Source organism: Mesocricetus auratus, unplaced genomic scaffold (assembly GCF_017639785.1).
Source record: "Mesocricetus auratus isolate SY011 unplaced genomic scaffold, BCM_Maur_2.0 Super-Scaffold_100004, whole genome shotgun sequence".
In the NCBI taxonomy this organism is placed as follows: domain Eukaryota; kingdom Metazoa; phylum Chordata; class Mammalia; order Rodentia; family Cricetidae; genus Mesocricetus; species Mesocricetus auratus.
Genome location: NW_024429189.1, coordinates 57,828,387 through 57,900,475, shown reverse-complemented (window position 1 = coordinate 57,900,475; position 72,089 = coordinate 57,828,387). Strand labels below are relative to the sequence as shown.

At 38.6% G+C, this 72,089-nt stretch overlaps 3 protein-coding genes and 3 pseudogenes across 3 annotated transcripts; 1 reads left to right on the top strand and 5 right to left on the bottom strand.

The window, feature by feature from the left end:
• Positions 1–226: 226 nt before the first annotated feature.
• Positions 227–8,115, bottom strand: LOC101824307 (annotated as a pseudogene).
• Positions 8,116–15,538: 7,423 nt separating this feature from the next.
• Positions 15,539–16,506, bottom strand: LOC101824578 (olfactory receptor 4C5-like). Its single transcript, XM_013119744.2, has one exon. It carries the CDS (start codon positions 16,469–16,471, stop codon positions 15,539–15,541), a length of 933 nt encoding a protein of 310 aa, XP_012975198.1. The 5' UTR covers positions 16,472–16,506.
• A 271-nt stretch (positions 16,507–16,777) lies between these two features.
• LOC101829659 lies at positions 16,778–17,116 on the top strand (annotated as a pseudogene).
• Positions 17,117–32,877: 15,761 nt separating this feature from the next.
• LOC101824836 lies at positions 32,878–35,637 on the bottom strand (annotated as a pseudogene).
• Positions 35,638–46,922: 11,285 nt separating this feature from the next.
• Positions 46,923–49,698, bottom strand: LOC121140203 (putative olfactory receptor 4A4). The gene is made up of 2 exons (XM_040744920.1): positions 49,680–49,698; positions 46,923–47,875 (listed from the first exon to the last, which is right to left on the bottom strand). The coding sequence occupies exon 2, from the start codon at positions 47,865–47,867 to the stop codon at positions 46,923–46,925; it is 945 nt and encodes a 314-aa protein (XP_040600854.1). The 5' UTR covers positions 47,868–47,875; positions 49,680–49,698.
• Positions 49,699–67,224: 17,526 nt separating this feature from the next.
• On the bottom strand, positions 67,225–68,172 carry LOC101825100 (olfactory receptor 4A16-like). The gene has a single exon (XM_005064566.2). The coding sequence runs from the start codon at positions 68,167–68,169 to the stop codon at positions 67,225–67,227; it is 945 nt and encodes a 314-aa protein (XP_005064623.2). The 5' UTR covers positions 68,170–68,172.
• Between the last annotated feature and the right edge of the window lie 3,917 nt (positions 68,173–72,089).

Sequence of the window (72,089 nt, the reverse complement as noted above, 5' to 3'; positions counted from 1 at the left end):
CTTGGGAAGAGGAGAGGTGGTGGGAACTGGGAGGAGTGGAGGGAGGGGAGGGGGAAGTCGGGATGTATAGTATGAGAGAACAAAAACAATTGAAAAGAAAATTCGGTACAAATAAAATGTAATTCACCATCATTATTTTAGCCATTTAAAAAGGAGAACAAATGTCCCTGAAACAGCACTAGACATTTTAAAACACAAATCACCAGGCTTATGTATCATCAGCTTTTCACATTTGACCCCAGAGTTTCTTCATAACCTTTTTTACCTCTTCATTTCTGAGGGTATAGATTAAAGGGTTCAACATAGGCATCACCAGAGTGAAAAACACTGTCACAGCTTTGTCAGTGGGGAAGGAGGTCATGGGCCTTAGGTACAGGTATGAACAAGGTACAAAGAATAAGACAACAACAGTGACATGAGAAGCACAGGTAGACAGGGCTTTGCGACATCCTTCTGAACTGTGATTCCTCAGGGAGTAAGGGATTATCACATATGAAACAACCAGCATAGAGAAAATGAGTAAACACAGTAACCCATTGTTGGCAACAATCAGTGGCCCTAGAGTGTGGGTGTCAGTGCAGGCCAACTCCAGGGGTGGCATTAAATCACACATGAAGTGGTCAATGATATTTGGGCCCTAGAATGGTAACTGGGCCATAATTAAATTCTGTATTCCTCCATGGATGAATCCCAGGACTACAGCAGCACCCACCAAGAATGCACACACAGGTCGACTCATGAGGGTCACATAGTGCAAGTGGGCTTGCAGATGGCTACGTAGCGAACACAGGCCATGGAAATCAGCAAGATGATTTCAACTGCACCAAAAAAATGTTCAGCAAAAAGCTGAGTCATGCAGCCATTGAAGGATATGCTACTCTCCTCAAACATCAAATCATAGATCATTTTGGGTGCTATGGGAGAAAAGTACAAACCATCTGTGATAGACAAGTAGGAGAGAAAAAAGTACATGGGCGTAGCCAGGACTGGGCTGATGAAGATGGTGACTGAGATGAGCATGTTACCTGCCAGTGTGATCAAATAGATTACTAAGCACACAATGAATAAGAGTTTCTGCAGACCTGGGTTTGAGTCAAGCCCAGGAGGATAAATTCTGTGATATTGTTAATCTATTCCCATGATTTGGTTCAAGGTGTATGCATATGCTCATCTGAAAAATAAAGATAGAATGTGTGATATTATTTAAAATTCTAAACTAAAATATTTTGTGATCTCACTGTTGTAATTGATGAAATAACACAGCTACAATTTGCTGCACTTAAGATCACTTTGCAGACAATTTTGAAGATTAGAAGTCGTTTAGCTTCGTACTAATACTTTGTTGTAACACCACAAAAAAGCAAAGTCTTATTAAGGGTGTTGGCTGAATGTTAACTGTCACTGCCCCACTTTTTTTAAATCCTGAAAAGTCTGTGGATGCAGTCGGCATGAAATTCATTGGGACACTAAAGAACTAAAACCTGAAAGAAGCCAGGCTGGATGCAAGGCTCCTGTGTTCTGTGTGTGTGACTCCTCTGTACCACATGCTGTGCATGAACCAGGGGACAGGAACATAACTGCAGGGAGAGAGAATACTTTATTTACAGCTCATTCAGTATAATTAATTCTAGGACAGAAGGTTTTATGTCAGATTCTCCAATGGCCCCTCCCTTCTTGATTCTTCCTTTTGTATCTTTGGATGTATACATGCAAAGGCTCCAAAGTCCTTCTAAGGCCTCGCAGTATTTTATAAATTTTCCTGAAAGTTGAACTATTTCTTCATTTAGGATTATGTTCAGAGTTGTATAAGATGAGGGAACCTATGAGAGGGCTGGCTAAGAAAAATATACTCTCCGTTTTTGGTGTGTATCCAGTCAAAATAGATGAATTTACTGGTGGAAATGTTGAATCCATACATAAATGCTTTCTTTCAGTTTCTCTATTTGTACTTTCACTAACATGTCAGTGTTTTTATAAAAGAGGGGAGATTTTGTTCTTTTTCTTCCCCTTTCTGCCTTTTCCGCAACACCTGTAAGAAAACAAATGGCATAATATTCTTCCCATAATATCCACATTCTGGATAGAGAGGTCAGCACATCAAGATCCCTCAATACAGGTGAGGAAAATATGCTTGGCTTTTAGGGTGGGTTAGTCCCTGAGTATTTCCTTTTATTCATTGGACCTGTTCATGGCGACTATGTAGTTCATCATTCACATTGTACTTAACTTAAAATTCTAACTTCAACGTAGCAGTCTGGAAATCGAAAAAGGTGAAAAGCCCTCAGGCTGTTACACAGAGGACTTCAGAATCAGTGCATTTAGTGAGACTACTGGACATAGCAGTTTAAAAGTGACTTCAACCACTCTCAATATCAACTCATACAGAGTTTCCTACAGATTATTTCACGAGTTCATTTTCATAACAAAACATTACACTTTGAATGCAGTATAAGAATAAGAGGTCCACTTCAGTTAGAACATATTGTTCAAATCAGGTGAAACAGCTTAAAGTATTTAATGATGCAATATAGTTTTCACCAACCTGGGTGTAGTGGAATGTAGAGATGGCCCTGTTTGTAGTCTACTGCAGTCATTGTTTCTTCTCCTCTGGACACATGTAGCACAACTTTCCACAAACACTGTGAGCTGACATTGCTCTGTACAGTTCTCCATTGTGGATATTTTCATTTCCATTTTCACTTAAAATTTACTCTGAAATGGACTATTTTAGCCAGGACAGTTTGACAGTTCTAGGGATTAATTCCTATGAAATTTGTGACTTTCCTGAGATATACTTGTAGTCATATATATTTTCATATATACAAAATATGCTTTAAATTAAAAGCAAATAAATAAATAAAATAAAAACTAACATCTGAAAGCAGAAAGCATTTGTGTATTCAACTATAAAATGTGTAAGTAAATATAAACAGCTACCATTTTGGTCAACGCTTTAGCTTCCTAGTTGCCCATTAAAATTTTTGTTCAGAGAGAATTTCTTTTATTCCTAACTTGTTTTCTTTTAACTTACCTCTGTAGAAACTCACTGACACCGAGTTGTATCTCTTGAACAAATATTGTTACCACCTCTCTACACTGGCTCACAAAGCAATGATTTGTGACTCCTTCTCTCTTGATTTGAAACAACGGGTTAAATAGACGTTCAGAAAGAATGTAGGATCTGGTAGTGCAATGATTTGCGACTCCTTCTCTCTTGATTTGAAACAACGGGTTAAATAGACGTTCAGAAAGAATGTAGGATCTGGTAGTGCAATGATTTGCGACTCCTTCTCTCTTGATTTGAAACAACGGGTTAAATAGACGTTCAGAAAGAATGTAGGATCTGGTAGTGCAATGATTTGCGACTCCTTCTCTCTTGATTTGAAACAACGGGTTAAATAGACGTTCAGAAAGAATGTAGGATCTGGTAGTGCTTTGGCCTCTCAAGTACCCAAAGGACTGATAATTATTTCTGTTGAACTCTCTGACAAGACCTTCTGCCAAGGTCTTCTGCATACCCCCTCTTGGTGCCTGTAAACTTCTTTAGCAGTTAGTTATTTTAGGAATTCATTTGGGCTGGGGATAAATAGGTATGTGCACTGCAGTTTAGGATAAGTCTTGGGTGCTATACTTTTGAAAATTTTCATAAACACTTCTTTTGCTAATTGTAGTTTTGTTGATTTTGTCCCAGTATATGGAATAGTTTTAAGTGTTTTTTAGAATTCAGAGGATGGATATCTCTCTAAAAATATGACTAGTCTGAAGGACATTGTCACTTAAAGCTTGAAATGACAGTATTAGACATTGGAGATGGTGACATGTTCATTAATGGACAGTTTAGTTTATTCAAAGGGATGATGCAGGATCCTTAGATACTGATGGAGATGTCTTCTGTACATATGTTTCTCTTATTGATGAATAAAACACTGTGGCCAGTAAGGCAGGAAGACAGGCGGGATTAGAGGGAGAATTCTGGGAAAGGGAAGCAGATAGACATGAAGAGTCATGATGCTTCTGGAGGAGTAACACTATGCCAGGCATTACCAGGTAAGCCACAGCATCGTGGCAATATATAAATTAATAGAAAAGGGTTAATAATTAAGATAGAGCTAACCAATAGGAAGCCCTAGTCATCAGCCAACAGGTTCATACTTAATATAAGTCTGTGGGTGTTCATTTGGAGCTGACATGGCTTTGGGACCATGCTGGTAGGAAAGAGTTACCATAACAAGCTACCATAGACAGGTCAGGAATTTTATAAAGTCAGAGACATCATTGTCCTTCAGTGTGATTGCCTACCTCACACATTGTCTTGTGTGAATGTTGGGCATGGATACACACACACACACACACACACACACACACACACACCAGAAAGAAAACCGATTTTTTTCTTTATCCCCCCCTGAGTCTCCCCCCCTTTTTTGTGCTATGTCTCCTCCTTGTGGAAGAAAAATGATTCTTAGAATTTGGTGCCATCGACAAAATCAAGCACCCCTTCATGATAAAGGTCCTAGAGAAATCAGGGATAACAGGAATGTACCTGAATATAATAAAAGCAATATACAGTAAACCAACAGCTAACATCAAACTAAATGGAGAGAAACTCAAAGCAATTCCTCTAAAATCAGGAACAAGACAAGGCTGTCCACTCTCTCCATATCTCTTCAATATTGTACTTGAAGTTCTAGCTACAGCAATAAGACAACAAAAGGAGATAAAGGGGATACAAATAGGAAAAGAAGAAGTCAAACTTTCACTATTTGCAGATGATATGATAGTTTACATAACTGACCCAAAAAACTCTACCAGGGAACTCTTGCAGCTGATAAACACCTTCAGCAATGTGGCAGGATACAAGGTAAACTCAAAAAAATCAGTGGCTCTATTATATACAGATGATGAAGTGACTGAGAATGAAATCAGAGAAACATCACACTTTACAATAGACAAAAACAACATCAAATATCTGGGGATAATGTTAACCAAGGAAATTAAAGACCTGTATATCAAGAACTTTGTGTCTTTAAAGAAAGAAATCAAAGAAGATAGCAGAAAATGGAAAGATCTCCCATGCTCTTGGATTGGTAGGATCAACATAATAAAAATGGCAATCTTGCCAAAAGCAGTCTACAGATTCAATGCAATCCCTATCAAAATTCCATCACAATTCTTCAAGGACCTGGAAAGAACATTAATCAACTTTATATGGAAAAACAAAAGGCCCAGGATAGCTAAAACATCCCTATACAATAAAGGAACTTCAGGAGGCATCACCATACCTGACTTCAAGCTCTATTATAGAGCTATAGTCCTGAAAATAGCTTGGTATTGGCACAAAAATAGGCAGGTAGACCAATGGAACCGAATCAAAAGCTCTAATTTTAACCCACACACCTATGAACACTTGATTTTTGACAAAGAAGCTAAAATTGTACAATGGAAAAAAGAAAGCATCTTCAACAAATGGTGCTGGCATAACTGGGTACTGGTATGCAGAAGACTACAGATAGATCCATGTTTATCGCCTTGTACAAAACTTAAGTCCAAATGGATCAAAGATCTCAACATAAATCCAGCCACACTGAAACTTTTAGAAGAGAAAGTGGGAGATACTCTTCAACGAGTTGGTACAGGAGACCACTTCCTAAACATAACACCAGTGGCACAGGCACTGAGATCGACAATTAACAAATGGGACCTTCTGAAACCAAAAAGCTTCTGTAAGGCAAAGGACACAGTCAAAAAGACAAAAAGGCAGGCCACAGAATGGGAAAAGATATTCACTAACCCTACATCTGACAGAGGGCTAATCTCCAAAATTTACAAAGAACTCAAGAAACAAGTCTCCAAAACACCAAAGGATCCAATTAAAAGGTCTAGATAGAGAATTCTCAGTAGAGGAGGCTAAAATGGCTAAGAGACACTTAAGAAAGTGCTCAACATCCTTAGCCATCAGGGAAATGCAAATCAAAACAACTCTGAGATACCATCTTACTCCTGTCACAATGGCTAAAATCAAAAACACCAAAGACAATTTATGCTGGAGAGTATGTGGAGAGAGAGGAACACTCCTCCACTGCTGGTGGGAGTGCCGACTCATACAGCCTCTTTGGAAATCAGTATGGAGATTCCTCAGGAAAATGGGAATTAATCTACCACAAGACCCAGCAATTCCAGTCTTAGGCATATATCCAAATGAGGCAAGTTTATACAACAAGGGCATCTGCTCCACTATGTTCATAGCAGCATTATTTATAATAGCCAGAACCTGGAAGCAACCTAGATGCCCCTCAACTGAAGAGTGGATAGAGAAAATGTGGTACATTTACACAATGGAGTATTACTCAGCAGAAAAAAATAATGGAATCTTGAAATTCGCAGGGAAATGGATAGCACTGGAAGAAACCATCCTGAGTGAGGTAACCCAGTCGCAAAAAGACAAACATGGTATGTACTCACTCATATATGGATTTTAGACATGGATCAGGATAGTGCCAGTTTGCACTTCCACTGATAGAGAGTCTGGGAAACAGGAAAGAACCTAAAAGATATGCATATATGCATAGTACCCAAGAGAAGAGGATGGAGACAAGATCCTCTGAATGGATGGGGAACACGGCGAGGAGTGGGGGGGGAGTGGGACCTGGGAAGAAGAGCGGGGGTGAAGAGGAAGAGAGTTGGTCATGGGGGAAAAGGAAGTTGAGGGGGTGGGGGTAGAATAGGGGGAAGAGGGAATCATAGGATCGAATACAGATCAGGCACCAGAGTGACCTCGAGTGATCTAAAGGGATAACACCAATTGGCAAGCTAAGCAATAGTGGAGAGACCACCTCGAATGCCCATTCCTGATAATGAACTTGATGTCTATAACCATCCGGGAGCCTTCATCCTGTGACTGATGGAAGCAGAGGCAAACACACAATTAATCACTGGACTGAACCCAAGGAACCCAGTGACAGAGAGAGAGGAGTGATGAGCAAATCGGCAAAGAATGGGCTGGCAAAACCACCAGAGACAGCTGATCTGAACAGGGGAGAGCTCTTGGATCCTAGACTGACAGTGAGGAGGCCAGTATGGGACTGATCTGGACCCCCCCAAATGTGAGTGTCAGCGAGAAGGCCTGGGCAACCTATGGGGCCCTGAGCTGTGGATCAGTGTCTATCCCTGGTATACAAACAGTCTTCGTGTGCCTATAGCACAAAGAGGGATGCTCTCTCAGCCTGGACTCTTAGGGGGAGTGCCTGGACCCTACCCAGAGTAAAATGACAGACTCTGATATCCCCTATGTGGAAGGATTTGGCAATAGGGTGGGAGGGTAGGGGGCAAGGGGAGTGGGGGAGGAGGGGAGGGAGAGGGAACTGGGATTGACATGTAAAACAAGCTATTTAAAATAAAAAAAATTGAAAAAAAAAGAATTTGGTGCCATCTTCTCAATAAGTAGGTGTTGAGAAAGTCATATACATTCAGGGACTAATGTATAAATACATGCAGAATCTTCTATCTCTCATGTCATATTCAACATTTTTTGCCTTTGTTTAACATAATTCTTAGTCATGGACCGCTCTGTATTTAGCAAATTTAAAGGTAAAGTTTAGTGGCTGTGGTAGTACAAATAAAAATGGCCACCATAGTCCCCCAGAGGGAGTGACGCTATTAGGCTGTGTGGCCTTGTTGGAGGAACTAGTGTTACTAGGGGTGGGCTTTAAGGATTCAGGTGCTCAAGACAGGCTCATTGTGTCATTCTCTTCCTGCTGTCTGTGGATCCAGATATAGAGCTCTCAGCTACCTCTTCAGCACCACGTGCTGCCATGCTTCTTGCCATGACAATAGTGAACTAAACCTTTCTACTGTAAGCCAGCACTGATTAAAGGTTTTTCTTTATAAGAGTTCCCATGGTCATGGTGTCTCTCCACAGCAATAAAATCCTAACTAAGATAGTGGCATTACACATATTCACATTATTGTAAACCAGTTTCCTCATCAATACCTAGGAAAACTTTTGTTGTTTCCAAACTATATTTCTTAATTATGAAAACTATTTATTATTCTTTTTTTCTAAGTTTCTGGTAACACTTTTTTCTAACTTCTGGTAAGTACTACTTTCTGTCTCATAATTTTTACTAGTGTAGTTGACTCTCACAGGTAAAACAGGGCAGTATCTGCCCTTTCACAACAATGCCTCTTTATAGAGTACCAGGAATTGAATTCGGGACCTTGCAAATGCCAGGTAAGTGTTCTAGCCTCAAGTTTCATACACAACGCTTTTGGGTAAAGGCTTCATATACATAATCATTCCAGCTCATAAAGCAACAGCATTGCCATTTGTTTTACAGTGTTATGCGAATGACAGAATAAGGTGACTTGTAAAACAACTCAGAGAAAAGCTGACCTACTATTATTATCAGTGTTTTAAGGATAGACATATGCAGGCTAAAGAGACAATTATTTTATACTGTAGTCACAATGTTTCTTAATACTAAGAGTTTTGATAACTCCTTGTTGTGAGATAAGATCTCACATTAGGAAATGCAACACAAGTTTTTTCACCCCGGATAGGGATTCCATGACAGACCAAAGTCTAGATACCATAAAAGTCCAACATAGTGAACCAATGAGTGTATTGAGGTTCCTCAGGAATAAAGATGGAAGGTTACTTACTGGAGCAGAAATGACTCAGAGCCAGTGGCATCACCATAGCCCACCCAACCAAGGGTGAACATAGCTCACAAAACTTGAAACAGTGAGCACACTTTACACCCTGCAGGCAGCTCAACAGATTGGAGAGTGTCCTTTCTAGGAGACTCAGCTGGTGTAAACTTCTTCCAGGTAGATTAGCTGGTATCTGCTTTTCCCAGGCAGCTGGTCTGCTCTCAGAGTCTTATTGGCAACTTTTAGGGTCATCTGGTTACTACTGAGAAGGAGAGGCTTTGTGAATCTGGTCTATTTCGGGGAATTCCTGAAGCTATTTTGAGTTGTTTACCTTCTGTCTTAGTGAGGTTGCCTACATGATGGAATGTCTCAATCTTGGAGGAAACTGCTGTACAATAGTCCTCTACTACAAACTATTTGATCTGGGTGCCAGCTTCATTTTACTTTAGTTTCTACATTGTAAAAAGCAGTAGATAATGCTACTGAGGGAGGAATCAAGGTGAATATTCGGTGTGTTTGCTACTTTTCTGTTGCTATTATAATACACAATGGTTGAAAAGAGATTTTGGGTAAAAAAAAGTCTATTTTGTTTACATTTTCAGAGGAATACAAGTCCACAGCCAACATCAAGTTAAATGGTGGAAAATGCAAAGCATTTCTATTAAATCAAGGAGAAGTAAAAGACTTCCACTCTCTCCACTTCTGCTCAATATAGTATTTGTTGTCTAAGCTAGAGCAAAAGAGACAAGACAGGATAAAATGATCTAAATGTTAAAGAATACATTGAATTATGCAGATTTGCACACTTCATAAAAGACCTCCAAGATCCCCTCAGAAACATGTACTTCTGATAAATCCATTTAGCAAAGTAACAGAATTCAAAATTAACAAATGAAAAGAGTTAACTTTCCGGTTTTCCAAAGACAAATATCCCAATAAAGAAATCAGGGGGAAAATCCCTTTTACAATAACTTAAAAAATTTGAAGTTAATATAACAGAGGAAGTGAATGACTTATACAATGCAAACTGAGACACCCAAGAAAGAAATGAAGAATATATTAGAAGATAGAAAGACCTCCCATGCTCACAGATTTTCAGGATTATTATTGCAAAAATGACCATCCTACCAAAAGAATTTATAGATCTTACACCCTCCCAGTGTTGCTTTCTTTTCTCTAATTAGTGCATTTATCAACTCTCATAAAAAGTTATTTTTTTCCGCACATGACAGTTAATACGCAGATCCGCAACTGGCCACCATGAAGAGAATAAGAAGCTGTGGAATCCTCAGGTCTAATTCAGACAACTACATATACAAACTGCTCCCAAGTTTCAGGGATCATAGCTGAAGATGGTATGGGAAGACTGTGTGAACTAGAGCAGTGGAAGTTTGTAGTAAAAGAGAGTTTTCGGGTCATGATAGGGTAATTACATGCATATACTCATGGCTACTATGACTGCATGGGCATAACCTGTACAAGTGAAGGCAGCCAAAATCCCAGCATGGATAAGGTAACATTGTTTCCAAGAGAGGTAAAGGAGATATTTTGTTACTGTTGTTAATTTTTATTTTCATTTAAATTTTCTTTTGTTGGATGTTACAACTTCTCAAAAAACATGGAAGTACTGGGAAATGAGTGAGATTGGGGTGCATGATGCAAAATTCCCAAGAATCAATAAAAATATTATGTTGGAATAAAAAAAAGCCTAAATCTGAGTCTACATGCCTCAATTAAAGTATACAACCTTTAAAATAGCTAAAATAGCAGGTGCTGCAGAAAAAGACTTTCTGAAGTTGAGAAGGAAGTGTACCTATGACCTCAACACCCTCTGGTGGGACAGGCAATATAAGCCTGTTATATCAGGCTGAGTGAGAGAATTCCTCAAAAAATAAAAAAGAAATTGAATTTTATAATATTATAAAATAATATGTTAAAGAATATTGTCTGATAGGTTTGCCTTTATATGTTACTTGGCATTTTCCTTAGCTGCTCTTAATATTTTTCTTCATTCTGTATATTTGGGGTCTTGATTATTATGTGGCAAGGGGACTTTTTTATGATCCACTCTATTTGATGTTCTGTAAGCTTCTTGTACCTTCATTGGATGTCTTTCTTAAGGTTGGGAAAGTTTTCTTCTATGATTTTTTGAATATGTTTTCTGCCCCTTTGAAGTGGTTTTCTTCACCTTCTTCTATACCTATTATTCTTAGGTTTGGTGTTTTCATGGTGTCCCATATTTCCTGGATGCTTTGTGTTAGGGATTTGTTGGACTTCAGATTTTCTTTGGTTGATGAATCCATTTCACCTAGTGTAGCTTCAACACCTGAGATTCTCTCTTCCATCTCTTATAGTCTCTTGGTTATGCTTGCATCTGTAGTACCTGACCATTTTCCCAGCTTTTATATTTGCAACATACCTTCAGTCTGTGTTTTTTATTGTTTCTATTTCAGATTTAAAGCCCTTGAACTTTTTGAATTGTTTCTTGCAATTTTTTCTTCCATTTCTTGCATTTTTGGGTTGTTTTTTCTTCTATCTCCTTAAGGGATTTTCTCATATCCTCTTTGAGGGCCTCTATCATTTTCATAAAGGTATTTTTAATGTCATTTTAATGTGTGTGTTTTTATATTTTCTCCTTCCCAGCCCTTCTCCCAGCAGATGTAGAAGTAGCCTTTTTCTCTCCTCGTGGCTACAGGACCAGAGTTCCCTTCAGATGGGTATAGGCAAGTCCAGTGCTCTGGTAGCTCTCCTCTGCCTGGTCTCGTGGGTGGAGAAATGGACTAGGATGCTGGGGTGCTTTGGATTCTGCCAGGATGAGCAGAAGCCCCAGTGGTAGACCCCAGGCACAAGAGTGTGGCCTGGAAACAGGCCCTGATAGACTTAGTCATGTTGGTGGAGCAGGAGACTGGGATGCTGGGATGCCTTTGCTCCTGCCACTGGGATGGAAGCTGCAGTGTCAGACCCCAAGCACAGGCAGGTGGCCTGGAAATGGGCCCTGGTTTACCTAGTCCATTGGGTGGAGCAGGAGACTAGGGTGAGTTGTGTCTGACTGCTGGGATGAAAACCACAGTGCTAGACCCAAAACATAGGTAGCTGGTCTAGCCCTGTGTGTGGAGCAGGAGACTAGGCTGCTGGGGTGGGTTGGTTCCTGCTCCCGGGATTGAGGCCTCAGTGGCAGACCCCCAAGCACAGGACTCATCTATGGTTTTTACACACTGAGCTAAGGATTACCAGCCTATAATCCATACTTCCAGAGGAGCTTGGAGACAAGGAATACCCCAAGAGAAGAATGCATGGTCCTTCGAATAAGGGGAGGGAGACAAGAACCCTTGAGCGAATTGGGAGAGGGTAGAAAGAGAGGAGGGAGATGGAAATGTGAAAAGGGGAGAAAGGGGGAAGAGAACAGGACTGAGACAGGAGAGGAATAGGGTTGGGCAAGAAAGGAGATGCCTTGATAAAGGGAGCCAGTACAGGTTTGGAGAGAGGTCTGGTACAGAGAAAATGGTAGGGGATCCACAGGGATAAGCCCAACTAAGAATCTAGGCAGTGGTGGAGAGGCTGCCTTTGATGTCATTCCCCTATAATGTGATTGATGACTACCTTGGTTACCATTTCTAGAGCCTTGACCCAGTAAAATCGAAGCAGAAACAGGCACCCACAGCTAAACACTGAGGTATACTCCTGGAATCCAATTGCAGAGAGGGAGGAGAGATGAGCAAATGAACCAAGACAGAACTGGAGACACAGAAACAGCTGACCTGACCTAATGAGAGCATGCAGACCTTAGTCATAATGCAGGGGAACCAGCATTGGACCGAACAAAGCCCTCTGAATGTGGTCTGCCAGCTGGGAGTCCAGGGCAGTCTATGGAACCTTTAACAGTGGAGCCAGGGTTTATTCCTAGGTCACAAATGAACTTTGGGAGTCCTTTCCCTATGGAGGGATACTATTACAGTTCAAATGTGGAAAGGAGGGCCTGGACCCTCCCCCAAATTATGTGATGGACTTTGATGATCTCTGGTGGAGGGTCACACTATCCCTGGGGAGTGGGTTGGGGGTAGGTTGGGGGATTGGTGGGAAGCATGGAAAAGGATGGGAGGGCATGGGAATGAGGGCATGGATATGTAAATAAGAGTGTTTCTAAAAGAAAAAAATTTAAAAAGTAAAATTTTCCTCACACATAATATCACCAGGACCATGGAGGCTTTTGTAGTTAAGTGTCCCAACATCTTGAAAATGCACAGTATGACACTTTTTCTGCATCCTGAAGGATAGCTCATTGCTAAATCACCTATCATAAACATTGAAATAGCTGTTATCATTTATCATGTGGCTGGGGAGTAGATGGAAAACCAGTAAAAACAGCAGCAATAGTGGCTGTCAGTAGTCATTAGTGTAATTACTAGCCTCTGTGTCTTAATTAGTAAGTGCTGTGTCCTTTTTCTAGTAATAGGATGTACTCAATTGAATAATTTTTATTGAACAATTTTCATTGCTGAATTGAAACTCACTTTATAAGTACTAAATACACTATGCTAGTTTTTACTGAATTTTTATATCCATTTTCAAATATAATAGTATTCATTTCTTTTACAGCTTTGTAGAATTTTAGTATTAAAATACTATGCCAGAATCACAAAATAAGTTGGAAAGGATTACCCCATTATGCATTTTTGGAAAAGTTAATGAGGCATTGGTGTTTTCCCTGTTCTTTCCATTTCCCCTCCATTATATTCAAGCTAAATTACATCACTCTCTTATGCTTCCATTTTCTCTGTGGACAAGAAAGTTTTTTTTCCTGCTCATTCCTAAGGCATGAGAATATTGGATCTCAAAATACTTGTAGCTGAGAATTTGGGGTTCAACAGAAGAGTGTTTTTTGAGGGACAGTTATCTTTTTGTTAAATTCTTGGATTATTTCAGAATAATATAATATCGTAATGTGTCTCTTTGTGATGCCCTCTTTAGCCATGTGAAAGAAGACAAAGGCCTTGAAACTTTGTCGTCTAGTCTTCCATGTCTCTAAACATTGACAGGCTTACCTCAGTAGTTATGAGTTCAGAACTGTGATTATAATGATAGGTTTGAAGAAATATCTATAGAAATATTTGTTCAGGTTTCTTAAGGCTTAGCCTCTTCAGTGCTTGTCCAGTGATAGAAAAATCTCTACTATGCTCTTGTGTATTACAGTTTCTACCCTGTGTTAGGAGTGTTGTGTAAGTGGCACTCCCCATCCCCTCTCTTTATTAAAATACAACATTCTTGACTAATGGGCGTTCCCCTAGCATGACAGAGGCTCAAAAGGCAGCATCTTTCAAGCCTGATTGCACAGAAATGTCGATTTCTTACAGTTCTGTGTACATGCTATATTTATGCACAACATTCATTTATATCCAGCTTTTTACCAGACCAAAAGTTAAATAAGTTAAAGAATATAGTAGGTACAGCAAAATGGTTAGTAGGGCTTAATTCTTTTTTGGTGCTCACATGTCTTGCTGCCTAGGTAGTATGCGTAAATGCCATATGGATTTAAACTCAATGGAAGAGAATTCCATCAAAAAAGTATATTAATAGTGACCACATGAATTTGTTTAGATTTTTAAAGTATCTTTATTTAAATTAGAAACAATCTTGTTTTAGATAGCAATCCCAGTTCCCTTTCCTCCTCCCATTCTCCCATGCACCCCACTGATCCCCCATCTCACCCCTATTCCAGGAATAGTAGGCCTTCCAAGGCAGATTACCAAAGTCTGTCACATCATTTAGGGCATGTCCTAGGCCCTCTCCCATGTATCTAAGCTGAGAGAATATCCCTCCATGGGGGAATGGGCTCCCAATTTTCATTCAAGCACTAGGAATAAATACTGGTTTCACCCCCAAGAGGCCCCAAAGACTGCCCAGGCCTCCTAACTGTCACCAATGTTCAGGGGGTCTGGTTCTGTCCTATGCTGGTTCCCCAGCTGTCTGGCAGGGGTCCATGAGCTCCTGCTTCCTCGGGTCAGGTTTTCCCAGCTTGATCTTGACCCATTTGTTCATCACTCCTCCCTCTCTGCAACTGTATTCCAGGAGTTCAGTTCAGTGTTCAGCTGTGGGTGTCTGCTTCTGCTTCCATCAGCTACTGGATGAAGGTTGTAGTATGACATTTAAGATAGTCATCAATCTCATTATAGTAGAAGGTCATTTAAGGTAGTTTCTCTACTATTGCTTAGATTCTTAGAAGGGGTCATCCTTGTGGATCTCTGGACATTTCCCTAGTGCCAGATTTCTCTTTAAACCTATAATGGCTCCCTCTATTGAGGTATCTCTTTTCGTGCTCTCCTCTATTAATCCCCCAATTCAATCTTCCTGGTTCCTCATGTTCTCCTTCCCCCTCCTGTTCTCCCCTCCTCTTTCTTTTACTTCCCTCACCCTCCTTCTCTCCCCTCCCCAATGCTCCCAATGAGTTCAGGAGATCTTGTCCCTTTCCCCTTATCTGGGGGAACATGTTTGTCTCTATTAGGATCGCCCTTGTATCTTTGTTACTCTGGAGGTGTAGATGATAGGTTGGTAATCCTTTGCTTTATAAAATGCCTGATACAAATCCACAAACCTATGAACTCCTGATTTTTGACAAAGATGTTAAGTTATACAATGAAAAAAGAAAGCGTCTTCAACAAAAATGGTGCTGGCATAACAAGATGCTGACATGTAGAAGACTGCAGGTAGATCCATGTCTATCGCCATGCACAAAACTTAAGTCCAAATGGATCAAAGACCAGCCACACTGAACCTCTTAGAAGAGAAAGTGGGAGGTACCCTTGAACAAATTGCTACAGGAGACCGCTTCCTGAACATAATGCCATTAGCATAAACACTGAGGAATCAAATTTATTTCTGTTCTTTCTAGTTATGTGACTCTTTCTCTAGGTTTTCTTTGGTTCCAGAGCTTCCTCATGGCAGTTTTCACCTCTGCGTTCCTGAGCGTGTAGATTAAAGGGTTTAACATGGGTGTTATCACAGTGTAGAACACAGCCACAGCTTTGTCAATGGGGAAGATGACTGTGGGCCGAAGGTAAATGAATATGCAGGGTACAAAGAATAGGATGACCACTGTAATATGGGAGGCACAGGTGGAGAGAGCCTTTCGCTGTTCTTCAGTGCTATGAGTTTTTAGAGAGCAAAGGATGAGGGCATAGGAGGCGAGAAGAATAGAAAAGATTAGTATACACATTAGACCACTGTTGGCAACAACAAAGAGTCCAAAGACGTGGTTGTCAGTGCAGGAGAGTTTTAGGAGAGGGAAAGGGTCACAGATGAAATGGTCAATGACATTCGGGCCACAGAAAGGCAACCAGGCTACAAAAAGAATTTGAATCAGAGCGTGGAGAAACCCGCCAGCCCAAGCCATGGAAACCAGGATTCCACACACTCTTCTGTTCATTGTAATCACGTAGTGTAGAGGCTTGCAGATGGCTACATAACGGTCATAAGCCATGGCTGTGAGCAGGATGATCTCAACTCCACCAAAGAAATGTTCTGCAAAGATCTGGGTCATGCAGCCATTGAAAGAGATAGATTTCTTTTCAGCAAGTAAGTCAAATATCATTTTGGGGGTCATGGTAGAAGAACAACAGCTGTCTGCAAAGGATAGGAAGGAAAGAAAAAAATACATGGGGGATCCCAGTGTTGGACTAGAGATGACTGTTACAATAATGAGTAGATTGCCAAGGAGGGTAAGAGTGTAGATGAGAGCAAACATGACAAACAAGAGTTTCTGCATATCTGGGTTCTGTGTCAGTCCAAGCAGGATGAATTCTGTCACATTGTTCATTGGCTTCATGATTCTAGTTTGAGATTTGGATAGTTGATTAATCTGTGAATAACAAATTGAGTGAATTTGTGGTTGAAAAACAATAAACAAATGAACAATTTCTTTCATCTAATTTCCACTGTAACCCAGATAGGCATACCAAGCTGCAAAACCTAGTTTTAAAATTTGTTAAAGGTGGCCCATAAACAGCCACTGCCGAGGACCCAGCTCCCTGCCTTCAGGTCCCCTTGCTTTCTGATGCTCAGTACCCCTTCCTGCCTTCTTCTACAGCTGCTTTACACAGGCCATTTCCACTGATAAAAAGGAATCGATCATATGCCAGCTCTCCAGAACATACACTTTTTTGGCTGCTTTGCTGATGCAAGGAAGGGTGATGACCTACTTCCTGCTGGTTTGATGATTATATCCATTTAAGAATTCAACAGAGAAATGGCAGGAAAACCCTTACCACTGTCCAAGGGATCACTGATGATTATGATAAAAAGAAACTAGTGAAGATGTTTAAGAAGAAATTTTCCTGCAATGGTACTATAATTGAGCGTCCAGAATATGGAGAGGTGATTTCAGCTACAGGGTGACCAGTGCAAGAATATACACCAGTTCCTAGAGACTGGACTGGCTAAAGACAACCAGCTGAAGGTCCATGGGTTTTAAGGGCTTGTGACCCTCTGAAGCTTAAGTGAGGATTTCCTTGCAATGAGTAGAATTTGCCTCCTGTCTCTTGTCACAGGTTTAAAAACCTCACAGGTTTATAGTGTAATCATTTGGGGTCTGCTTTTAACTTGGACTAGTGTAACTCCTTCGTGCAATAAACTGAAAAAAGACACACTGTCTAGTCTTCAAGTTCCTCATTTAAACAAGTCAAGCAGTAAGTCCTGGCAATGTACAGACTGAACCAAAGCAACAACGATTCAGCCAAGCCCAGAGCCACAAGTTCTTAGGCTATGTCTACCCAGAAGTCCCTCAGCTCTCCCTCTACAGAGTTCCCTGACCTAGGAGAATGTCGCCAGGTGAACAAGAGAATGGGTAATACCACAGCTGCAGTGTGAGTCTCTGGCAGGAACCCCTGGTGTCTGACCATGTAGGCAGAATTCAGAAAGGGCCACTTTTCCATGGAGGTTATGGACTTCTGGCTGGCCACCAGCTTAATCTTTTCAGCTGGATACATCCTAGCCAAGGGATGTCAAACAAATGAAGGGTGAGGCCAGCCTAGTATCAAGTAAACTTATGACAAGGGAACAAATACCAAATGATGGATCAATCATGTGGCTAGCTATAAAAGTTTCAACTCTCCAGTGGCAGCTGCCCAGTGCCATGTGAAGGAACAACCTGTTTTTGGTTTTCTTTTCCCTTTCAGTTTTAAGGTTAGGTAATGTATTTAAAATTTTATTTAAATAAAACTTGTTTTAAGAAAAAAATTCTTAAAGTTGGAATATAATATTGGTAATGTAATGAGCACATAGCCCTCTTCTCTCTCACATCTGAACACACACACACACACACACACACACACACACACACACACACACACACACACATACCAGGAGGACATAGGACACCTGGTGTCTTCCCTACTTTCCATCTACCTTACTGTTTGAGATAGGTCCTTTTTACTGAACCTGTAACTCACTGATTCACTAAACTGTCAGTCTATTGCTATTCTTCACTCTCCCACTGCTGGAGTTTCAAGCAGGATCTGCTATGTCCAGATTGTACATGGCGATAGGGATCCAAAGTCAGGTCCTTCCACACTTTTACAACAGTGCTTTACCCACGGAGCCATCTCCTCATCCCCAAATACATAACTCTTCTATTCACTTGAGATTTTTATAATAAAACAGAAAAATAGTAAACAAAAAACATTATTTGTATTCTCAAAATATTTACCTTAATACTAATCAAAAACTAATCACAGCAAGAAAACAAACATGGCTTAGTGACAAGAGTACATTATCTTTCAAGAATGTTCAAAATAATAAAAATCTCACATTTTGTTTCCAGGAAATTTTCAGTAATGAGGCAGGAAACTTTCAAAACTGAATAGTTTCCTCAGTGCTAGCACCAAAAAAAAAAGCCAGAAATCAAAAGGCAAAAATAAAGTATAGATCATTTGAAAAACAGAAAAATGTATCTATCTGCCTACTTACCTACTACCTACCTACCTACCTACCTATCTATCTGTTACCTATCATCTATCTCTCTCTACCATCTACCTATATTCACACATACACATGCACACACACATGCACACACACATACACACAGATACAGACACAAAACATATGAGTAGAGAAGAGGACGTTAAGGGAAAGTGCACTAATAGCAGACATACATAAAAATGGTGAATTCACCTATATAAAGATATGAAAAATACCAGAAATATTTGCAACAAGCATGATGACTGTGATTAAAAGTAGTTTTTAAAACGAATTAAAATGTTCATTTGCACCATCACAAACATAAGAGATATATAAAAATAGTTCTCAGAAAAGGTATTTGATATCTAAGAATCAGAAGTCACAAAATTGCAATTCAAGAAACAGTGAAATACTTAATGCAGTGAACAGGCAGATGTCTTAGACTTGCATTATCCAGTGTTGATTAACAGTTGTTGACAACATCTGAGATCTGACTCCATAGAACCAGGGACAGATCATTGGTTATGACCTTAGTCCAGTACTCCTTATACATGTACCCAATAGAAATAAAGACAGAATTATGCTTGCAGGTGTTTCAGAGCACACCTTTATGACAGTGAAAAAGAAAGAATAACTTTAATGTCTAAATAAGGAGGAACAATTGAATGAGTTAGGTCTATGAATGTCAAAGGGGATTAAAATCATTTGCAAGTAATTCAATGTTTTTTTGAAAGAATCTAACATACCAGTGAGAAACACAGATTATAAAATAGCTCAGATATAAAAAGCTAAAAATCCACAGGAAAAACATTTCATGGAAAGCATACCAAATAATAACAATGCAGGTCTGAATTGTAGGGATTAGGCCAATTTTTGTGCCAATAAAAAATTCTGATCTGAGTTTTGTAATAAAAGAACTCTTATTTTGCTATCAGATTTGAAGATCTTTTCTTAGTTATTAGGTGATTTGGTCACTATCATGACCAAATTTTAGGCATTATAAACACATGTTTATATCTATCTTGTATTACTCAGAATATAAAAAACAGACAAGCACACATTTGTAATCTGTGTCCTATAGAAACTGAGGCTTGAGTATGTGAGATCAAGTGCAGTCTGGCTCACATAAAGTGACCTTATGTCAAAAAGAAAACACAGACCATTCCTAAGGAAAGCCCAGGTTGTACCTACCTTTCTAAATGTGTTTGGGGTCAACAGGTTCATTCCACAGCAAGTAGGTTTATTTGTGGAGATCAGTTCCCATGGAGTTAGCATTCACTGCTCCTTCACTAGTTGCTTCCTCACAAGCATGTCCATTTTTCTTTAAATACGTCCATTTTCATTAGTGACTAACAAAGGATTTGTAAGTAAGACTGAGTTAACAGGTAAGATTTCTTTTGCTTTCAATGTTTGGACAATTCGGTGAATGTGAGAAAAAGCATTCCAACTTAGAAAATAATTAAAGTCAGTTTCAAAGTAATATGTTTCAAAATGTTGACAGGACAAAACAGTCCAACCATTGGAAAATATCTTTCTCTAAGCTATCATTCTATGCATCTGCCTGAGTGACTAGGTATAATTTATGTCAACACTAAATCTGATATCTCAGCTGATACAAAAATCCCCAAATAGCAAAGAACATGAACATAGAAAAGCTAGGCATTGAAAGGTTTGAGATCAGTCCTACATGTATGTTTTTCTTTGAGTGGAAGTTGCTCAGGTTCTAGCCTTTTACCAAGTAAGGCCACACACAGCCCAAAGACACTTTCACTGATTATTGAAATAGGTTGTAAACTGTGAACCCTGTGACTTCTTATGCTTATGTTATCTTTCAATCAGGAATGTCCCGATTCTTTCCTTATCAAAAATTTCATAAGCAGACTCAGCAAGCTTTTAGTGCATTTTATAGAAATGCAAGAATTTAGGGATGCTCTGACCTCTCAGCTCCCAGAGGTCTAGAATGAACTTCTTTAGCCAAGATGGCATCTAACTCAATAAAGTCTGTTCTGTCTCTTGTGACCATGACATCTGTGAACAAAAGTTTGGAAAAGATCCAGTTAGGATGAGCAAGTAGCATCTCTATGGTTGTATGTGTAAAATGTTCTTAGAGTTGGAGACCTAAACCACAGAAGAGTGTAGTTAGGGAGAAATGGGTTTAAGAGTCCAGTTCCAGCTCATAAAGCAACAGCATTGCCACTTGTTTTGAAAAAGATAGAGCAAGGTGACATGTAAAACTATCAACTCAGAGAAAAACTGACCTACTTTTATTATCCGTATTTTGAGGATAGACATATACAGGCTAAAGAGACAACTCTTTTGTACTATAGCCACAAGGTTTCCTAATATTAAGAGTTCTGATAACTCCTTGTTGTCTGATAAGACCTTACCCTAGGAAATGCAAAACAAGTTTCCTCACCTCGGATAGGGATCCCATGACAGACCAAAGTCTAGATACCATAAAAGTCGAACATGGTGAACCAATGAGTGTATTGAGGTTCCTCAGGAATAAAGATGGAAGGTTACTTACTGGAGCAGAAATGACTCAGAGCCAGTAGCATCAACATAGCCCACCCAACCAAGGGTGAACATAGCTCACAAAACTTGAAACAGTGAGCACACTTCACACCCTGCAGGCAGCTCAACAGATTGGAGAATGTTCTTTCCAGGAGACTCAGTTGGTGTAAGCCTCTTCCAGGTAGATAAGCTGGTATCTGCTTTTCCCAGGCAACTGGTCTGCTCTCAGAGTCTTCTTGCCAACTTTGCTTGTCTGAGGGTCTTCTTAGCATCTTGGCTTGTCAGAGATTGACTCTCCTCTGTCTTTATGGTTACTACTGATAGGGAGGGGCTTTGTGAATCTGGTCTGTTTCAGGGACTTCCTGAAGCTATTTTGAGTTGTTTACCTTCTGTTTTAGTTAGCTTCCCTGAATGAGGGCATGTCTTAATCTTGGAGGAAACTGCTATGCAATAATCCTCTACCACAAACTATGTGATCTGGGTGTCAGGTTCACTTTATTTTCCACATTGTAAAAAGCATTTTATAATGCTACTGAGGGAGGAATCAAGGTGAATATTTGGTGTGTTTGTTATTTTTCTGTTGCTATTATAAAACACTATGGCTAAAAAGAGACTTTCGGTGAAAACAGAAGTCTATTTGAGATGCACAACTGGCCACCACAAAGAAAATAAGAAGCTGTGGAATCCTCAGGTCTAATTCAGAAAACTATGTATTCACACTACTCAGAGGTTTCAGGAATTATAGCTGAAGATTGTATGGGAAGACTGTGTGAACTAGAGGTAATGGATGCTTGTAGTAAAGGAGAGTTTTCAGGGCATGATAGCATAATTGCATGTATATACTCATAGCAACTATGACTGCATGGACATAACCTGTACAAGTGAAGGCAGCCAAAATCCCAGCATGGATGAGGTAGCATTGTTTCCAAGAGAGGTCAAGGGGATATTTTGTTGTTGTTAATTTTTATTTTCCTTTAAAATTTTGTATTGTTGAATGCTACAACTTTTCAAAAAACATGGAAGGACTGGGAAAAGAGTGGGATTGGAGTACATGATGCAAAATTCCCAAGGAATGAATAAAAATATTACATTGGAATATAAATGAAAACTAAAGCTGATTCCACATGTCTCCATTAAAGCACATAACCTTTAAAATGGCTAAAATAGCAGGTGATGAAGGCCAAGACTTTCCAAGGTTTAGCAGGTTGTATAACAATGGCCTTAGATACCCAGTGGCAAGAGAGGCAGTGTCAGCTTGTGATATCAGGCTGAGTGAGAATACTCCTCAAAAAATAAAAAGAAATTATTTTTTCTTTGTTTTTGTTTTTCAAGACAGGGTTTCTCTGTGGCTTTGGAGGCTGTCCTGGAACTAGCTCTTGTAGACCCGGCTAGACTTGAACTCACAAAGATCTGCCTGCCTCTGCCTCTGAGTACTGGGATTAAAGGTGTGAGCCACCACTGCCTGGCAAGAAATTAAATTTGATGAAATTATGAAATAATATGTGAAAGGATGTTGTTACTATTAATATAGTTCATTGATGGAATTCTTTTCCAATGAGTTTAAATCTATTTGACCATTTACACATAATACCTAGGCAAGAAGACATGTTACCACCGAAAGAGAGTTAAGTCTTTCCAGTCTCTTTGCTGCAAATGCTAAATGCTTTTTTCCTATTTAATTTTTGGTCTAGTAAAACAGTAGATATAAATGAATGTTGTGTATAAATGCAGCAATCACACAAACTACAAGAAATTATACATTTCTGTGTAATCTAACTTGAAAGATTATGACTTTTGATAGTCTGTCATCCTAGAGGAACCCCTATTGGTCAAGAATGTTGTATTTTAATAAAGAGAGGAAATGGGAAGTACCACTTACACAATGCTCATAACACAGGATAGAAAATGTGCTCTGCATAGACTTGTGCCATGCATCCATTAAAGGAGATGACTTTGTTCTCTTGAAGGGTGTCAGCGATCAGCTTTGGAGCTGAAGAAGAAGTATAAATCATGTCTATCAAGGAAAGGTGTCGCAGGAAGAAGTACATGGGTGAACTCAGAGCCCGGCTGTTGATGATGGTGACCACAATGAGCAGGTTGCCTGAAACCGTTACCATGTACAGAACCAAAAATGTCACAAACACTACTTTCTGCATTTGGGGGTTCTGTGTATGACCTATCAAGATGAAGTCAGTCACATTCCTCTTATTTTCCATCTGTGTTGTGTGGTTAAGTTTTTTCAAAATCAGAAAAGTAATATTTTATTTTTAGGAAAAAAGGAATGGAGAAAATTGTAAAGTAATTAAATACTCCTAAACTCTAATCTTTTTTATCATTTTTTATTTTAATTTTAAATAGCTTGTTTTACATGTCAATCCCAGTTCCCTCTCCCTCCCCTCCTCCCGCACTCCCGTTCCCCCCCCCCACCCTCCCACCCTATTGCCAAATCCTTCCACATAGGGGATATCTAGAGTCTGTCATTTCACTCTGGGTAGGGTCCAGGCACTCCCCTAAGAGTCCAGGCTGACAGAGCATCCCTCTTTGTGCTATAGGCACACGATGACTGTTTGTATTCCAGGGATAGACAGATCCACAGCTCAGAGCCCCATAGGTTGCCCAGGCCTTCTCGCTGACACTCACGTTTGGGGGGGTCCAGATCAGTCCCATGCTGGCCTCCCCACTGTCGTCTGGGGTCCAAGAGCTCTCCCCTGTTCAGATCAGCTGTCTCTGCTAGTTTTGCCAGCCCAATCTTTGCCAATTTGCTCATCACTCCTCTCTCTCTGTCACTGGGTTCCTTGGGTTCAGTTCAGTGATTAATTGTGTGTTTGCCTCTGCTTCCATCAGTCACAGGATGAAGGCTCCCGGGTGGTTATAGACATCAAGTTCATTATCAGGAAAGGGCATTCGAGGTGGTCTCTCCACTATTGCTTAGCTTGCCAATTGGTGTTATCCCTTTAGATCACTCGAGGTCACTCTGGTGCCTGATCTGTCTTCTATCCTATGATTCCCTCTTCCTCCTATTCTACCCCCACCCACTCAACTTCCTGTTCCCCCATGACCAACTCTCTTCCTCTTCACCCCCTCTCTTCTTCCCAGCTCCCACTCCCCCCTATCCCTTGCCGTGTTCCCCATCCATTCAAAGGATCTTGTCTTAATCCTCTTCTCTTGGGTACTATGCATATCTTTTAGATTCTTTCCTGTTTCCCAGACTCTCTATCAGTGGAAGTGCAGACTGGCACTATCCTGATCCATGTCTAAAATCCATATATTAGTGAGTACATGCCATGTTTGTCTTTTTGCGACTGGATTACCTCACTCAGGATGGTTTCTTCCAGTGCTATCCATTTACCTGCGAATTTCAAGATTCCATTGTTTTTTTCTGATGAGTAATACTCCATTGTGTAAATGTAGCACATTTTCTCTATCTACTCTTCAGTTGAGGGGCATCTAGGTTGCTTCCAGGTTCTGGTTATTACAAATAATGCTGCTATGAACATAGTGGAGCAGATGCTCTTGTATGAATTTGCCTCATTTGGATATACGCCTATGAGTGGAATTGCTGGGTCTAGTGGTAGATTAATTCCCATTTTCCTGAGGAATCTCCATACTGATTTCCAAAGAGGCTGTATGAGTCGGCACTCCCACCAGCAGTGGAGGATTGGTCCCCTCTCTCCACATCCTCTCCAGCATAAATTGTCTTCGGTGTTTTTGATTTTAGCCATTCTGACAGGAATAAGATGGTATCTCAGAGTTGTTTTGATTTGCATTTCCTTGATGGCTAAGGATGTTGAGCACTTTCTTAAGTGTCTCTTGGCCATTTTAGCCTCCTCTATTTAGTTCTGTACCCCACCATTTGATTGGATCCTTTGGTGTTTTGGAGACTTGTTTCTTGAGTTCTTTGTAAATTTTGGAGATTAGCCCTCTGTCAGATGTAGGGTTAGTGAATATCTTTTCCCATTCTGTGGCCTGCCTTTTTGTCTTTTGACTGTGTCCTTTGCCTTACAGAAGCTTTTTAGTTTCAGAAGGTCCCATTTGTTAATTGTCGATCTCAGTGCCTGTGCCACTGGTGTTATGTTTAGGAAGTGGTCTCCTGTACCAACTCGTTGAAGAGTATCTCCCACTTTCTCTTCTAAAAGTTTCAGTGTGGCTGGATTTATGTTGAGATCTTTGATCCATTTGGACTTAAGTTTTGTACAAGGCGATAAACATGGATCTATCTGTAGTCTTCTGCATACCAGTACCCAGTTATGCCAGCACCATTTGTTGAAGATGCTTTCTTTTTTCCATTGTACAGTTTTAGCTTCTTTGTCAAAAATCAAGTGTTCATAGGTGTGCGGGTTAAAATTAGGGCTTTCGATTTGGTTCCATTGGTCTACCTGCCTATTTTTGTGCCAATACCAAGCTGTTTTCAGGACTATAGCTCTATAATAGAGCTTGAAGTCAGATATGGTGATTCCTGCTGAAGTTCCTTTATTGCATAGGGTTGTTTTGGCTATCCTGGGCCTTTTGTTTTTCCATATAAAGTTAATTAATGTTCTTTCCAGGTCCTTGAAGAATTGTGATGGAATTTTGATAGGGATTGCATTGAATCTGTAGACTGCTTTTGGCAAGATTGGCATTTTTATTATGTTGATCCTACCAATCCAAGAGCATGGGAGATCTTTCCATTTTCTGGTATCTTCTTCGATTTCTTTCTTTAAGGACACAAAGTTGTTGATATACAGGTCTTTCACTTCCTTGGTTAACATTATCCCCAGACATTTGGTGCTGTTTTTGGCTATTGTAAAGGGTGATGCTTCTCTGATTTCTTTTTGAGTCACTTCATCATCTGTATATAATAGGGCCACTGATTTTTTTGAGTTTACCTTGTATCCTGCCACATTGCTGAAGGTGTTTATCAGCTGTAGGAGTAACCTTGCGGAGTTTTTTGGGTCACTTATATAAACTATCATATCATCTGCAAATAGTGAAAGTTTGACTTCTTCTTTTCCTATTTGTATCCCCTTTATCTCCTTTTGTTGTCTTATTGCTGTAGCTAGAACTTCAAGTACAATATTGAAGAGATATGGAGAGAGTGGACAGCCTTGTCTTGTTCCTGATTTTAGAGGAATTGCTTTGAGTTTCTCTCCATTTAGTTTGATGTTAACTGTTGGTTTACTATATATTGCTTTTATTATATTCAGGTACATTCCTGTTATCCCTGATCTCTCTAGGATCTTTATCATGAAGGGGTGCTGGATTTTGGCAAAGGCTTTTTCAGCATCTAGTGAGATGATCATGTGGTTTTTCTTTCGCAGATTGTTAATATGGTGGATTACATTGATAGATTTTCTAATGTTGAACCATCCCTGCATTCCTGGGATGAAGCCTACTTGATCATGGTGGATGATTTTTCTGATGTGTTCTTGAATCCGGTTTGCAAGTATTTTATTGAGTATTTTTGCATCAATGTTCATGAGGGAAATTGGTCTATAGTTCTCTTTCTTAGTTGTGTCTTTGTGTGGCTTGGGTATCAAGGTAATTGTAGCCTGGTAGAAAGAGTTTGGCAGTGAGCCTCCTGCTTCTATTGTGTGGAATACTTTGAGGAGTATTGGAATTAGCTCTTCTTTGAATTTCTGGTAGAATTCTGCACTGAAGCCATCTGGGCCTGGGCTTTTTTTCTTTGGGAGACTTTTGATGACTGCTTCTATTTCATTAGGGGTTATAGGTCTGTTTAGATTGTTTATCTGTGATATCTATCCAGGAAATTGTCCATTTCCTTTAAATTTTCGAATTTTGTGGAGTACTGATTTTCAGAGTATGCCCTGATGATTCTCTGGATTTCCTCAGAGTCCATTGTTATGTCCCCTTTTTCATTCCTGATTTTGTTAATTAGCATGCTCTCTCTCTGTCTTTTGGTTAGTTTGGACAGAGGTTTATCTATTTTGTTGATTTTCCCAAAGAACCAACTCTTTGTTTCATTGATTCTTCTTAGTGTTTTCCTGGTTTCTACTTGATTGATTTCAGCACTCAATTTGATTATTTCCTGGTGTCTGCTCCTCCTGGGGGAGTTTGCTTCTTTTTGTTCTAGAACATTCAGCTGTGCTATTAATTCTCTAGTATGACTGTTCTCCAGTTTTTTCATGTGGGCACTTAGTGCTATGAACTTCCCTCTCAGCACTGCTTTCAAAGTGTCCCATAGGTTTGGATATGTTGTGTCTTCATTCTCATTGAAATCGAGGAAGTCATTAATTTTTTTTTTATTTCTTCTTTGACCCAGGGATGGTGCAGTTGAGCATTATTCAATTTCCATGAGTTTGTAGGTTTTCTGCAATTTGTGTTGTTGTTGAATTCTAATTTTAAAGCATGGTGGTCAGATAAGATGAATGGAGTTATTCCAATTTTTTTGTAGCTGCTGAGGTTTGATATGTTGCCAAACTCTAATCTTAAGAAAACTACCATGTCACACATTAGACTAGTCTTCCCAAAACTCCACAAAAACAGGTCAAACATTTTCTTAGTTTTATTTTTTTTAATTTTATTTTATTTTCCAGTTTAAATTTAGATAAGAAACAAGGTTGCTTCACAAGTCAGTTCCAGGTCCCTCTCCCTTTCCCTCCCCTCCTCCCATGCCCTCCCCCCCCCGTTATCCCCTCATTCCCCCAGGGAGGGTGAGGCCCTCCATGGGGGTGTCCATAGTATACAAAGAATTCTTAAAAGACATAGAAAATACCGAAGGAAGTATCTCATTTCCTACAGTCAGAGGAGCAGTTGAAAATTTCACTTTTACATCAGAATGATGGAACAGAGCAATCATTAGCAGCAAAAAGGTTGGAGATCAGGAAGACATAAACACACACACACACACTCACACACACACACACACACCACCACCACCACACAATAAGGTAATTAATAACCATGAAATAGTCCTTAAACACTAGGTCTAGGTGTGTAAACTTAACAGAAGTAAAAAGTTAGTGATAATAATTATATAATTAGATTTTCGAAAGTTATGTTCAAAATTAACATGTGTATTTCAGGAATACTATTACATTTTGAAGTTATATAAAATGTTAGATTATGAGTCACTGATATTAAAACACAAGTATATTTGCTTCACTTTCTTCACATCTTTGCAGAAATGGAAGAAAATTTAAGTGAAATAAGTCAAATATTAGTATCATATATTCTCTCTCATAAGTGGATTATAAAACTAGCATTAATATAAAGGTATAAGTAGAAATGGATAACAAGGAGCTCAAGAACAGGCATCAAACAATTAAGTACTCAATGATAGTGCTGGAATAAGCTCCACAGCACAGCTGGATAACTACAGTCCCCTATAATCTATGTTTTATGAAGATCTGAGAGGAGCTCAAAGTCTCTAAATACAGAGGTAATAACAAGAGGGGAATATTGATGACCCTGACTTAATCAGTGCACACGATGTATATGTGTTTAAGGAATGCATTGTATCCCATTAATATGTGCAATTATTACATGCTAGTCAAAAACAAGATAGGAGCTGAAGGGCCTGCTCAGTAGTTAAGAGTGCATGCAGTTCATGTAGAGGACCTGTGCTCAGATCCTAGCACCCACATTAGATAGCTCTCGATAAAATACAACTCCAGCTCCAGGTAATGCTGAATTCCTTTTCTCACAAAATACCCCTATTCACATCCCCACAAATAGATATACACACACAATTTTCTAAAAAAATAGAAGCATAATAATATTTCATGGCCATTCAAAATATATGTTGAAAAATTTTAATTACTTAAAATATTGAGGGTATTTACTTCAAAATATAAGATTATGGGTAAGTCTTTAATTTCTGTTTTTATTTCTTCCTTTACCCAGGGATGGTGCAATTGTGCATTGTTCAATTTCCATGAGTTTGTAGGATTTCTGTGATTTGTGTTATTGCTGGATTCTAATTTTAATGCATGGTGGTCTGATAAGATACAGGGGGTTATTCCATTTATTTTTGTATCCGTGGAAGCTTCTGTAATGCAAAGGACACAGTCAGCAAGACAAAAAAGCACCCCCACAGATTGGGAAAAGATATTCAATAACCCACATCTGACAGAGGGCTGATCTCCAAAATTTACAAAGAACTCAAGAAGCAAGTCTGCAAAATAACAAAGGATGAAATAAAAAGTGGGCTACAGAGCTAAATAGAGAATTCTCAATAGTGGAGTCTAAAATGGCTGAGAGACACTTGAGAAAGTGCTCAACATACTTAGCTATCAGGGAAATATAGATCAAAACAACTCTGAGATATCATCTTACTCCTATCAGAATGGCTAAAATCAAAAACACCAATGACAGTTTATGCTGGAGAGGATGTGGAGAGAGGGGAACAATCCTCCACTGCTGGTGGGAGCGCCAACTTGTACACCCTCTTTGGAAATCACTATGGAGATTCCTCAGGAAAATGGGAATCAGTCTACCACAAGACCTAGCAATTCCATCTTAGGCATATATCCAAAACATGCAAATTCATACAACAAGGGCGTCTGTTCCACTATGTTCACAGCAGCATTATTTGTAATAGCCAGGACCTAGAAGTAACCTAGATGCCCCTCAACTGAAGAGTGGATAGAGAAAATGCGCTACATTTACACAATGGAATACTATTCAGCAGAAAAAACAATGGAATCTTGAAATTTGCAGGTAAATGGATAGCACTAGAAGAAACCATCCTGAGTGAGGTAACCCAGTCACAAAAGAGAAACATGGTATGTACTCACTCATATATGGATTTTAGACATGGATCAGGAGAGTGCCAGTCTGCAATTCCACTGACAGAAATACTGGGGAACAGGAAAGAACCTTAGAGAGATATGCATGGTACCCCAGAGAAGAGGAATGAGGCAAGATCTCCTAGACAGGTTGGGACATGGCAGGGGGTGGGGGAATGGGGGCAGTGTGAGCTGGGAAAAAGAGAGGGGGAGAAGATGAGGAGAGAATAGGTCATGGGGGAGCCAGAGGGTTGAGTTGGGTGTAGAATAGGTGGAGAACAGGATGAGACATACCATAATAGAGGGAGTCATTATAGGTTTGAAGAGAGATCTGGCACCAGTGACACCTCTAGCGATCTACAAGGATGACACCAATTGGCAAATTAAGCAATAGTGAAGAGACTACCATAAATGCCCATCCCTGATAATTAACTTCACAACTACCTTATATGCCATCCTAGAACCTTCATCCAGTGACTGATGGAAGCAGAGGCAGACACCCACAGCTAAACACTGAACTGAACTCCTGGAACCCTGTGACAGAGAGAGAGAGGAATGATGAGGAAATGGGTAAAGAATGGGCTGGCGAAACCAGCAGAAACAGCTGACCCAAACAAGGGGGAGCTCTTGGACCCCAGACCGATAGCTGGGAGGCCAGCATTGGACTGATCTAAACCCCCTGAGTGTGAGAGCCAGTGAAGAGGCCTGGGCAACCTGTGGAGCCCTGGGCAGTAGATCAGTATTTATCCCTGGCATACAAACAGATTTCATGTGTTCATAACACAAAGAAGGATGCTCTCTCAGTCTGGACTCTTGGGGGGAGTGACTGGACCCTGCCCTGAATGAAATGAGAGACCCTGGATATCCCCTATGTGGAAAGGAGTGGGAATAGGGTGGGAGGCTGGGGGGATGGTAGGGGGTGCGGAAGGAGGGGAGGGAGAGGAAGCTGGGATTGACATGCAAAGCAAGCTCTTTTCTAAAAAAAATATAATAAAAAATAATGGAAAAAAGATTATGGGTGACTTGTTATTTCTTTAATTTTTGTAATTTTCCAAATTATCATAGACTGCATTACTAATTTTATCAACAGAAAATAACTTTATTTCTGTATTTAGTACTATAATTGAAAACATAAATATTTAAAGCTCAGTAAAATAAGATACAACGAGTATAAAAGACTATACAATGGCACATCATGGAAATCCAACTAATAATATCTGAATGTAACTGAAAGTTAGTGGAATGTTCTCATAAGACTGTGTTTGTCAACTTACTAAATGAGCATAAGACAAGGACATAAATCAACACTAGTGAATGGACACTCAGGACAGGGGATGGAATGGCCCTGATCACCCCACACAAAACTTACAATCACCCTGAATGCCGACTTTATTCTATAGTCAAATACAGGGTCTCATGTGAATAACCCCATTAATCAACTATTTACTTGAGCAGTAAATACATCAACCTGAATAATCAATCAGAATTCACCTAATGAGAAAATCTGTTTCATTTACTTGATAAAGCATGCAAATGTCACGCAAACTTCACAATATTACTTAAAACTATAATTCCTACAGTGAGTCTTCAACTCCTGAGATTCTCTCTTCCATCTTTTGTATTCTATTGGTTATACTTACATCTGCAGTTCCTGATCATTTTCCCACCATTTCTATTTCCAGTATCCCCTCATTCTGTGTTTTCCTTATTGTTTCTATTTCTGCTTTCAAGCGTTGAACTATTTGAATTGTTTCCTTCTATTGTTTGGTTGCTTTTTCTTGGCTTTCTTGCATTCTTTAAGAGATTTGATTATTTCTTGAATTTTTTTGGTTTGTCTTTTCCTCCATTTCCTGTATTTTTTGTTTGTTTTTTCTTGCATTTCTTTAAGGGATTTTCTCATTTCCTCTAACATCTTCATAAAGTAGTTTTTAAGGTCCTTCTCTTCTGCTTCATCTGTGTTGGGATGTTTAGGTCTTGCTGGTGTATTGTCCCTATTTTCTGATGGTTTCATGTTGGTCTTTCTGTTGTTGAGTGGGTTTTTATACTTTCATCTTCCCATCCCTTCTTCAAGTGGGTGCAGGTGGGATCTCTCCCTCTCCTCCAGCTTCCTGGTGGCATAAGGAGAACACTGACCTCTCCTGGTGTTCTCCTTACTCAAGTGTAGGGTGTTGGCGGCCAATACTCAAGTGGAGGGCAGTGGGCATGGGGTTGGCCAAGACTGAGGTTTGGCCAGACTCTGGGTCATCCATCCTGCTGGGGCAGGTCCACTGCACGTAGAGGGATGGCGGGAAAGGCCACACTCCTAACCCTAACCCTTGTATATGTATAATGTCTTCTGATTTTGGATTTTTATGAGATTCCTGAATATGCAAACATGTGCCTCTCTGTGTCTAAATTTGTTCCTTTTGTCTTTTCTTGGGCTCTTTTCCTTCTGCTTATTTATTTTGTCCTATTACAATTTGTTTGTTTTAGTTTTATCTTAATTTTTATTTTATTTTATTCTTATCCCTTAAATGACTGTTTGTTTTCTAAGAAGAGACAGAAAATGGGTAGATCAAAATGCGAAGGGAGGTGCTTTTTATCTCAGAAGAGTAGAGCGAGGTGTTGTGTAAAAATATTTAAGAAAATTATTTTAAAATGAAGTTGAATTTAATTGGAGGTTTGTATTCATTAGAACATACCACTAAATGATAATGGTGTAAGCAAAAAAATCACAAATGGATGACTTTGCAACACATACAAAAATTTAAAAATTAGATCAAAATAACCTAAGGAACTCATCCCTCCATGATATTAGAAAAATGTTTTATTCATAAATTGAATGGAAAAGAAAAAGACACGTTTCATCGAAAATAGTAAAGGTAGGAAATACAACAAATGACTGATAATATACTCAATTTTAGCAATAACACAGAAAATTATAATCACAAAAGATTCACTCCCAAAAAGTGTCAAATCTCACAACTGTAAGAATGAATAAGAATGCAGAAATTGTAAGACACACTACTGGGATATATTCATGATATTTACCTTAAAATTAGGAGTAACAAGAAGAAATTCTTATTCTGTCTGCATTGAACATTTTATTCCAGAGCTTTTCCATAGATTTTTGAACCTCTAAATTTCTGAAAGTGTTAAAAGATCAATATGGGAGTGAAAACTATATAAATCACAGTAATGAACTTATCAATAGGAAAGTTAGAGACAGGTCTAACATACATGAAAACACAGGGAACAAAGAAGAGGACAGCCACCATGATGTGAGAGCTGCAGGTAGACAGGGATTTTCATCTCCCTTCCTGACTGTGGGTCTTAATAGAGTTTAAAATGATTCCATAGGAGACAAGGAGAAGGACAAAGACCACTACAGACATTGCTCCATTATTGGCAACTACAGTGAGGCCAAAGGAGTAGGTCTCAGTGTATGCAAGTCCTAATAGTGGATACATGTCACAGGTAAAGTGATCAATGACATTAGGCCCACAGAAAGGAAGTTTGTACCCAGAGATAACTTGAAGCAGAGCATGGGCAAATGCTCCAGCCCACAATAGCACCACTAACTGGATGCAAACCCTTTGATTAATGATGGTCATGGCCACATAACGATCATAAGCCATGAAAACCAGGAGAAAGATCTCAACACCACCAAATAAGTGCTCTACAAATAACTGGACTAAGCAAGCTGTGAAGGAAATAGTCTTTTTATCACAAAGTAGGTCTATAAGCAACTTGGGTAAAATGGTAGTTGAATGCATGGCATCTATGAGGGACAGACAGGCAAGGAAAAAGTACATTGGGAAGTCTAAGGAGGGGCTACTAATCACTGTCCCCACAATGAACAGCACAATGTTCCACCACAGGCAAAAGAGGTTTTGACGGTTGATAGCACCCAGGAGAATCAATTTTCTTTGAAGGGACAGCCCCTGACAGATTAATCACTCTCCAAATAAAAAGAGCAACACATCCAAAAGTATATATGAAAGTAGTATTTATACTTTAGTGTGGGGTACATGTGTGTGTGTGTGTGTGTGTGTGTGTGTTTCTATAACAAAATTAAAGAAAAATGTCATGGATTTTAGAGACAGCAACAGGTTCATGAAAATAATTAGGTGAAGGAAAGGGAAGGGGAGAGGTGAAACAATAAAATACAGAAATAATTGAAACCTTTTTTTTGAGACAGGGTTTCTCTGTGTAGCCTTGGCTGTTCTGTAACTAGCCCTGTAGACAAGGTGGTCTCAAACTCACAGATATCCACCTGTCTCTGCCTCCCATTAGCTGGGATTAAAGTTTTACACCACTACCATCCAGCTAAAATTTAAATAAATCACTACATAAATTAAAAAACAAACCTATGAAAAAGTGGGGGAGAAATGAACATATGAAAGCCCAAACTCTACTTGAATTTTTGAAGGATGCAATTGGGTGAGTAGGCAACAGAGTGATGGATATGGGAGGAGTGATGAAGGGGGAATAGGCTCAAAATACATTGTAGGAAATTCCCAAAGAAATAATAAAAATGATAAAATACTATATAGGGACACAAAAAATAAAAAGGAAAAATAATACGAAAAAATCCTTCAAAGTAGTGATTGTTATAAATATTAATTGCCAATGTTGAGCTGGAAATTTTAGAGGAGAAATTTTTTTCTCATTTGATCTGCACAGTAAGCGGGTATAAATCACAAGTACTGGAACACCCAGGCAAATGCTTTTAAATTGCACTGTACATATAGACACTGCACATCTCAGAAGGATTTTTCTCTTTCTGTCTCATTTGAACTCACAATCCTTGATTTTGAATTATATCAAACAGCTCCAGCATTGCTGAACACATTACTGACTGTAGCAAATTCTTCATCTGACTTTGTCATAATTTTACATGGCTCATAGAAGATTTACATATACTAACAGAATTTTCACAAATATTTTTTACCTAAAGTGATTTTACTTATGTGTCTCACCAACCTCCATGCCAGCATCCATGATATATTTTTTTAACACTTGGTTTAAATTAGGCAGTTAGATGAGTGAAATAGAAAATGAAAAGAACATGGTTTTTATAGAATGGTTCCTAGGTGATGAGAGTGCTCACATAGAAATTCAGCATCCAAAAACACCAAAAACATCACATTCAAAGAAAAATGCTTAAAAAGTATGAGAAGGCATGGGATTGGATCATTTTTAAATTGTAATTAAAATAATTGGTTATTTGATACAAAGCGGTCAGCTCTAAAACCATATATGGACTCAGCATGTGGTGTTTGCATATTTATGCAAATGTTTACATATTTGTGCAAACGTGTGTGTGTGTGTAACAATCATAACTAAGGAAGAATCTATAAGTTTGAGAGTTAAGGAACATGGAAGGAGTTAGAGGGAAGATACTTGGGGGGCTAAGGAGAAGTAGGCAAAGTGGAATGGCAATGCAATTATACTTTATTTAAAAATGTATGAAAATACAAAAACATGCCTCAGTCTGCAACCTGAAAAACATAATGATAGTTAATGATATTTCAGAATCTTTTCTGGCAAATAATGTGCAGCACTCTTACTTTATTTCTATCTGTTTCTAGTCCACTATCACTAATTTATGTATCTGCATGACTGAATAGTTTTCAGGGCTAAATGGGTACAATCATTCTGTGATTAAATGATGACTATAATTTGTTTCTTATTGGTGTACCAAAAAAATAATCTCTCAAATGCTGGGGAAGAGTATAGCAAAGAGATGAATCCTGGGGTTTCTGGTACCATACACCTGAGTATAGTGTATAACCCATTCACTTACCACCGTCATAACCTTGAACAACTTATTGATTCTGTCTTTGCCCTTATTTTTACTACAGGGATTTCCATACCATCTACTTACTAGCATGTTTTGTTTGGTTTTCTTTTTTCCGGGAATATTGTCTAAAGTACTTGTCAGTACCTATGACACCTAAAGGAATGACAGCCATGATTGATGTACTTAGTGTTTCATTGTGCATATCAACTCACAATAAGTCATCAGGATCTCATTCAACTTAATAAGAATTATAGGCGTACTCAAGTATATAAACCAGAATATACATAGCTCCTGAGCCACTTCTTGAACACAGATCAAAATTATGTCATATGCAGTGAGCAATTCCATTCATGCACACTTGTGGTGAGGACATATGCAGACTTTGAACTCTCTTAAATGTCATTATGATGCAGCCTCAACGTGCCTCATTCACATTGTTACTTTCACTTCCCTCGGGAGACTTATAGTCATTATTAACACTTCAAACCCTCCTACTGTATAACATAATTTACATCTAGTACTGTCTATCATTTCCTATATATCTTAGTCCCTTTTTTTATTCATCAATGTTGAGTTAAAACAAATCTTCTAGAAGTTAATATAATTATTTACCTAACAAAGTAAAAACACAATAGTTAAGTTACAACATAGTTAAGATGTGTAAACCATGCTGTAAATTATCAAATAATTTGTCTTATAAAAATTGAAGAATACTATAATTGCCTTCAAATTAAACTACTGTCAATAATTCTCTAGAAAGTGATAATGTAAACTTAGTAAGATTGTGGATAAGAAGATATAAGTTTAAAATATCCTGTATATCAATGGAATGGTTTTCAGAAGGATAAATTTAATCATTTGCAGGAAAAAGGATACAACTAGAAATAATTCAATAAAGTGAATTGAATTACTCTCAGAACATCAAGTGACATATTTTTCTCTTTTTTGTTGCTTTTGAACTTTCAATAGATACATGAAATCATCAGTATACAGAAGACATAAGAGTACAAGTAAAACTGTCCATGGAAACAAGTAACACACAGTGAGGAAGAGGTATGAAAAAGAGAAACACAGCTGGGAATTGGGGCACACACTCAAAATACACTATATGCTTATGTAAAAATGAACCTGTGTGAACTTGTTACCATAAGATAAATCTATTTATTCAGACATCCTGTGTATAACTACATAATAATAAACTAAAAAATCTGAGCAATAAAGTATCTAATGCGTCTTTAGGAGTTTCTCTGTGCAAGCATGCTAGTGTATCTCCAGGGGTAATTTTAACATAGCCATATATCCCACATTCTGATATCACAAAACATAATAGATATTTGTTTCCTTATACCACCAACACTTTCAAATCTTCCAATTTATAAGCCCAATCAGTAACACAAGCACCAAATATACATACTATGCACATTTTTAAAATTTCACTGTGTTGACACAACTTCCCCATTCAGCCATCTTTGTGAGAATATATAGACTATAAGTATTTGCAGTACATCACAGGAAAGTTTAGTTAGTATCATTTCTTGGTGGTATCACAAGCTCACATCTTCAGTCTTATTCTTGTTACAGAAAATCTAAGGTACTTTTGAAACTTGGTTTCCTGCAAAAGCTTTGTACACACATGTGCTGTTAAAAAGATGTGATAACTTACAGATTTTCAGAAAACAATAAAAGGCTGGATGCACAAAATGTATTTCCACATGAATTCACTTTATCTCTCAGAGAAGTCTAAGAGTACCAAATTGAATACCAAATATATATATATATATGTTAAAATGATACAATATCAAAACTTACTTAAGCCAAAGTTATATATACATCCTAAAAGAATGTCTTCATGCAAAAGGAAAGACACTCTGTTTCCAGAAGTCTGCAAAAACTCAATCTGATGAGTATTAATTAACTAGTTTTAACACTTTTATCTACTAGCAAAAATTGAATGTTAAACAATACTATAACTATAAAACCTTTTTATCACTTTATGCAGTGCAGTGAAGCCATCAGAACAATCTTGGCTTTCAGAAGCTAAACTAGCATTCACAAACAGTCAGGCACCTAAAGAGAAAAAAGGAGCTAGTTTCAATTTTTGAAGACACTAATGATTGTTTCTCCTAAGCAGATGTCTTGAGTATTTAAATCATTAGAACAGAATCTCACTAAGTTCCTAGCCTTTCTAACTAAAACATGTTCCAGCCGGGCGGTGGTGGCGCACGCCTTTAATCCCAGCACTCGGGAGGTAGAGGCAGGCGGATCTCTGTGAGTTCGAGGCCAGGCTGGACCGACAGACAATACAGAGAAATCCTGTCTCGAAAAACCAAAAAAAAAAAAAAAAAAAAAAAAAAAAAAAAGACATGTTCCTATATATGAATGATGAGCACAACAAAAAAACATGATGTCCCAAGAAATAAATAGCAAATAAGGCATACTGCAGACATACTTCAGAGATGTCTTGTGACATATAATCAAGAAAGCAATCTTTCATATACAGTCTCGTTGCAGACTATAATATTTTGTTAATAAATGTTTGGTAGAATATTTGGTAAAACTTCAAATTAACAGATCTTTCTTGAAAAGAAAAGATTTCTTTACCTCAATAATCCCTAGAGCTAAAAGACTTGGATCTTGCCAGGCAGTGGTGGCACACGTCTTTAATTCCAACACTCTGGAGGCAGAGGCAGGAGGATCTCTGTGAGTTCGAGACCAGCCTGGTCTACAAGAGCTAGTTCCAGGACAGCCTCCAAAGCCAGAGAAACAAACCCTGTGATGAAAAACCAATAAAATAAAATAAAATAAAAGACTTGGATCTTGCAAGAGTGAGTAACTGACTGCCAAGTTGACTTGAAAAACCTATCAAGTATATCCAAAGTATGATGATAAGGATACTGAGCTACACATCACGAAGTCAATTGAAGATAAGAAATATTTAATTTAGTCAGAAGGAGCCAGTAGCCTTGGTCCATATACTCAACCGCACCCTTACCACACAACCTCCTGCTGACATAGAAAATCTGTCCAAGAAGCATTGAAACGAAGAAGGAGAGAGCTGGAAACTGCAGTCTGTTAAAATCAAATGTTAATTGTATACATATTGGAAAGAGACACAGTTATGGTTCTTCCATTCATGAGTGTGGAAGCTTTCAAATGAGGCATGGATCTAACTGACATGGAATAATAATGGCCTTAAATCTGCTCATTTAGCCGGGCGGTGGTGGCGCATGCCTTTAATCCCAGCACTCGGGAGGCAGAGGCAGGCAGATCTCTGTGCGTTCGAGGCCAGGCTGGACCGATAGCCTCCGAAACAATACAGAGAAACCCTGTCTCGTAAAAAAAACAAAAAAAAATCTGCTCATTTAACCCCTCAATTGCTTTTTTCCCCTTTTTAAAAATTTAAATTAGAAGCAAGCTTGTTTTACATGTCAATCCTTGTTCCCTCTCACTCCACTCCTCCCCTGCCCCCCACCGGCCCCCTATCTCATTCTCTTTCTGCTCCCCAAGGAGGGAAAGGCCTTCCATGGGGGATCTTCAAAGTCTGTCATATCATTTGGAGTAGGGCCTAGACCCTCCCCCATGTGTCTAGGCTGAGAAGAGTATCCCTCTATGAGGAGTGGGCTCCCAAAGTCCATTTGTGTATTAGAGATAAATATTGATCAACTACCAGAGGCCCCTTAGATTAACCAGACCTCCAAATTGATATCCTCGTTCAGGGGATCTGGAACAGTCCTATACTGGTTTCCCAGTTATTGATCTGGGGTCCATGAGCAACCCTTGTTCAGGTAAGCTGTTTCTATGTAATCCCTCAATTTCTATCCAATATTAACTGAATAGTTATTTCTAATACAAAGGAATATTTTCTGGGAAGTTATATTACAGACTGATTCCACTATTATCCATTATCTTGGTTTGTCCAGTGAATATATGTATCCTATATTTAGTTACACATTGAATATTTTGTGTCACAAAGACCTTGGTACAGGACCACAACTGTCAGGTGATGTGTATCTGAAAGCTGGCAGTTTTAAATTATAGGACAAATGCATTCAATCCAGCAAATACAAGTGTATTACTTGGGATCTAAAGAGCATGTCTAATATCTATGTATGCATTATGACTCAAATCTTGGAGGGGTTAAATATCTTTCAAAAATGGAGAACTGACATATACCAAGGCATCATTCTCTGTGGCCCTTGTATCCAAGTTCAAAGAACAAATAAACTTTTAGTTCATATGAATGAGATAAAAGTTACGTCCTATTTCAGATAATAATGCCTACCATCTTGCACAGTCTGAGTTTATTTTTCTGTGAGAAAATTAATATTAACCAATATAAATGTTGTCAGATAAACACATGTTTGATAATTGATACATTTTCTAATAGCACATGGAGAAAATAAATGTCAGAAGAACCCAGAAAACATTATAGCTTAACAATAATGAAAATGTATGATCTGACAGTTTATGAACTATGAACAATCCTATGCAATGTGCATAAGAAAATTATTTAAAAGTAGTAAAATAAATATTTTCAAGAAATTATTTCTCTTATTATAATAGTCTCCATTTACATACATATTCTCTACAAAGGTACCAAAAATTTGCATTGTATCCCACATAAGTTTACAATTGTCCTTTAAAAGCATACTATCATCACCAATTGCAGCCCAGACCTCAGGCATCTGTGTGGCTTCTGGAAGCCACATGGGTCAGGGACATCAACTCAGACCCAGGTCATAGCAGGACCCACACATGGTCCTCTGCAGCAATCCGGGCCAAGTTCTCAACATGACCTGAGGAGGATGTGCAGAAAACCCAGATTGAAATGTAGTGACATGGGAAAGAAGCCTTCCCCATCTACCTCTTGCTACCTGTGGCAAGTGAGACAGCTGACCCAGGGGTAACAAAAGTGAGAGAACTAGCCATGCCCCCTACCTGCTGTAGCACACAGGAGAGTGGGCCCTCCCTGTTTCAGTGACACAGAGGGTATGAGATCAGGAGAACTGACCCTGCACCCACCCCCTCTTTTTCCCCTACAACAATCAGCAGAGAGGACCTTGAACCTTGCCTGGTCAAAACAGTAGCACTGTCGCTGGTGATGTGAGTGAGGGGAACCCAGATCTGAGGGCCCAAGAGCAGGAGAACTGACTCTGCATCTTGCTGTAGGCTTCTTTGAATGAGCTAGCTGACACAGCACTGGGGAGTTCACCTGGGTTGTCATGATGAGGGAAAACTTGCCAGCTGACCAACCCAACTGCCACCCAGGCACACAACCAGGTCTACGAGTTGACCCACCCCAACATCCACCAAATCTATGAACTGTAGAAGAATGTGAAGGGGTTGAACCTACAGATCCAAAACAGCAGGATCTACATGACACCGGACAACAGGCTATCCAGAGAGCACATTATTGGTGGTGTAGCAGGAACCAGGGCCTTGACCCAGACCAATGACTCATGGCAATGAACACTTGCAAGTAAAGACAAATGGACTAAACAGTAAAGTGTGACCCAATGGACTACACTACAGCTTGCATGTCAAGTTTCTTCTTCTTCTTCTTCTTCTTCTTCTTCTTCTTCTTCTTCTTCTTCTTCTTCTTCTTCTTCTTCTTCTTCTTCTTCTTCTTCTTCTTCTCCTTCTCCTTCTCCTTCTCCTCCTCCTTCTCCTTCTCCTCCTCCTCCTCCTTCTCCTTCTCCTCCTCCTCCTCCTTCTCCTCCTCCTCCTCCTCCTTCTTCTTCCTACTTTTTCCTTCTCCTTCTATGTTTGCTACCTTTTGTTTTGTGTTTGCCTTTTACTTTTAAATTTGATTTTGATTTGGGGAAAGTTACAAGGACAGAGGGCAGACGTGAGGAGACTGATACATAAGTGGAATTGGAATGTATAATGTGAAATTCACAAAGAATCAATGAAAGCTACACACACACACACACACACAAACGTAATAAAAGTTACTGCTAAGGGTTTTTGAGAAAGACATATGGCCAGGTGGTGTTGGTGCACGCCTTTAATCCCAGCAGTTGGGAGGCAGAGGCAGGCAGATCTCTGTGAGTTCAAGGCTAGCCTGGTCTACAAAGTGAGTTCAGGGACAGCCTCCAAAGCCGTAGAGAAACCCTGTCTCTAAAACACCCCCCAAAAAGACATATGTAAAACAACCACTGTACTGTAAACAAATTTCCCAAAAATATATACAATTAAAAATGGCTGAGAGGCACTTGAGAAAGTGCTTAACATCCTTAGCCATCCGGGAAATGCAAATCAAAACAACTCTGAGATACCATCTCACTCCTGTCAGAATGGCTAAAATCAAAAACACCAATGACAATTTATGCTGGAGAGGATGTGGTGAAAGGGGAACACTCCTCCATTGCTGGTGGGAGTGCCAACTGGTTCAGCCACTTTGGAAATCAGTATGGAGATTCCTCAGAAAAATGGGAATAAACCTACCACAAGACCCAGCAACTCCACTCTTAGGCATACATCCAATAATGCCCATTCATACAACAAAGATGTCTGTTCCACTATGTTCATAACAGCTTTATTTGTAATAGCCAGAACTTGGAAGCAACCTAGATGTCCCTCACCCGAAGAGTGGATAGAGTAAATGTGGTACATCTACACAATGGAGTACTATTCAGCAGAAAAAAATAATGGAATCATGAGATTCGCAGGCAAATGGATGACACTAGAAGAAACCATCCTGAGTGAGGTAACCCAGTCACAAAAAGAGAAACATGGCATGTACTCTCTCATATATGGATTTTAGACATCTGGGGAGTGCCAGCCTACAATCCTATGGCCAGAGAGTCTGGGAAACAGAAACTTCATTTAGTGGCTGGTTAAGTACTGAGCTGAACTCAAGAAAGCCAGTAACAGAGAGGGAGGACTGATGATCAAAGGGATTAAGACTGGGCTGGTTTAACCCCCAGAAACAGCTGACCAGACAAAGGTTAACTCTTGAATCCCAGGCATCAGCCTGGGAATCCAGCATGGGACTGATCAATACCCCCTGAATTTGGGTGTCAGTGAGGAGGCCTAGGGAACCTATTGAGCCTTGGGCAGCAGATCAGTACCCATCCCAAGTATACACACGGACTTTGGACTCCCATAGAACAATGTGAGGTGCACTCTCACCCTGAACTCTTGGGGAAGGGTCTAGGCCCTGCCCTATATGAAATGACAGACTATGGACACCCCCATGGAGGGCCTCACCCTCCCTGGGCGAATGAGGGGATAATGGGGGGGCGGTTGGGGGGAGGGCACGGGAGGATGGGAGGGAATGGGAGAGGGACCTGGAACTGATTTGTGAAGCAACCTCGTTTCTTATCTAAATTTAAACTGGAAAAAAAAAGAAAGTTATTTGAATGCATGTTAAACATTAATGTAATTTTTGAAAGGTTATATCTGATTTTTTTTACCAAAATAAATCTGGAGAAAAAAAAAGTTTAAATGATATCACCCTATAATAGGGGATAATACTCCAATTGAACACCAAATGCTAGCAAGTGAAATCCCCAGGATTGGATTAGCTCTTTTTTTTAAATTTATTTCTTAAATTTAATTTAAATTAGAAACAAGTTTGTTTCACATGTCAATCCTAACTCCCTCTCCTTCCCCTCCTCTCCCGCCCCCTTTTAACCCTCCCAGAATCCCTTCACTCCACTCTCCAAGGAGGGTGAGGCCATTCTTGGGGGATCTCAGAAGTCTGTCATATGATCTGGGGCAGGGCCTAGGCCCTCCCCTATGTGTTCAGGAGGAGACAGAATCCCTCTACATGGAATTGTCTCCCAAAGTCCATCTGGATGACAGGCTAAATGTTGATTTATTGCCTGAGGCCCCAAAGGATGCTGAGGCCTCCTCACTGACACCCACATTCAAGGGGTCTGGATTAGTTCCATGCTGGCCTTTCAGCTATCAGTCTGGGGTCTACGAGCTCCCCCTCATTCAGGTCAGCTGATTCTCCTCCCTCTCTGCAACTGGTTCCTAGGGTTTCAGTTCAGTGTTTAGCTGTGGGTGTCTGCCTCTGCTTCCTACTGCCACTGAATGAAGGCTCTAGCCTTCTGTTGCATGGCATCTTTCTCTCTTGAGCTGCTTTTTCAAGATTACAACACTTTTCCCACATCCTCTCCAGAATGATTTGTTGATTGTTTTGCCGATCTCAGTCATGCTGGCTAGAATAAACAAACATCTCAAAGTTGTTTTGAATCAAATTTTTTAATTTCTAAAGATAATTAACATTTTAAAGGTATACCTTAGCAACTTTTATTGCTTTTATGAGAACTTTATTTCAGATACCAAGCACATTTTCAGAAGGGGTTGATTGGAATTTTCTGTTTGCCAGTTTTGTTCTGTTTTCTTTTGTTTTTAGTTCATTATATATTGTGGTGAGTAACACTCTGTTAGATTTATATCTAATGAGGATTCTTTCTCCTGTGGTCTCTTCACTCAACTGATCACATTCTAGTGTGCAGGAGTCCTTTTCAAAAAGTCCTTTCCTAAACCTATAGCTCATAGGGAACACCTATAAGTTCTAAAATCTCTAGGAATAATCTTAAGCACAGAGATAAGTCCTTCACAATGGAAACTTTTAAAAGGCACTAGAAATGGAAAGTCAGTTTATTCTCTTGGATGATTGAGTTAATTGTATGGAAATGAAAATTGTACAAAAATCCATTTACATATTCAATGGAATCTCAATCAAAATCCCTATCTAATTAGTCACAGAAATGAAGAAAACAGCCAAATCTCAAAAAGACCATGGAGGACCAAACAATCCTAATCTTGAGCAAAAACAGCAATGCTGGATGGATTATCCTTCCATTTTTCAAGTTCTACTACAGAGCCATACTAATAAAAACAGTACACAAAACATAATAATAATGATAACAATAATAATAATAACTGGCACAAAACAGGCATATAGACCAATGGGACAAATATGAGTTCATTTAACTACAAGCATGTGTAATATTTGACAAAGAAGTCAAAGACATATTGGGAAGAAAAAAAATAGCATCTGCAACAAATGACTCAGCCAAAACCTGATGACTGCATGTGAAAGAATTCTATTAAGCCTATATCTATCATCTTCCCATAAACTAACTATAAATGCATCAAAATCTAAATGAATATGTTTCTTAAATTCAATTTGCAAATATAGTTTCTAGAGATCAAAGACATACTTGAGGACAACATATTCAACAGAAGTGAATAAGTGGACATTGGAGAAACAAGACTCATGTTACAAGCTCGGGTCCATTCACTTCCAATAAGGGTAGCTTTGGCCTGTCCAATTAGCTATGTCTCCATTCCAACATATTACCAGGAAGACATGCTTACATCCACTCTCTTTGCTTACTTTATTGTTAGTGTCATTACTATGTGAAATGTGCCAAAAGCAATGCTCAAAACTTGGGAAAATATAAACAGATTATAGTTCTTACAAGTATTTTTTAGTCTTTCACTATGAACAAAGAAAACATTTCATCACAATCCTACTCAAGGCAAAAAGAATGCTATAGCTCATGGTATAAATGAAGTATACCCTGGAATTGTTGAATAACTTTGGATGTGTAGAAAATCATTGTTTAAATCCCTAAAGGCAACATAATAGGAAAACTGCATTCATAGAAGCAATGGATTTGGATAATTTTGAAATATGACTATAAATTTATCTCAGTTGTGCAAAGAAAAATTAAGGGATTAATCAAGGTGTATATAGAATCCATTCCAATGTAATAATCTCAAATAGTGATGGTTCAGAACCATCATTTCCTCCTCTGTTATCATTGTTTGTGCTTTTCCCATGTTTCTATAATCATTTTCCATTATTTTTCAGATTGATCACTTGACAAACTAAAGTAATGAGCTTCAAACACCCACTCAATAAAAGAGAGATCGTCCTTCCATATCAAGAAACACTACCAATAACATAATCCAGACACCTAGGTCTGATCATAAACAAATAAAAATAATAACTGAAAGAATATCTCAATCAGAAGGTGGTACTCCCAAATAAACGTGCTCCACAAAAGTGAGTTATATGATGCATAAGACAATGAAGTCTTTAATCTTAAAGAATCACAACTACCATTCTAAACGTTTGCTCTTATATCCACAGTTAAGTGGAACCCTAAGCCCTTTTTAAGAAGACTTCTCTTTGCAGCAGGTGAAGTCCATTACAGAAAATCAAAATGTAGAGTTATGGAGCACAGTAAAAATGGATTTATCTACAAAACACTTCCAAACCTAAGATTCAGGGAAGATTGTGAAAGAGGAGGCAAAAAGATTCTGAAAACCAGAGAGGACTAGGGAGTTTTCTGTAGCATTGTGTCTCTCATTAGTGTCAGAAGCTGCTCACATAAAGTCTCACCAGAATAAATGCATAAGCATCAGCTGAACAAGGACAACAACAATAGCTATGCCAAAGTAGATGGGGGAAAGACCATGTGGTTTCAACTGTACAAAACAATCACAACACACACACACAACTGCAGCAACAACAACAACAAAAACAATAATTAGTTAAAAGATATGTCATGAATTTGAAAGGGAACAAGCTGGGATATCTGGTAGGATTTGGATGAAAGAATGGAAAATGCTAAATGATGAAGTTATGTTAATCTCAAATGTAAAAGAAAAACAAATAGAAAATGTAAATTCAATAATATTGACTCAAATTATAAAATAATATTGGATTGTATTCAAAGACTAATAAACAAAGCATATAGGCAATAAAGTGAATCACATGTTGACACAGTGAGTAGGTTTCAGCTGTTATCATATAAACAGAAGGAAAATGAATAGGAATTTGAGTGGACAAATTAGTATTTTCACTTAATTAATTCTTTTATTGCCTACATTATCACCAAACTGTGTGCCTTATATACATATGATACAGTTTATATCAAATCAAGAATACAAAGCAAAATGAAGTTTCTCCAAATCATAGGTGATGCTACCATAATGCAATGGAATTAACTTTATGTTATTCTGCTCTGTGAGAGTACAACATATACAAACTAAGAAAATTTCAAATTGTCATGTAAGACAAATACAAACTTTGATTATCCTAAAATAAGTTATTTAAATCATGTAGTATGCTGAAGTTCAACAGAGATTTAGAAGCATGATGATTCCACAGAACTTACCTTATTAATTTGGCCAATGTCATGAAGATCTCAGGAGAAATACTTTTAAAAAACATTTAAATTATACATGTTAGAAAATACACTGGCCTGACAGAATCTCTTCTGATAATTCAGAGTTTCTTTGATAAATCAGAATTAGCATTTTCATTAGCAACAGAATATGTTTACTCTATGTGTACATAACATTCTACACCAGAGTTTTTTCATAGAACTTTTTATCTCTGAATTTCTTAAAGCATATATTAAAGGATTCAACATGGGTGTGAAAACTGCATAAAAAACAGTAATGAATTTGTCAATTGCAAAGTTAGACACAGGTCTAACATACACAAAAATGCAGGGAACAAAAAAGAGAACCACCACAGTGATGTGGGAGCTGCAGGTGGACAGGGCTTTGCGCCTCCCTTCCTGACTGTGACTTCTAAGGGATCTTAGAATAATGCCATAGGAGAATAGGAGAAGGACAAAGGCTACCAAACAGAGTAATACACCATTGGCAACAACGGTCAGCCCTACCCAGTATGTGTTACCACATGCAAGTCCCAGTAATGGGTACATATCACAGAGAAAATGGTCAATAATATTAGGGCCACAGAAAGGAAGGTTGTACACTAATATAATTTGAACCAGAGAATGTGTAAACCCTACAATCCAGGATACAACCAACAGGAGGATACAAACCCGGTGATTCATGATGACCAAATAGTGCAGTGGCTTACAGATGGCCACATAACGATCATAGGCCATCACTGTCAGAAGCAGGGCATCACCACCACCAAATAAGTGTTCTACAAAGATCTGGAGCAAGCAAGCTGATAATGAGATTGTCCTTTTAGCACAGAGTAAATCTGCAAGTAACTTGGGTGAGATGGCAGTGGAGAAAACAGCATCCATGAATGACAGATAGGCAAGGAAGAAGTACATTGGTGAGTCCAAAGCAGGGCTGGCAATCACTGTTGCAACAATGAGCAGGTTGCCCACCATTGTCACAATGTAGATGAGTAAAAACACAACAAACAATGCTTTTTGCACAGTGGGATCCTTAGTGAGACCCAGGAGGATAAATTCTGTAACATTGTTCCTCAGTTCCATTTACTCTTCTACCAGGATTTTTTTTTACCAGGCAAGAGCATAGAACAGGACCTGCCAGGGCATATTGAACACGTTACAGTAAGAATCTATTCTGTCACAAAGCACATACGTATCAATAATTTTTACAGTAATAATTCAGAAGTAGGCACTTGGTGAGCATCTGCTTAGTTCCTCTGGCAAATTTGTCCACACTCCTGTCGTTAATTTGGTAATTACTAAGGTTTTACCTTAAGATCTCAGTAAAGACAAAAGCACATCTCTCTTACGTTTAAAACCACTTTCTCATTGGCCCAGATATTACTCACCCAACCAGAAGAAGTCCTCCAAAAACGAAAACAAACAAAACTAAATAATGACAGCAAAAAACCCCAAAAAGTCGAGATAGTTATTGAATGCCATGCTAGACTATTAAACTATGAATATTATGAACAATGTTTTATAGCATGATCTATTTAGCACAGAAAGTAGTTCTCATTCTGATATGTCCAGCTTACTATTTCCATGTTGTTTTATCTGAACCAGAATTTAGAGATCTCCAAGATTTGCACTCTTCCTGTTTCAGGGTACTAGATCTCAATGTGTTTGAAATAACTCCAATATTATTTAGTATATTACTGCTTGTAACAATTGCTTCATTTGAGTTGGAATATCAAAGTTTTCAGGATCTATATTTCTGTTCAAATATGTTAATTCTTAGCACCATTACAAGCTATAAGTGTTTCAGCAAGTACTTTTATAGCTGAGCTAACCTACTATTTTACCAACTACTGCACTGACAGCCAACATACTTTTTCAAAACTATCAGAATAAACTGGACAGCGAGACATGAGAAAAGAGAAACTAAAGGAATGTTAGTGAGCAGTGGGCATGTCTTTCTATTATTGCTTCCTAGGTACTCAGAGTGCTCACATAGAAATTCGGTATCACAATAGCAGAGGACAACATCCTCAAAGGAAAACACATAACTGTTTTGAGGAGGTATGGTATTGGTTCATCTCTAGACATATACATATACATACATTTGTTTGGTTTTCATACTGAAAAAGAAAGGAGTTAGAAAAGATGACCTCAGAATCCTATTGTTTCCATCTATAACATTGTTGGTCCCAGTCCTTCTTTTTCTACTTTGTTCATTTTTTTCTTATTTGTATAATCAAAGAATTTCCTAGCATATTTATGTTTCCTAATTATACTAATTGAGTGTAATTGGAATGTTATAGCTAAGGTAATAAAGTAATGCTTCTAATTTATTGTTCACGATATACCAAACTAGAACCTGAGTCACACTTGGAGAGGAAGAATAGCCCAGTGAGAAACACTGAGAACTTTGGAGCTATGAGTTAGATGTGCACATACACACATAAACCCTCAACACTTACATACTATATCTGTGACAGAGAGTTCCACATATCTTCCTTACAGATTGTTTAGTTTGGTTTCATTGTTACATAAAATGTGCCTTAAATACCTGCAACATCTTAAGTGAATTGTGGCTGTGATTAATGTGCAGTGGTCCACACTGAGCATCAGCTCAGATCCTCACAAGATCTCTGTCTACTTAACAAGAATTGTACAAATATTCCAGAATAAGAGAAGAATCCTGTGTGCTTGCTGAACTATGTTTCAGATATACATTGAAATTATATGAGTTAGAATTTATCTACTCTATTATATGTAAGTATGAGCAACATTTACCTGGGAAGAAATATACTTTGACTAGAAGCAAGCAAGTTAATTCCATTCATACAGACTTCATCATGGAGAAGGAAACTTGCAGAGCATGTGTCCTTTTGTTAGAAGCAATTGTGATGCTACTAGGAGTTTCATTCATATTTCTCCTTCCATCTGGGTCAGAAGATATAGTTTTCATTTATGAAATATTAGACTGATAAGACATGCCTATTGTAGATCGTAGGGGAATAAAATAACTATGTCCAATTCGGTCTCTTTTGCTTCTTTTTCTCTGGATTCTAGTACATCTCATTATTTATCAATTCTGGGTTTCAACAGAACAAATCTTCAAGAGAGCAGTTAATTGTTTACATAGCTGAATTAAAATAGAGTGCTGTCCTGCTCCATTCAGAGGAAGGAGACTGAGACCTCGCCAGATCCCAGGAGAAATCACTACAGTCTCTAAATGAAATGGAGTCTGCATTTTACTATCAATATGGCAGCCACAATATGTGAAAAGCATTATTTAAAGTATTGTTTCCTATTCTTAACATCATATAAAATCTTAAAGGAAGAATATAGAGTGGTCATATTAATTCTGAGTCTTCCCTTAATAAGTTATAGGGAATTTCTCCAATATCCTTTGTGTGACCATTGTTTCCTGGAAAAGTGAAAACATCACTACTCACACAGATGACACCAATCTTTTCATCTATGCTGTGATAGTTTTACATGAAAATGAACTAGCAGAATAGAAATTATGGGATTGGAGAGACAGCTCAGCAGCCAAAAGCATCACTCCACCTGCTTATCCTGAGAACCAAGATTTAATTCCTAGCATGCACATAGCATTTCAAAAATCCTCTGTTACTCCAGTTCCAAAGATCTGTCAGCATTTTCACACCTTTTTGGAACCAGAAATACATGTGTTACACAGACATCCATGCAGGCAAAACACACATACACGTGGAATAATACAATACTAGTTTAGAAAACATACATGTTTTATTTCAGCAATGCCCTTAAACCCTATGTCAACTATTCTGTGAATTATCTGCGATTTGATACTATAAAAAGTAAAGAATAATATGACTACTTTAAGCTTAAACTTGTGTTAATGCTTATCTAGACAAAAATAATTATACACAATTATTTAGGACATAGGTCTTTAAAAATATACTTTTTTGTTTGTTTGTTTGTTTGTTTTGAGACAGGGCTTCTCTGTATTACATTGGAGGTTGTCCTGGTTCTCCCTCTGTAGACCTGGCTGGCCTGGAACTCACAGAGATTCACCTGACTCTGCCTCCCGAGTGCTGGGATTAAAGGTGTGTGGCACCAACGCCCAGCTCTAAACATATACTCTTAAGATACAGTGTATAACAATGAACTGTTTTTCAGCCACTAAGAATAGTAGAGTCATATTGCTTGTAGGAAAATGGTTGCAGTTGCAAGAAGTCACAGTAAATGAGTCGAGGGAGCCATTATAGGTTTCAAAGAGAAATCTGGCACAAGGGAAATGTTCAGAGATCTACATGATTGACCCCCAACTAACATCTAAGCAATAGTCTGAGAGATTACATTAAAAGCAATTCTCTGATAATGAGATTGATGCCTACTTTATATGCCATCCTAGAGCCTTCATCCTGTAGCTTATGGAAGCAGAAGCAGATACCCACAGCTAAACTCTGAGCTGAACTCTGGAATCCAGTTACAGAGAGGGAGGAGTGATAGGCAAAGTGGTCAACGCCAGGCTGGAGAAACTCACAGAAACAGTAGACCTGAACAAGGAGTTGCTCATAGACCCCAGACTGTCATCTAGAAAACCTGCATAGGACTGTTCTAGACATCCTAAACTCAGATGCCAGTTTGGAGAGGTCTGGTTAGCCTATGGGGCCTCTGGTAGTAGAACCCTATTGATCCCTAGTGAAAGACCTTTCAGTCTTTCTCTCAGGACCCTCGCCCCAAAGAACACCTGGGAGCCGAAGTTCGTTGCAAAATGCAAGAGGATTTTTATTAAGCCATCACGCAGCTTTGGGAAGGAGTGAACTCCAGCAGAAATCACAGCAAGTTTTTAAAGCCTGAAACAGCAAACGGGGTGGTGGGTACAAAGGGTGTTTGATAATCGGTGCCAGACCTTCATGCAAACACGTACGTTTGTGGCTGACTGGCTCGTTGTCTGTCTTAGGCAATGTCTGTGCCCTGGCTGAACTTTGTGACTGACCTGGAATCTTGAGGTCTGGGGAATGTTCCCAAGTCCTTGAAGACTGAGGTCTGGGAAATATTTTCTAGTCCTTGAGTACCACTAGGAGAAGATGTTTAAGTGTAGCTGTTCACGTCCAAGGACAGGACAGTTTAATAATTTTCCAACTATTGGGAGGCTAACTGTTGGGGCTCTTCACTAGTACACAAATGGACTTGGAGCCCAACACACATAGAGAGATACTCTCTCATCCTTGACACACAGGGAGGGCCTAGGCCCAGCACCTCTCCATTATATGATGGACTTTGAAGATCCCTCATGGAAGGCCTCACCCTCCCTGGGGAGCAGAAAGGGGAGGGGATAGGGCATCTGTGGGGGGTAGGGGAGGAGGGGATGGAGTGGGAACTGAGACTGACATGTAAAAGATGCTTGTTTCTAATTTAAATTAAAAACAGAGGTAAAAGAATTCAGGCAGCTGCTTAGATAACTGAGATAAAAAAGAAAGTCTCAGAAAAACAAATACCACATGTTTCTCTCTCTCTCTGTGTCTCTTTTCTAATTTTGAAACAGGGTTTCTCTGTATTGTTTTGGAGGCTGTCCTGGAACTTGCTCAGTAGACCACGGAGATCTGCCTGCCTCTGCCTCCCAAGTGCTGGGATTAAAGGTGTGTGCCACCAATGCCCAGTTTAACATGTTTCTCTTATGGGTGGGTCTTAGGTTTTATACAGACACATAAAATCTCAGTTTTTCAGGTGCCATGAAAGCAGGACAGTGTGTAAGGACACAGAGGGAGTAGCTGGAGGAAGAAGGAGGACAGAGCTATGCAGTGGTTGCATTCAGAACATAGCAGTAACAACAGTACCAAACAGCCTCAGCAAATACATTTCCACATCATCTGTCCATTAACTCTGTCTTTCAGAGACGGGTCCATCCATGTACATCAAACATACAAAACACTGAAATATAATATGAAAACTTACTATAAAGGGTAACTGGATATTGTCAACTGCTCTTGTTACAATAAAAGATGTTATGTATGAATAATTATGTAAAATATATCATGTAAATACATATTAAAAATAACTTGCTGAAACAAGTAAAAATATCATTAAATTTAACTGTGTGTAGTTTTACACATTTCAATCACTTGAAGTAAAACTGTTAAACAGCATTGTCATTATTCACACTAAACAGGTTTTATTCATATGTATGCACATGCAATAACAGTTACTGAAAAAAAGAGACCATTAATTTGAAGGAGAGAAGACACTGTTGAATCAGAAGGTTTGGAGAGGAAAAGGGGAAGGGAGAAATGCAGTAATTGTATCACAATCTCAAAAATACATACTAATTAAAAAATCATTTGCAGAAATGCCCCACTAACACATAGACCACTAGACCATCAGCCCCATCTATGCATCCAACAGGAGCAGCATCCACTGGTGCTGTACTCCCACCTGATCCTCAAAGAGAGACCACCTGAGCATTAGGCCCACTTCCACCAGAAGGAGTATTCACTTGAAACTCTGCTCTACTTGTGCCTGAAGGAGAGGTCAACAAGCCACAGGCCCCACTATACCAACTGGAGAAAGAGAGAACCCCTGAAACACATGTTCTACTTATACCGATTAGAGCAAGAGATGTGTGACAAGGTAAGACCACACTCAACAATATAAAGATCTATACAGCACCACCAGAAACTAGTGGTGCTACAACAGCAAGACCTGAACATCCCAACACAGATGAAGTAGAAGAAAACGACCAAAAAATTAACTTTATGAGGATGATTGAGGCCTTTAAAGAGGAAATGAAAAATTCCCTCAAAGAAATGGAGGAAAAGACAAACAAAAAAACTGGAAGATATTAACAAGTCCCTTAAAGAAAATCAAGAAAAAGAAATCAAACAAATGAAGGAAACTATTCAAGGCATTAAATCTGGAATAGAGGCAATAAACATAATATAAACGGAGGGAATTCTGGAAATGGAAGATCTGGGTAAACTCTCAGGAACCATAAATGCAAGCATAAACAACAGAATACAAGAGATGGAAGAGAGAATTTCAGGCATTGAAGATAATTTTGAGGAAATAGATTCATCATTAAAGAACAATTTAAAGCCTACAAATCCTTAACACAAAACATGCAGGAAATCTAGAACACCATGAAAAGAAGAAACAAAGAATAATAGGGATGGAAGTAGAAAAAGTCAAACTCAAAGGCATAGCAAGTATATTCAAAAAAATCATAGAAGAAACACCAACCAACCTAAAAAAGGACATGCCTATGGAAATACAAGAGGCTTACAGAACACCAAATAGACTGGACCAAAAAAAAGTTCCTGCACACATAATAATCAAAACAATAAATATACAGAATAAGGAAGGATATTAAGAGCTGCAAAGCAGAAAGGCCATGTAACATATAAAGGCAGACCTGTCTGAATTACACCTGATTTCTCAATGGAAACAATGAAAGCCAGTAGTTTGTGATCAGATGTTATGCAGACACTAAGGGACCACAGATAACAGCCCAGACTACATTACCCAGCAAAGTGTTCAATAATCATAGATAGAGAAAACAAGATATGCCATGATTAAACAAATGTAAAGAATACCTATCCACAAACCTAGTCCTACAGAAAGTACTAGAAGGAAAATGCCAAACCAAGGAAATTACCTATGTCCACAGGAGTCCAGGAAATAGATGAGCTTACAGCAGCAAATCCCAAATAAGGGAATTGAATACACAATGTCACCACCACCAACAAAACCAAAAATAACAGGAACTAGCAGTCACTGTTCATTAATATCCATTAATATAAATGGTCTCAATTCACCTGTAAAAAGACATAGGCTAACAGATCAGATATGAAAACAGAATCCATCCTTCTGCTGCATACAAGAAACACACCTCAACCTCACAGACAGACATTACCTCAGAGCAAAGGGTTGGGAAATTTTTTCCAATTAAGTGGACCTAAGAAAAAAGCTGGTATAGCCATCCTAATATCTAACAAACTAGACTTAAAACTAAAGTTAGTCAAAAAGATAAAGAAGGTCATTTCATATTCATCACAGGAATAAAATCCATCAATTCTGAACATCTATGCCCTAAACCTAAGGGCTCCTGCATTTCTAAAAGAAACATTACTAAAGCTTAAATCACAAATCAAGCCCCCCACACTAATAGTAGGAGACTTCAACACTCCATTCTCACCATTGTGCAGATCTGCCGGATAGAAGCTTAACAGAGAAATAAGGGAACTAACAGATGCTTTGACTCTAAGGGACTTACCAGACATCTATAGAACATTCCACCCAAACACAAAAGAATATATTTTTGCCTTCTGGGATCTGTGCAAAAGCAGCTGAGGCCTGGGGACTGAGGTTCCCATCCTGGCAGGAGCCTACCCACCCAGAGACTGCCAGCATCCTAGTCCCTTTCTCTGCCCACGGGGCTAGGCAAGCCTGGGCCTAGTTCTGGCCTGCCTTCCTGTGCTCTGTACTCAATCAGCTGAGGCCTGGGGACTGGGTACAGAGGATACCATCCCGATGGGGTCTAGACCACCCTGAGACTGTCAAGGGCCCAGTACTAGGCCAGCCTCCACCAAGGGGAAGAGGAGAGTCTCCACAGTATCAGACCTGCTTGCATCCACTGGAAGGGAAACTTGGTCCTGTACCCACCAAAAAAGGAAGAGACTCCTTCTGCACCCACTGGGAGATGGGATGGGAAGGACACAATAGAAAAACACACTCAGCAACAGAAAAACTAATATGACACTGCCAGAGTCTAGAGACTCTACACCAGAAAGACCCAAACATCCCAAAGCAGATGTAGCAGAAGAGATTAGCCTTAAAGACAACTTCACGAAAATGATAGAGGCCCTCAAAGAAATTAGGAGAAAAGCCCTTAAAGAAATGAAAAAAAACAAACTAAAATGCAAGAAAAGGAGGAAAAGACAAAGCAAAAATTCCAAAAAACAATTCAGAGAGTACAAGGATTGAACGCTGAAATAGAGGAATAAAAATACACAGTGTGAGGGAATGCTGGAATCAGAAAAGCTGGGAAAATGGTCAGGTACTAAAAATGACAGCATAACCAACAGAATACAAGAGATGGGAGAGAGAATCTCAGGCATTGAAGATACACTGGGAGAAATAGATTCATCGACCAAAGAAAATCTTAAGTCCAACATATCCCTAAAATTATCCAGGAAATATGGGACACTGTGAAAAGACCAAACATAAGAATAATAGGTATAGAAGGTGAAGAAATCCATATCAAAGGACAGAAAACATATTCACCAAAATCATAGACAAAAACTTTCCCAACCTAAAGAAATAAATGCCAACGAAAGTACAAGAAGCTTACAGAACACCAAATAGAGTGGACCAAAAAAAAAGTCCGCTTGCCACATAATAATCAAGATGAAATACATAGAGAATAAAGAAAGAATATTAAGAGCAGCAAAGGAAAAAGGTCAAGGAACATATAAAGGAAAACCTGTCAGAATTATACCTGACTTCTCTACAGAAACGCTGAAAGCCAGAAGGTCCAGGACAGATATTCTACCAACACTAAGAGAAAACGGATGCTAGTCCAGACTACTATAGCCAGCAAAGCTTTCAATAACTATAGATGGAGAAAGCAAGATATTCCATGACAAAACAAGATTTAAACAATGCACACCCACCAGCCCAGACCTATAGAAAGTTCTGTAAGGAATACTCCAACCCAAGAAAGTTAACTACAATCAGAACAACATAGGCAATAGATAATACCAGTTTACCAACAGCCTCAGAAAAGAGGGTGAAAATCTACACACAAGTCCACAACCATCACCAATTCCAAAACAAAAGAAACTGGGCAATCAAAGGTCATTAATATCCCTCAATAATAATAAAGTCAAATTTCCCATAAAAAGACACTGGCTACTAGAATGGATTTGAAGACAGAACCCATCCTTCTGCTCTATACAAGAAACTCACCTCAGCTTCAAAGATAGACGTTACCCCAGAATTAAGGATTGAGAAAAGCTTTTTCCAGTCAAATGGACACAAGAAACAAGCAGGGATAGCAATCCTAATATCTAACAAATTAGACTTTAAATTAAAATCAATAAAAAGAGATGAAGGAGGTAATTTCATACTCATCACAGGAGAAATCCACCCAGATGAAGTCTTAATTCTGTACATCTATGCCCCAAATACAAAGGCATCCATGTTCATAATAAAAAACATTACTAAAACTGAAATCACACATAAAACCTCACACAATTATAGTGGGAGACTTCAACACCCCACTCTTGCCACTAGACAGGAATACCAGACAGAAACTTAGCAAAGAAACAAAGGAGCTAATACAAGTTATGACATAATTGAATTTAACAGACATGTATAGAACAAAAGAATATATCTTCTTCTCAGTGCCACAAGAGTAACATGTATTCTTTCCTGCAAGCTGCCTGGGCCCCACCACTGTCTCAAACACCAAATAACACATGAGACACTATATTAATTATGAAGCTGTGGCCATTACCTATCATTTCTTTTTTATATCATTTTTTATTTTAATTTTAAATAGCTTGTTTTACATGTCAATCCCAGTTCCCTCTCCCTCCCCTCCTCCCGCACTCCCCTTCCCCCCCAGCCTCCCACCCTATTGCCAAATCCTTCCACATAGGGGATATCTAGAGTCTGTCATTTCACTCTGGGTAGGGGCCAGGCACTCCAAATAACACATGAGACACTATATTAATTATGAAGCTGTGGTCATTACCTATCATTTCTTAATGTCTAGCTCTGACTTAATTATTAACCCATAATTACTAATATATATTTTTATAAGGTCTTATCTTCTGAGGAACCAGCATCATGTGTCCTCTCTTCCTGGGATCACATGGTGACTCTACTCTTGGCTACTCATGGAGACATACTTTCTCATGGAGATGGCCAGCCCAAAAATAACAACATGGAGACTTGTTACTAATCAAGAAAGATCAGCCTTAGCTTAGACTTGTCCCACTAGCTCTTAAAACTTAAATTAACCCATTTATTTTAATCTATGTTCTGTGTCATGTCTCATTACCTCCTTTCTCCATACTGCTCATGCTGATACCTCTGCATCTGGCTTCTGACTCTGCCTTTCTTCATCTCAGAGTCTTATATGCTCCCAGAAGTCCTGACTAGCCTCTTCCTGCCTAGTTATTGGTCATTCAGCTCTTTTTTATTATTATTACTTTAATTTTAATTACCTTGCTTCACATGTCAATCCCAGTTCCCTCTCCCTCTCTCCTCCCACAATCCTCCATCCATCGTCCCTGGCCTCCCACCACATACCCACTCCCTTCCACATAGGGAATATCCAGATTCTGTCATTTCTCTCAGGGCAGGGTCCAGGCCCCCCCTCTAAGAGTCAAGGCTGAGAGAGCATCCCTGTTTGTGTTACAGGCACAGGAAGTCCATTTGTATGCCAGGGATAAATACTGATCTACTTCCCAGGGCCCCTTAGGTTGCCCAGGCCTCCTCACTGACTCTCACACTCAGGGGGTTGGAATCAGTCCCATGCTAGCCCCCCAGCTGTAGGTCTGGGGTCCAAGAGCTCCCCCTTGTTTTGCCAGCCCATTCTTTGCCCATTTTCTCATCGCTCCTCTCTCTCTGTCACTGGGTTTCATGGGTTCAGTTCAGTGTTTGGCTGTGGATGTTTGCTCTGGTTCCCTCAGTCACTGGATGAAGGTTCTAGGATGGCATATAAGGTAGTCGTCAAGTTCATTATCAGGAATGGGCATTTAAGGTAGTCTCTCCTCTATTGTTTAGCTTGCCAGTTGGTGTCATCCTTGTAGATGACTAGAGGTCTCACTGGTACCATATCTCTCTTCAAACCTATGGTTCCCTCTATTATGGTATTTCTCATCCTGTTCTCCCCATATCTTACCCCCCGCTCAACTTTCCTGTTCCCCCATGACCTACTCTCTCCTCCTCTTCTCCCCTCTATTCTTCTCAGCTCCCACCTCCTCCCACCCCTTGCCATTTTTCCAATCTGTTCAAGAGATCTTGCCTCATTCCTCTTCTCTGGGGTACTATGCATATCTCTCTTAGGTTCTTTCCTGTTTCCCAGATTTTTTGTCAGTGGAATTGCAGACTGGCACTTTCCTGATCTATGTCCAAAATCCATATATGAGTGAGTACATACCATGTTTGTCTTTTTGTGACTGGGTTACCTCACTCAGGATGCTTTCTACTAGTGCCATCCATTTTCCTGCTAATTTCAAGATTCCATTATCTTTTTCTGCTGAGTAGTACTCCATTTTGTAAATGTGTCACATTTTCTCTATCCACTCTTCAATTGAGGGGCATTTAGGTTGCTTCCAGTTTCTGGCTATTACAAATAATGCTGCTATGAACATAGTGGAACAGACATCTTTGTCGTATGAATTTGCATCTTTTGGATATATGCCTAAGAGTGGAATTGCTGGGTCTTGTGGTAGACTGATACCCATTTTCCTGAGGAATCTCCATACTGATTTCCAAAGTGGGTGTACAAGTTGGCACTTCCACCAGCAGTGGAGGATTGTTCCCCTCTCTCCACATCGTCTCCAGCATAAATTATCGCTGGTGTTTTTTATTTTAGCCATTCTGATGTGAGTAAGATGGTATCTCAGGGTTGTTTTGATTTGCATTTCCCTGATGGCTAAGGATGTTGAGCACAAAGTGTCTCTCAGCCACTTTAGACTCCACTATTGAGAATTCTCTATTTAGTTCTGTATTCCACTTTTTAATTGCATCCTTTGGTGTTTTGGAGACTTGCTTCTTGAGTTCTTTGTAAATTTTGGAGATCAGCCCTCAGTCAGATATGGGGTTAGTGAATATCTTTTCCCATTCTGTGGACTGCCTTTTTGTCTTGTTGACTGTGTCCTTTGCCTTACAGAAGCTTCTTAGTTTCAGGATGTCCCATTTGTTCCTTGTCAATCTCAGTGTCTGTGATACTGGTGTTATGTTCAGAAAGCAGTCTCCTGTACCAATTCGTTGAAGAGTATCTCCCACTTTTGCTTCTAAGAGTTTCAGTGTGTTTGGATTTATGTTGAGGTCTTTGATCCATTTGGACTTAAGTTTTGTGCAAGGTGATAGACATGGATCTATCTGCAGTCTTCTATATGCCAGCATCCATTTGTTGAATATGTTTTCTTTCTTCCATTGTGTAATTTTAGCATTACTGTCAAAAATCAAGTGTTCATAGGTGTGTGGGTTAAATTCAGAGTTTTCAATTTGATTCCATTGGTCTACCTATCTGTTTTTGTGCCAATACCAACCTGTTTTCAGGACTGTAGCTCTGTAATAGTGCTGGAAGTCATGGATGGTGATGCCTCCTGAAGTTCCTTTATTGTATAGGATTGTTTTGGCTATCCTGGGTCTTTTGTTTTTCCATATAAAGTTGATTATTGTTCTTTCAAGGTCTGTGAAGAATTGTGCCAGGATTTTGATAGGGATTGCATTGAATCTGTAGGTTGCTTTTGGCAAGGTTGCCATTTTTATTATGTTGATCCTACCAATCCAAGAGCATGGAAGAGCTTTCATTTTTCTGGTATCCTCTTTGATTTCTTTCTTTAGAGACACAAAGACCTTGCTATACAGGTCTTTCACTTCTTTCAATAATGTTATGTTCAGGCATGTTCCTGTTATTCCTGATCTTTATAGGACCTTTATCATGAAGTGGCGCTGGATTTGGATTCTGTCATAGGCTTTTTCAACATCAAGTGAGACGGTTATGTGGTTTTTCTTTTGCAGTTTGTTTATATGGTGAATTACATTGATAGATTTTCGTATGTTGAACCATCCCTGGGATGAAGCCTATTTTATCATGGTGGATAATTTTTCTGTTGTGTTCTTGAATCCAATTTGCTAGTATTTTATTGAGTATTTTCTGTCGACATTCATGAGGGAAATTGGTCTGTAGTTCTCTTTCTTCATTGTGTCTTTATGTGGTTTGTGTACCAAGGTAATTGTAACCTCATAAAAAGAGTTTGGCAGTGAGCCTCCCGCTTCTATTGTTTGGAACACCTTGAGGAGTATTGGAATTAGCTCTTCGTTCAATTTCTGGTAGAATTTTGCACTGAAATCATCTGGGCCTGGGCTTTTTTTGGTTGGGAGACTTTTGATGACTGCTTCTATTTCATTAAGGGTTATAGGTCTGTTTAGATTGTTTATCTGTTCTTGACTTAGTTTTGGCAAGTGATATCTATCCAGGAAATTGTCCATTTCCCTTAAATTTTCGAATTTTGTGGAGTAAAGTTTTTCAAAGTATGCCCTGATGATTCTTTGGATTTCCTCAGTGTCCGTTGTAATGACCCCCTTTTCATTTCTGATTTTGTCAATTAGTGTGCTCTCTCTCTGCCTTTTGGTTAGTTTGGACAAGTGTTTGTCTATCTTGTTGATTTTCTCAGAGAACCAACCCTTTGTTTCATTGATTCTTTGCAATGTTTTCCTGGTTTCTACTTGATTGATTTCAGACCTCAATTTGATTATTTCTTGGCATCTACTCCTCCTGGGAGAGTTTGCTTCTTTTTGTTCTAGAGCATTCAGTTGTGGTATTAATTTTCTGGTATTCTCAAGTTTCTTCATGTGGGCACTTAGTGCTATGAAGTTTCCTGTCAGCACTGCATTCAGAGTGTCCCATCCATTTGGGTATGTTGTGTCTTTATTTTCATTGAATTCCAGGAAGTCTTTAATTTATTTTTTATTCTTTCTTTACCCAGGGATGGTACAATTGTGCATTGTTAAATTTCCATGAGTTTGTACGGTTTCTGTCATTTGTGTTATTATTGAATTCTAATTTTAATGCATGGTGGTCTGATAAGATACAGGGGGTTATTCCAATTTTTTTGAATCTGTGAAGGTTTGCTATGTTTCCTATTACATAGTACATTTTAGAGTAGGTTCCATGTGGCGCTGAGAAGAAGGTATATCCCTTTGTGTTTGGGTGTAATGTTCTATAGATGTCTGTTAAACCCAGTTTGGTCATAAATTCTATTAGTTTTTTGTTTCTTTGTTAAGTTTCTATCTGGAGGTACTGTTTAGTGGTGACAGTGGTGTGTTGAAGTCTCCTACTACTAGTGTGTGAGATTTTACGTGTGATTTGAGCTTTAGTAATGTTTCCTTCTCCAATGTGGGCGCCTTTGTATTTGGGGTACAGATGTTCAGAATTGAGACTTCATCTTGATGGACTTTTCCTCTGATGAAATGTCCTTCTTCATCTCTTTTGATTGATTTTAATTTGAAGTATAATTTGTTAGATGTTAGGATTGCTACATCAGTTGTTTCTTGGGTCCATCTGATTGGAAAATCTTTTCCCAATCCTTTACTGTGAGGTAATGTCTATCTTTGACATTGAGATGTGTTTCTTGTATGCATCATAATGTTGGGTTCTGTCTTTGTATCCATTCTGCTTGTCTGTGTCTTTTTATAGGCAAGTTGAAACCATTGACATTGAGGGATATTTATGACCATTGATTGATGATTCTTGTTTTTTTTTAAGATTTATTGGTAATAGTGTTATTGTGTGTAGGTTCTCTTCCCTTTTTCTTTTGGTGTAAAGTGGGATTATCTATTGCCTATGTCTTTGTGAGTATAGTTATCTTCGTTGGGTCTAGGTTTTCCTTCCTGCACTTTCTGTAGGGCTAGATTCATGGCTGTGTATTGTTTAAATCTGCCTTTGTCATGGATTATTTTGTTTTCTACATCTGTGGTAATTGAAAGCTTTGCTGGATATAGTAGTCTGGGCTGGCATCCTTGTTCCCTTAGCATTTGTAGGACATCTGTCCTGGATAGTCTGGATTTCACAGTTTCCATTGAGAAGTCAGGTATAATTCGGATAGGTCTGCCTTTATATTTTACGTGGCCTTTTTCTTTAGCTGCTCTTAATATTTTCTCTTTATTCTGTAGGTTTGATGTTTTGATTATTATGTGGTAAGGGCACTTCTTTTTCTGGTTCAGTCTATTGGGTTTTCTGTAAGATTCTTGCATTTTCTTAGGCATATCCTTCTTTCAGTTAGGGAAGTTTTCTTCTATGATTTTGTTGAATATGTTTTCTGTACCTTTGAGTTGTATTTCCTCATGTTCTTTATACCTATTATTCTCAGGTTTGGCTTCTTCATGGTGTCCCATATTTCCTGGATATTTTGTGTTAGGGATTTATTGGTTTTGAGATTTTCTTTATTTGATGACTGTATATTCTCTAATGAGTCTTCAACACCTGAGATTCTCTCTTCCGTCTCTTGTATTCTATTGGTGATACTTGCATCTGTAGTTCCTGATCATTTACCCAACTTTTCTATTTCCAGCATCCCCTCATTCTGTGTTTTCTTTATCATTTCTATTTCAGTTTTCAATCCTTCAACTGTTTGAGTTGTTTCCTTCATTTGTTTGGTTGTTTTTCTTGTTACTCTTTAGATTCTTTGACAGATTTGTTTATTTCTTGAATTTTTCCCCCATTTCATGGATTTTTTGTTTGTTTTTTCTTCTATTTCTTTAAGGGATTTCCTTGTTTCCTCTTTGAGGGTCTCTATCATCTTCATAAAATATTTTTTAAGGTCTGTCTCTTCTGGTTCATCTATGTTGTGTTTTTCAGGTCTTGCTGGCATGGGTTCTCTAGATTCTGTTGAAGTCATGTTGGTCTTTCTATTGCTGAGTGAGTTCTTGTTCTGTCTTCTTCCCATCTCTTCATCCAGTGGGTGCAGATGGGGTCATTTTGTCTCTACTGGTCTCCTTCTTTCCTGAATCTGAAGCTGTGCATGCCAGAGGGTGGGGTTTGGAAGAGTTTTTCTGTGTGGGGCAGGTCCTCTTGTTGCTAGGAGAAGCCCCCAGGAAGATTGATGGAGTGGGTGATAGGCAGGGGAGAGGTCCCAGGAGGACCCAAGGACACCTGGGGCTGGGGACACAGGTGTGGGAACATTTGTGGGTAGGGTCTGTGAGGACTGACTTCTTTCCTGTGTGGGCAGGTCCTCTCACTACCTGGAGCAGCCTCCAGAAGATTGTGGGAGTGGCTGATGGGCAGGGAAGGAGTACCTAGGAGGAACCAAGCTCACCTGCAGCTAGGCACACTGGAGTGTGGGTCTGGAAGGACTCGATCATTCAGCTCTTTATTAAAACAATCCATAGGTAATTTGGCAAAGACACATGTTAACATAATAAACAAGTATTCTGCAACAGGGTCATTTGGTAATATATTTTTACTTTTTGATTACACTGCTTTGATTTCCATCATGGCTACTTGCTGTATACTTCCAATGCTCATTTTCCTCACATTGTCATAAGTATTTATTGCCATTTAGTTTGTAGAAGATAACCTATTCACATTTCTGTGAGAAAAAAAATCTCAAGTAATAGTAATATCATTTCCCTGATGACTAAATAAAGTGAAAACTTGTTCTTGTTTTTACTGACCATTTATATCTTTTATTTTGTGAACTTTCTACTCAGTGTCACTAATTTTCATGGTAGAAGTCTTTTATATCCTTGGTTATGTTTAATCATGTTTTATTGTTTTTGAATGTATTGTGAACATGTTATTTTTCATAATCTGTTTTCGCAAAGTTCATTATTGATTTGTAGAATAGGTACTGATTTGCATATTAGTGTTTGGTGTATGTATAAGGAAATGTAAGTGGTTCCTGGAAATACTTTAATTTTTTTGAAATTATATATAGTTACATCATTTCCTCTTCCTTTCCCTCCCTTTTAATTCTCCCATATAGCCTTCATTGCTCTCTTACAAATTCATGGCTTCTTTCTTATTAATCATTACTACATGCATATATATTCCTAAATGTAGCTAGATAAATATGTTAAATGTTCTTTCTATACATGTTTTCAGGACTCATTTTTTTTATATTGGACAGCCAAGTGGCAGGCTCTCCCATGAGAAAAACTGTTTCTTCAACTTTCAGCATACCTTAGTTGCCTGTACTGTACTTCTTTTTGTAGAGTTGAGGCACCATGGCCTTTCCTCCATTCACCTTGTTATGTTATTGATGTTGTATTTGCCAAGCTCATGCTTAGGCTGTCATGTTAATGAAACATAATGGGTTAAGCTTTTGACATTAATAGGAAAAAAACTCACAGCAATCTCCCTAATTCTCTGGCTCTTCCAATCTTCTACACTTTCTTCCACAATATTCCCTGAGACTTAAGTGTGGTCTTGGTTTGTGGATATATCTTGGGATTGGGCTGTACAGCTCTGCATATTAATTGGTTGTGGTTTTCTGTGATGGTCTTTGTCTGTTGCAAGGAGAAATTTTCTTGATGAATGGTAAGTACTAGACAGTTAGAAGTTATTCTGTTTTACTAAAGTAAAGGGAGGTAAGTTCCCTTTCAAGATTCATGACTTCAGTGGTCCTGAGTAGTTGGCAAGTTTTCAGAACCAGGCAAGATTTCCTTCTTGTTGTGCAAGCATTATGTCCAATCAAAGCTGTTAATTTCCATCAAGGTATGTGTATCACTACTGAATCCTTAGCATTATTTTGCCTTGCTGATTGTTGCTGTGATTAATCTGCATTGTATCTGGGTAAGGCTGTTGGTAATATCCCTCCCTTAGAATCTCCCACAGTACCTTACATAAGATAGTCTTCAGGGAGGAGGCATTAAGGTCAGTTTCAGCCCAGGGATCTTAGGGTCCAGTGTCTGAAGTGCATTGTGTCTTCAGCTATAGATCACCTCTGGATAAAAACCAAGGACAAAATGGTTGAACACCTTTGGTGGTGTAGAAAGTTGTTATTCAAATCCGTAAATGCAGCATAATAAAAATTGCATTCACAGAAATAGTGGATTTGGATCATTTTGAAATATGACTACATATGTATCTCAGTTGTGCAATGAAAAATTAAGGAATTAAGCAAGGTATTTTTAGAGTCCATTCCGATGTAAAAATCTCAAATATGGTTCAGAACCATCCTTTCCTTCTCTGTTAACATTGTTTGTGCTTTTCCCACGTTTCTATAATCATTTTCCATAATCTTTCAGATTGATCACTTGACAAACTAGAGTAATGAGCTTCAAACAACCACTCAACAAAAGAGAGATCATCCTTCCATATCAAGAAACACTACCAACAACATAATCCAGACACCTAGGTCTGATCATAAATAAATAAAAATAATAACTGAAACAATATCTCAAATAGAAGTTAGTACTCCAAAATAAATGTGCTCCACAAAAGTGAGTTATATGATGCATAAGACAATGAAGTCATTAAACTTAAAGAACCACATATACCATGTGACTAAACCAACATAATCCCTAACTACATTCTAAACATTTGCTCTTATATCTGCTATTAAGTGGAATCCTCAGCCCTCATTAAGAAAACTTCTCTTTGGAGCAGTGAAGTCCATTACAGAAAATCAAAATGCAGAGGTGTGGAACCCAGTTAAAATGAATTTAACTTCAAAACACTCCCAAACCTAAGGCTCAGGGAAGATTGTGAAAGAGGAGGCAAAAAGATTATGAAAACCAGAGAGGACCAGGGAGTTTTCTGTGGCACTGTGTCTCCTGATAGTGTCAGAAGCTGCACATGTGAAGTCTCACCAGAACTGCATAAACTGCTGAATAAAGACAACAATAATAACTATACGAAAGTAGATGGGGAAAAGACCATGTGGTTTCAACTGTACAAAACAACCACAAACAGACACACATACACAAACACACATACACAACAACAACAACAAAACAATAATTAGTTAAAAGAGATTTCATGAATTTGAAAGAGAGCAAAGTGGAATATCTGGGAGGATTTGGATGAAAGAAAGGAAAATGTTAAATGATAAAGTTATATAAATGTCAAATGTAAAAGATAAACAAGTAGAAAATGTACATTTAATTATATTGACTCAAATTATAAAATAGTATTGGATTGTATTAAAAGACTAATAAACATAGCATGTAGGCAATAAAGTGAAACACATGTTGACTTGACACTGTGAGTAGGTTGCATCTGTTATCACAAAAAAAAGAACATGGATAGAAATTTGAGTGGACAAATTAATATTTTCACTTGAGTAAATATTTTATTATCTGCATTCTCTATCACCACACTGTGTACCTTATATAAACTTGGTAAGGCTAATATCAAATCAAGAATACAAAGCAAAATAAAGTTTATCCAATTTATAGGTGATGTTTCAAATAATGCAATGGTGATAGTCCAACATATATAAAAGTAAGAAAAATTCAAATTGTTACATAAGACAGATACAAACTTTGATTATCCTAAAATAATTCATTTAAATCATATAGTATGCTGAAATTCAACCAAGATTTAGAAGCACGATGCTTCCACACAGCATTATTTGTTAATTAGGTCAATGTCATAAAGATCTCAGGAGAAATGATTTTAAAAGACATTTAAATTGTACATGCTAGAAAATTCACTGACCAGACAGAACCTTTTCTGATAATTCTGTGTTTCTTTAATAAATCGCAATTAGCACATTCTTTAGCAACAGGACATCTTTACTCTATATGTACATAACATTCTCCACCAGAGTTTTTTCATAGAACTTTTTATCTCTGAATTTCTTAAAGCGTATATTAAAGGATTCAACATGGGTGTGAAAACTGCATAAAATACAGTAATGAATTTATCAATGACAAAGGTGGACACAGGTCTGACATACACAAAAATGCAGGGAACAAAAAAGAGAACCACCACAGTGATGTGGGAGCTGCAGGTGGACAGGGCTTTGCGCCTCCCTTCCTGACTGTGACTTCTAAGGGATCTTAGAATAATGCTATAGGAGAATAGAAGAAGGACAAAGGCCACCAAACAGAGTAATACACCATTGACAACAACAGTTAGCCCTACCCAGTATGTGTTACCACATGCAAGTTCCAGCAATGGGTACAAATCACAGAGAAAGTGATCAATAATATTAGGGCCACAGAAAGGAAGATTATATACAAATATAATTTGAACTAGAGAATGTGTAAACCCTACAATCAAGGATACAACCAACAGGAGGATACAAACCCGGTGATTCATGATGACCAAATAGTGCAGTGGCTTACAGATGGCCACATAACGATCATAGGCCATCACTGTCAGAAGGAGGGCATCACCACCACCAAATAAGTGTTCTACAAAGAGCTGGAGCAAGCAAGCTGATAATGAGATTGTCCTTTTAGCACAGAGTAAATCTGCAAGTAACTTGGGTGAGATGGCAGTGGAAAAAACAGCATCCATGAATGACAGATAGGCAAGGAAGAAGTACATTGGTGAGTCCAAGGAAGGGCTGGCAATCACTGTTGCAACAATGAGCAGGTTGCCCACCATTGTCACAATGTAGATGAGTAAAAACACAACAAACAATGCTTTTTGCACAGTGGGATCCTTAGTGAGACCCAGGAGGATAAATTCTGTAACATTGTTCCTCAGTTCCATTTACTCTTCTACCAGGCTTGTTTACCAGGCAAGAGCACAGTACAGGACCTGCCAGGGCATATTGAACAAGATTATGAATCCATTCTGCCACAAAGCATACACTCATCAATAATTTTTACTGTAATAAACCAGAAGTAGGCACTTGATGAGCATCTGCTTAGTTCCTCTGGCAAATAATCTACACTCCTGGTGTTAATAATTGGATAAGTATTTAGGTTTTACCTCAAGATCTTAGTATAGACAAAAGTGCATCTGTCAAATGTTTAAAACCACTTTCTCCAGAACTTTCATACAATGGCTGATGGAAGCAGAGGCAGATTCCCACAGCTAAACACTGAACTGAACTCAAGGAACCCAGTGACAGAGGGTGGACTGATGAGCAAAGGGGTTAAGACTGGGCTGGTTTAACCCTCCAAAACAGCTGACCTGACAAAGGTTAACTCTTGAATCCCAGACTGATGGCTGGGAATCCAGCATGGGACTGATCAAGACCCCCGAATGTGGATGTCAATGAGGAGGCCTAGGCAATTAGTATTTATCCCTGGCATACAAATGAACGTTGGGTGCCCATCCTACAATAAGAGATACACTTTCAGCCTGGATTCTTGGGGGAGGGTGTAGGCTATGCCCTGGATGAAAAGACAGACTATGGACACCCCCATGGAGGGCTTCACCCTCCCTGGGGAAATGAGGGGGTGGACACTGGTGAGAGGGCGTGGGAGGATGGGAGGGAGAGGGAGAGGGTCTGGGGATTGACATGTGAAACAACCTTGTTTCTAATTTAAATTTAAATGTAAAAATAAAAGAAATCAAAGCAATAAAAATTACTTTCTCATTGGCACAGATATTAGCCACCCCCAGAATGAGTCCTCCAAAAACAAAAACAAACCAAACTAAATAATGACAGCAAGAACCTCAAAAAGTCAAGATAGTTATTGAATGCCATGCTAGACTATTAAACTTTGAATATTTTGAAGAGTGCTTTATAGCATGATCTATTTAGCACAGAAAGTAGCACTCATCCTGATATGTCCAGCTTACTACTTCCATGCTGTTTTATCTGAACTAGATCTTAAGAGATCTCCAAGGTTTTTACTCTTCCTGTATGCCTCATCCTGTTTCAGGGGACTAGATCTCAATGTGTTTGAAATAACTCCAATATTACTTAGTGTATAACTGCCTGTAACAATTACTTCATCTGAGTTGGAATATCAAAGTTTTCAGGATCTGTATCTCTCTTCAAATATGTTAATTCTTAGCACCATTACAAGCTATAGTTCAGCAAGTATTTTTGTAAATGAGATAACCTATTACTTTCACAAACTACTGTACTAACAGCCAACATACTTTTTCAAAACTATCAGAATAAACTGGACAGCAAGACAATAGAAGACAGAAACTAAAAGGAAAGAGAGTGAGCATTGGGCATGGATTTATATTAATGCTTCCTAGGTACTCAGAGTGCTTACATAGAAATTCAGTATTGAAATAACAGAGGACAGCATCCTTAAAGAAAAACATATAACTGTTGTGAGGAGGCATGGTATTGGGTCATCTCTAGACATATAAATATAAATATGTTTGTTTGATTTTCATACGGAAAATGAAAGGGATTAGAAAAGATGACCTCAGAATCCTATTGTTTCGGTCCAGCCCGGCCTCGAACTCACTGAGCTCCGCCTGCCTCTGCCTCCCGAGTGCTGGGATTAAAGGCGTGCGCCACCACCGCCCGGCAGAATCCTATTGTTTCCATCTACAACATTGTTGATCCCAGTCCTTCTTTTTATACTTTGTTCATTTTTTTTCTTATTTGTATAATCAAATAATTTCCAAGCATATTTGTGTTTCCTGGATCATAAAAATTGAGTAAAATGGAATGTTATGACTCTGTAATATAGTAATGATTCTAATGTATTGCGCATGGTATACCAGGCTAGAACTTGAGTCATACTTGGAGATGAAGAATAGCCTAGTGATAAACACTGAGAAATTTGGATCCATGAATTAGATATACAACTTCCCAGTCATTTACATACTAGCTCTGTGACGTTGAGCAATTCAATAAAATCCTCTTTGCCTCTGTTTCAACATTTCTAACAGATACTTCCACATATCTTCCTTACAGGTGTTCAGTTTGGTTTCATTTTTTTATAAAAGGTGCCTTAAATACATGTAACATCTTAAGTGAATAGTGGCTGTGATTAATGTGCAGTGGTCCACATTGAGCATAAACTCAGATCCTCACAAGGATCTCTGTCTACTTAGCAAGAATTGTACAAATATTCCAGAATAAAAGCAAGAATCCTGTGTGTTTGCTGAACCATGTTTCAGTTATACATTAAAAATATATGAGTTAGAATTTATCTATTATATATAAGTACGAGCAACATTTATCTGAGAAGAAATATACTTTGACTAGAAGCAAGCAAGATAATTCCATTCATACAGACTTCATAATGGAGAAGGACATATGCAGAGCATCTGTCCTTTTGCTGGAAGCAATTGTGATGCGTTTCATTCTTATTTCTCCTTCCATCTTGATCAGAAGATCTGTAGTTTTCATTTATGAAATATTAGACTGATAAAGACATACCTGTTGTAGATCATAGAGAAACAAAATAACTATGTCCAATTCTGTCTCTTTTGCTTCTTTTTCTCTGGATTCTATTATCTCTCATTATTTATCAATTCTGGGTTTCAACAGAACAAATCTTCAAGAGAGCAGTTAATTGTTTACATAGCTGAATTAAAATAGAGTGCTGTCCTGCTCCATTCAGAGGAAGGAGACTGAGACCTCGCCAGATCCCAGGAGAAATCACCACAGTCTCTAAATGAAATGGAGCCTGCATTTTACTATCAATATGGTAGCCACAATATGTGAAAGATCTATTTAAAGTATTGTTTCCTATTCTTAACATCATCTTTCAGTATAAAATCTTAAAGGAAGAATATAGAGTGGTCACATTAATTCTGAGTCTTCCCTTAATAAGTTATAGGGAATTTCTCTAATATCCTATGTGTGACTATTGTGTCCTGGAAAAGTGTAAACATCACTACTCACACAGATGACACCAATCTTCTCATCTGTGCTGTGATATTTTTAGATGAAAATGAACTAGAAGAATTGGAATCATGGGATTGGAGAGACAACTCAGCAGCCAAAAACATCACTACAGCTTCTCATCCAAAAAATCAGGATTCTATTCCTAGAGCTTACATAGCAGTTCACAATCCTCTGTAACTCCATTTCCACTTTCTGACCTTATTGGAACCAGAAATACATGTAGTACAAAGACATCAATGCAGGCAAAACACTTGTACATTTGGAATAATAAAATAATAGTTTAGAAAACACACACATTGAAATAAAATAGAGTTCTTAACAATGCACTTAAAACCCATGTCAACTATTTTGTGTATTATTTGTGATTTGATACTATAAAAATAATATGACTACTTTAAGCTTAAACTAGTATTAATGCTTATGTAGACAAAAATAATCATACACAATTTTTTAGAACATGGGTCTTTAAACATACCGTCTTAAGATGTCGTATATAGCAATGAACTGTTTTTCAGGCACTAAGAACAGTAGAGTCATACTGCTTGTAGGAAAATGAATGCATCTGCATATAGTCACAGTAAATGAATAGAGGGAGCCATTATAGGTTTAAAGAGAAATCTGGCACTAGGAAAATGTCCAGAGATCTACATGGTTGATCACAACTAACAATATAAGCAATAGTCTGAGAGGCTACCTTAAAAGGAATTCTCTGATAGTGAGATTGATGCCTACTTTATATGCCATCCTAGAGCCTTCATTATGTAGTTCATGGAAACAGAAGCAGATCCCACAGCTAAACTCTGAGCTGAACTCTGGAATCCAGTTACAGAGAGGGAGGAGTGATAGGTAAAGGGGT

Coding starts and splice junctions, on each gene's coding strand:
- LOC101825100 (XM_005064566.2), bottom strand. CDS start 68,169: ATGGAACTGAGGAACAATGTTACAGAATTTATCCTCCTGGGTCTCACT.
- LOC121140203 (XM_040744920.1), bottom strand. CDS start 47,867: ATGGAACTGAGGAACAATGTTACAGAATTTATCCTCCTGGGTCTCACT.
- LOC101824578 (XM_013119744.2), bottom strand. CDS start 16,471: ATGAAGCCAATGAACAATGTGACAGAATTCATCCTGCTTGGACTGACA.